This window comes from Scaptodrosophila lebanonensis, unplaced genomic scaffold (assembly GCF_003285725.1).
Source record: "Scaptodrosophila lebanonensis strain 11010-0011.00,11010-0021.00 unplaced genomic scaffold, SlebRS2 tig00000080-arrow-pilon, whole genome shotgun sequence".
Lineage (NCBI taxonomy): Eukaryota > Metazoa > Arthropoda > Insecta > Diptera > Drosophilidae > Scaptodrosophila > Scaptodrosophila lebanonensis.
Window position 1 is genome coordinate 199,512 of NW_022060561.1, and position 72,089 is coordinate 271,600.

The 72,089-nt window shown below is 35.0% G+C and overlaps 2 protein-coding genes across 4 annotated transcripts; both read left to right on the forward strand.

Moving 5' to 3' along the window:
- Positions 1 to 24,560: 24,560 nt before the first annotated feature.
- LOC115626019 (voltage-dependent calcium channel type D subunit alpha-1-like) lies at positions 24,561 to 30,902 on the forward strand. Its single transcript, XM_030521267.1, has 6 exons — positions 24,561 to 24,580; positions 25,756 to 26,183; positions 27,360 to 28,218; positions 30,054 to 30,373; positions 30,542 to 30,849; positions 30,891 to 30,902. The coding sequence occupies exons 2-6, from the start codon at positions 26,174 to 26,176 to the stop codon at positions 30,900 to 30,902; spliced, it is 1,509 nt and encodes a 502-aa protein (XP_030377127.1). The 5' UTR covers positions 24,561 to 24,580; positions 25,756 to 26,173.
- On the forward strand, positions 30,529 to 55,712 carry LOC115626156 (voltage-dependent calcium channel type D subunit alpha-1). Of its 3 annotated transcripts, XM_030521420.1 has the most exons (30): positions 30,530 to 31,339; positions 31,398 to 31,617; positions 32,687 to 32,792; positions 33,078 to 33,217; positions 33,385 to 33,491; positions 34,258 to 34,410; positions 34,908 to 35,089; positions 35,151 to 35,670; positions 35,736 to 35,961; positions 36,018 to 36,228; positions 36,292 to 36,501; positions 36,565 to 36,692; positions 36,755 to 36,813; positions 38,430 to 38,547; positions 38,983 to 39,112; positions 39,294 to 39,460; positions 39,552 to 39,639; positions 43,100 to 43,207; positions 44,923 to 44,975; positions 45,037 to 45,183; positions 45,254 to 45,725; positions 45,918 to 46,001; positions 46,062 to 46,124; positions 46,410 to 46,598; positions 46,668 to 46,916; positions 46,977 to 47,636; positions 49,070 to 49,497; positions 50,198 to 50,238; positions 54,043 to 54,173; positions 54,546 to 55,712. In XM_030521420.1, the coding sequence occupies exons 1-30, from the start codon at positions 31,198 to 31,200 to the stop codon at positions 55,104 to 55,106; spliced, it is 6,093 nt and encodes a 2,030-aa protein (XP_030377280.1). In that variant the 5' UTR covers positions 30,530 to 31,197; the 3' UTR covers positions 55,107 to 55,712. The 3 variants fall into 3 exon arrangements, 2 of the variants coding, with proteins under 2 accessions (XP_030377280.1, XP_030377282.1); XR_003995570.1 differs by lacking the exons at positions 38,430 to 38,547; positions 43,100 to 43,207; positions 50,198 to 50,238 and adding exons at positions 37,273 to 37,399; positions 40,260 to 40,367 and having other exon boundaries at positions 30,529 to 31,339; positions 54,546 to 54,680; XM_030521422.1 differs by lacking the exons at positions 43,100 to 43,207; positions 50,198 to 50,238; positions 54,043 to 54,173; positions 54,546 to 55,712 and adding exons at positions 40,260 to 40,367; positions 52,272 to 52,638.
- Positions 55,713 to 72,089: the final 16,377 nt, after the last annotated feature.

The following is a 72,089-nucleotide window of genomic DNA, read 5'->3' on the forward strand; positions in this document are numbered from 1 at the left end:
AATGAACTGATAATCAATACAATGGGTATTTAACATACGTACATATCCACATACAGTAATACATCTCCAAAGCGCCCTTTTTCAGGGAAACAACTAGGTATTTGATTTTATTTTTGAGCAGTAATTCATTTTAATCATTTAATTTAATTATATTTAATAATTATATTATTTATATCGATATATCTCCAATAATTGTTTTATATAAATTGATGTGTAAACAACTAGGTATTTGATTTTATTTTTGAGCAGTAGTTCATTTTAATCATTTAATTTAATTATATTTAATAATTATATTATTTATATCGATATATCTCCAATAATTGTTTTATATAAATTGATGTGTAAATTGACTGAAAACATTATCTTCTGTAAGGAAATTAAATGAATAACAAATATATAAGATCCGGTTATAGTAAAGATTTATGAATGTTTTCAAGAGGAAAAACCACTATCAGTTTCTTTTTAATACATTTACACTTCTCTGCTAACAATTATGCAAAATTGGTCATGCTATGTCACTGTAGCTTTAAGGTTTAACTTTGAAAAAATCCCATTAATATATCTTGTATCATAAAAGAATTTGATTGTTTTTTTTTCTCTCTTTAGTGTTTAAAATTCAAAACTAAACCTATTTTGGTGGACATGACCTTTTTTTAATAGCAACTGCAATCTCTTTCGTCCGAAGTTTGTCTGTACATAAAGCCAAACAACTTTATTATGCACCATTTTATTTATATGTATAGTAGGTATGTATATATATGCATTCTTCGCGATTTCAATCTCCGGCCCTTTGACAATTGGTCAAAATGTAAAATCGAGCGTTTCCGTTAACGAGTCAAAGGCGGGCATCGAAACATAAATAGCTCATCGCTTCTACATAAATACTTTATACTTTATGTTTGTATTATTCGCTGTAAATTGAAACCGCCCACACTCGCGTACCACTCACACACACATACACGCACACACACACAAGCACACAAATTTTACACAATTACAAAATGCAATGAAAATTGATTTATCACGCACACACATTTACGGTCACACATGCGGCATAAATTTTCATTCACTGTCTTTTTGGCATGGTTGCTATTGCTCTTGTTATTCCTGTTGTTGTTGTTACAGTAAATGCATGTGTGTGGGTACAGTGCGTGTGTGTTTCCGTCTGAGGCGCTGGAAATTGTTTTGTACGCAGCATAAATTGCAATTTCATATACATATGTACGTATGTATGCCGCTATATGCGTCGTGTGAACGAGGAATCGGACCTGCTTCTAAAACCATTCGACGAATTTATGTGTGTGTTTACGCGCCTACGCCAAGGGAGAAAAAGCGTAGCATACTTTTTGGGGGTGGGACTCAAAAGTACATAACAATAACACGCTAAGTACTCGACTAAAAAGGTTGCTAAAAGAGACAAATGGCATCGCAGCAATAAATAAAATGCTGCTTGATAAAACAAGCTGATAAAAATTATAGAATATTGCATCTAATACAGCATAAAATTATTCATTTTATTACAAAATAAAGAGGATTATTAATTTACAGGTAACCCTGAGCTAATAATTTACGCAGATTATCAAATTTTAATTTCATTTAAACTAAAATTGCTTTAAGCCAAATTGATTTCAATACTAAACAACACTTTAAGCTTTACATGCTTTAATAATACATAATTCCAATTGAATTCACATTTTTCAAGAACCCAATTTTTTCCTGGCAGCAGTAACTTAGTTTTATGGTTAAAATTTTTTAAATATTTATTTTATCTATTGCTGAGCTTTAACAACAATTTTACTTCTTAGCAGTCACTTTCCTTTTTAATTTTGCAAGACTTTGCATAAGCTAAAAAAATACCCATTTCTATTGGGCTCTTTTCTTTTAATGCATTTCAGTTTTCAATTAACTGATAGACATGAGCTGTAATTGTGAAAGCGATTCCAAAAACATGTACGAATTTTAATAAATGCTCAGAATTTCAGAATTTCATACAACTAAGAAAGGCCCTAGTATTTAATTATTCAACTGCCTTAGTATTTATTAGTTCGAAGAAAATGCATTGCAGAAATGTGCCAGATTCAATGTCCATAATCCTATAGAAATTATTATTATGCTTATAATTCTGAAAGCATTCACAGCTTACATTAATTTTAGAATTTATTCATTATCTCAATTTGCTAAACGTTCCAACAAGCACGTGTAATTAAGTTTCCGTCAGCCTACTAACATTTTCGTTGCTTCCTAAAATTGTCCAAATCTTTCGGCAATATGCGAGATTTGCATACCAAAAATTCATTAGCACTTTAATAATGACAATTTATGTTATATTACGGCACTACGTTCATTGTTGGTGCCCTTTGCCTCTGACTACGGCCAACATGCAATCGAATGCACTCCGATTGTCTAAATGTGTGTGCCTGTCTGTCTGTCTATCTGTTTGTCTGGTTGTCTGTCTATGTACATGCGCATTAGACGGATATTAGATTACATGCCTGCCGTAATTATTGCTTCCTGAGGTAACAATGCATTATTACCCATTACGGTTGAATTTGAATTTGAATCTGAATGCGATGCAGTGCCATGATTTTCAATTCATTTCGTTTGAATGATTCAGTCACTCGTTTCGTGCACGTACATCAAAATTCTAATAAGCCGGATTCAATTTAATTTGTTCAATGCAGCACCAGCCTCAAAAGCTTAATGCTGGCACCTGACCCTATTAGAGCTACAGCATTTAATATCAATTCCAACAAGTGCAAAAACTTTAAACATAAATCACTGAAGAGGCTGGGCTAGTCACTAAAAATAACGTATACGCCGCTTGTGCCGCCTTGACTCGCCTGTTGACACTTCTATTTCTCCCAAGACACCACTAAACAAATTAGCGTTAATTTAATGACAGACGCTTTGCTTTTTCGTTTTGCAATGGACCGACATGCCATCTGAATTTATTGTGTAGCTGGCCAGAAAGAAGGAGAAGGACAGTTGTAGTTGGTCATAAATTTCAGTTGGTTTTCCTCTGGATTTTTTTTGGAATGAGCGTCAGCATTCAGCGTCAGAAGCAGCTGTTGGTGGCTCTGGGTCGGGCTTTGAGTGGTTTAAGTGCATCTAATAGAGTTATGTGGCTAATCTAGTGAGGAATAATGGCCTAAAATACTCCAGAGGGGAAAGACCGTTACAAAAATAACTTGGAGTAATATATAAAATATATTTAAATCAAGTGCTTATTTTCAAGTGTGAATGGAGCAATAATCAAAAATAAAAAGAAATTAATTAAAGAAGATTAAAGAAATCATGGAGTTGCAAAACTAATTTACATTTTAAACATAAAAATTAGCTCGGCATGTTAGGCATTTTAAATGCTGTTCCATAACAATTCAGAGCTCTGCTGCCCATTTTGTTTTCTATACCTCTGGAAATTCTAGTTCCTTGCATCACTATAGATCGAGATCGATCACAACATTACCGTAGAATTTGTTGAGAAGTTCAGTTCACAAACTTCTTGCCGTCGTTATAAAATCCCCATTTTCTACTTGGTCTCGTAAACTTGGCAGTTCCCTTGAGATTTACTCGTGCTTTTCGTACCCTTTGATTGCCAAGTTTAAGATGAAGTACATTAACACTTTCGTGTGTTGTGTTCGCAGCACTTTTTTTCTGATAACATATCCTTCGAATACAGCATTAAGGCCATTTCATCTTCACTACACCTTTATTTTAAGTTGTACTAGTTATACCTTAAATTCTTTTCATATTTAAAACAAAAATTGTTTTTTTTTTGTGCAAAATTAACAGTTGTTTTTAACTATAAATAAATAAATGTTGCGTTAACAGCAGTTTAAAAATAATCATTATTTTTATGAGGCAGTAAAGCAGAAAAATCAAAAGCTACAAAGCTGTTTTAAATAACAATTCAATCATAATATTACACTAATAATAGCCACTTGCTAGACCCACTGCTTTGCTCTGTACATCACACTACTCCCAAAGTTTTGTGTTATGAATTATTTGGCTGCTTTTCGCATTGTTGAGTGCACATTTATTAATTGAATTGATATTTATCACCTAAGATTTCGACACGCTGTTTCAAGTGCTGTTTCCCTTCTCACTTTCCGGCTGTTGGCTACCAATTCTTGTGTGTTAGTAGTAGTGCCTGTAAACTTTTACAATAAATACAACACACACACACACATACGCACACACACATTTACGCACATGCATAAGTTTCTCTTTACTATATACACACACACTTTCCCCGCGTCCATTCATTCGCTTGTCAGCCCTTCAGAAAAAGTTCGAAGCACAAAATAATACAACAGGCAACACATTTCTTATTTTCTGTTGTTGTTTTGCTTGCTACGCACAACTTTTCAGGAAGAAATTCGAGCAGGAAGAAAAGAAAAGCCGAGCAAAGCGGAAGTGCACATTAGTTGTATGCAAAAGTTTGCACTTTTGAAAGTGCAAGCAACAGCACAAAAGGAAAAGGGAGATTGTGGGAATGGTGTTGGCCCTTATATACAACAACAACAACAACGACAACAACAATAATAATAACATGCAGCATAACAAAGGCGTACAAAAATATGTATGTACGTATGTATATATGAGCACTATGCATTGGACATCCCATAAGAAGTGCGAAAATTGTGAGCACACCTGTGCGAAAAGTGCTTTCAAAAACTTCGATGCGTCTTTTTTCCAGTTCCTTTTTTTTCCTTGCACTCCCATTTTTGATGCCTCTTTTTTCAACTTGTAAATAATTTTCGACATCTTCGCATAGTTGAACAGCTGCTCAAGAACTGAGGAGCTGGGCTGCATTTCAATTTCCATATTTTGGCTTTTTATTAAATTTTGTGTTGTACAAATAAAAACGAGAAATAAAATGAGCTGCACACATAGAAATGTTGTCTGGCTAGTCATGATTTTTAAGTACAGCATGCAGGATGCATTTTAGATGCCCTACCCACCATCTACCCTTTTAGCTGTCTGTCTGTCTATCTAACTGTCTGTTTGTCCTCCCTGTCCTGTCCTGTCCTGTCCTGTCTCTGCAGTTCGTGCATTGCATGAGATTTATTATTTACATGCTTTACAGACAACACTGACTGCCTGGCACTTGATGCTACTTTTGGGCAATTCGTTCTAGATTGATATGGGATATGAGGAGGGGGTTGGGGGGAAGGAATAAGGCGCAAACATATGCATTTTTAACATCTGCTTGTAATATGTGAGAGCATTTTTTGCTTTCCTGTATTTTCTGCCAAAAATAATATATTTTATTGCCGCAGTACTGCTTGATACAAAAATGTAAATTCAAAATGCAATGATTTCTAGTTGAGTTCCGGAGTTACTGAAATATGCTGATATCTCTTTATTATTTCCAACAACATAATAATAAACTTTGACAAGCACAGTCTTTGAGTTGAGTGAAATCGGCTGGCAATCCCTCAGAACTGGCTTCATTAAGCACGAAATTGTTCATGCAATTAATTTACTGATCAATTTTAAAATATAAACTCAAGAAGAGATTTTTAACAAGCAGTTGCTTCTAATATTACTTCTGAGCAGCGACAGAGTGTTAAGCAATTCAAGATCAAGTCCTATATGCGTTGTTGCCGCTGTGTGTTTAATGGTTATATGTATGTATATATATGTACGATCATAATATGTTTAGCAGCTACTACAACGACCAACACACCCATACACTCACACACTCACTCACTTATACTAACACTTACATAAATCATAAGCATAATGTGGCAGCCGAAACTAAATGCTGAAATTGCGCGCCATAAGCTGCCACTCTTTGTCCTTGCTTGCTGCATGCCTCCTGCTGTCTGCGATTGCTTAATTAAGCGACACCATGCGGCGCAAATGGCAGCAAAGACGACAAAGCGCAACACATACACACACACACACACAGACAGTGATGCCCATTCACACATGTAGGCGAAGCTCAACAGCGCCCATAATGTTCTTAGCCAGTTGAATGCTTTTTGTCTTTGTAATTATTAGCTTCACCATAATAAAGGTTTTTATTTCATTGCCACAAACACAAGCAGCATGAAATTAGCACGGAGAAGGGAAAGGTCAAGCCACGAGTGCTGAACAGGAAAAGCAGAGGCCTACGCTTTTCAGAAGAACTAGCGCTGTCGTTGAAAAAAGAAATGAAAAGAGAGGCGGATGTGGTGCATAGTGGAACAAATTCTCATACAATTAAGGTAATAAGTAATAAGGTCACAAATAAGAAGAGAATCTTAATTAATCCCTCTTCTTTAGATTGTCAATTAAATTAACAGGAGTACAAGAAACACAAAAGTGATTGCTAATGTGAAGAAGATCGGGCAATGATCTCAACCGAAACTGCTATGTTCCTTGATATACATAAACACATTTAAAAATCGCTTTATATATGCAAACAATTGCACAATTATTTTCACTAAACTACACATTTTTTAAATATCTCATAAGAAAAGCTAACATTTTTCAAAAATGAAGGAGTAAAACCGTGTTGTAATACTATACAATAAAATCTAATAAATATCAAATAAACGCCTCCGAGTCTATGGAGATTGGGATTTTATTTGCCACTCTGCTGGCTATGCCTCGAATAACAGGTAAGTGGACCCATAGACCCACAAACAAAAATAGAAAAATACAATTTCCAAATAAAAAGAAAAACTTATCAGCAACACAAAATAAAGAAATAAAAGGTAATTCAATAAATTTTAAAGAGTATATAAATGGTATAGTATTAAAAAATAAATACAAAAACTAGACAAATAAAAGTATATGTATGTGTAACAAATGTAATAGACATTATAAAAAAAATAAATCAAAACTATCCTTAAATTGTTAATTAAAGTAGTTACTATTTCTGAAATAATTTAAACAAAATATACAAGTGGCATGATAATTTTTTCAATTAAAATTTAATTGTAAAAGGAATAATTTAAATGTATGTAGTGCGGAAAGATTGAAAAGTGTTGAAACGCTTTCCAAAAAGTCCGCATAGACTCATGTAGATATCGACTAAAATTCCTTTGTACTTTAACTTCCCACTTTTAAGCTCTCTTCATTGCTGTAAATAAATACTTACTATATTTATATATATACACGGAAATGGAGTGAAATTGAAGCCACTGTGCGCTGCTAGCAATACTGCATTTAGATCCTTGACTCGGTCTATTAGTATAACTCCAACTATAAATGTGTGTGTGCTTGTTCTCAAGTGTGTGTGCTTGTTCTCAAGTCGGTGGCAAATTAAGCAGACTTCTTATTTGCCCGGCCTTTTTCTTTTGAAATGTGAGACTTTAGTACTGAACCCAGCCCAATGGTTTACTTTAATTTTATGGTATATGCATGTACTCTTCATAAATTCCTAAAGGGAATTTTTCACCATGGAAACTTGCACTTTTTTCTATACTGTATGTTTTGATTTTGTTTCTTTTCTTTGCGGACAGACAGAGCCTGCAGAAACTTCAGCTTATAGCTGCATATCTAGTAGCTGTCTATCTGTTTTTCCTATTGGAGTTGTTGTTACTGCTACTGCTGCATGCGCCCCAGTGGACTTTTATTGACACTGATAAGTGTCCCCAAAGCACACTTTAAAAAAACAGAGGAGAAAAAATAAGGAAAAATAGGTAAGCCAAGCTGGCAATTTAAATTGAAATTGTTTGGTGCATAGAGTGTGTTGGTAAAAAATTCCTGCCGTGAGTGAGAGACAAAAATTAAGTGAGACAAAGTGTTTTGGGACAATCCAAAAAGAGCCACAACAAAAAAAAAACCAAAAAAAATCTGAAAAAAAGAAATGTTAAATCCTGGCTCGGTCCTTTCCATTGTTGCTGTGCGTGTTAATTCCATTTGGGCGGCAGAGACACTGCAGTGCACATTTTTATTGACTGACCAACACACACACACACTCGCCTTCACTCACTCTGCTGATGTGTCTGTTGCCAATATGCGTGTCTTGATTGTTTTGTTTACTGTACACACACACACACAGACACACACTCGCTGCCACATATACGACACCTCATATGTATGGCTAACTGAGCATGCATATATATTGGCCGTAGGCCAAAGTTGCCTGCATTCTTTGTTTGCATTTTATTGGATCTGTCTGTCTGCCAACCCACAATGGAAAATATCCCAAAACGGCAAGCGGCACACACGCACACACCTCTTACCTATGTATATATACTCACATACCGATTTTAGAGATATGCGATTTGTATGCAAAAAGGCTGGTTCTACAAAGAAGCGTTCGTTCATTGAACAAAAAGTTCGATTTAAAACCTTTGATTTCCAATTTGCTAAGATTTTTCAATACACCGTGAATAAATATTTAGTTGGTTCTTTGTGCAGCATCCTACCTTGAATGATCGATTTCACTTTTAACTTTTATTATTATTATTATTATTAACAGTTCGGCTGCAATGTAAAATGTACAGGCGAACAAATATTTAGCTATAGCTACGAGGCCTTAAGCTAGCATTAAATAACAGTTAAGGATATTTAAATTTGTTACATATAAATATATAGGACGGGGCTTAACTTATTGTATGTACAAATTATGTTATAGGGCCTTAAGGGTATTGCTATTGTTGAGGTATCGGATTATCGTTTCTATATTAAGGGGATTGAGATCAAAAAGGGATTGGACGGGGCTTATTGTGGGGAATAGAGAATTTCGTATAGGTTGTAAATGTGGGCATTCCGCCAGGATATGTTGAATGGTTATACGCTGGTTGGTGCACATAGGGCACAGGGGCGCTATGTGAGGACGATTAAAAAGGTAACTATGAGTGAGGTTGGTGTGGCCCAATCTTAAACGAATAATTTTCGAGAAAGTGGAGCGAGGAATTGAAAGCTTGGATTGATTTCGACCGTAGTCGTATATTGTATTCGCTTTTGTGTTGTTGGAATTGTAGTATGAGTTCGTTTGATGAAAAAGAGATATTTGTTCGGATTTGAAATGTTTTTTTATATGTTTTAGGATATCTGTGATATTAAAGTTATTGTGAAATGTGAGTGGGAGGAGAAAAGCGTCTTTGGCAGTCTTATCTGCATCTTCGTTGCCTTTTATCCCGCAGTGTCCAGGAATCCATATTAGTTTTAATTTTTTAATGTTTTTTAATAGTAATTGTCTTATGGCAGATGGGTAATATGAAGTATTGGTGGAATTGGAGATGGCGTTTATTGCTGAAAGGGAGTCAGTACAGATAGCTGTAGGATGAGGAGAGAGTTGCGATAAAAGTGTTGCTTTGTGGATGGCAATAATTTCGGCTGTATAGATGGAACTGTAGTAAGGTAATAGGTTTTGCTGGTGAGAATCATTAGCTACTATGCTAAAAGAAGCTGCACCGTTCATTTTGGAGCCGTCGGTATAAATGAATGAGTAAGATGAGTAGGTATTTTTCAGCTCTAGGAATTTTTGGTGGTAAACTTGTAACGGAGTAATGAGTTTGGGTAGTTGGTGTAGAGAGATGTCTATTGCGGAAGATACATCATTCCAGGGTGGAATAGGGTGTCTCTCTTGGGGAAAAGGTTTGAAGGGTAGACCAAGATCTAAAACTGATTTCAGGGCTCTATGTAGGGCGGATGGGATATTAGGGTTTGGCTTTCTTGATTTAAGTATTTTTTCTATTGTTGGTTTCAGTGGTGATCCGTTTGAAAGTAAAATTTGTCTAATAAGTTTGGCTGTGGAAAATTTTGTTCTGATATCTATTGGCATCATGTTGGCTTCGAAGAGGAGGTTGTATATGGGAGTGGAGCGGAAGGCACCAAGAGCAGATCTTATTGCGGAATGGTAAATTGTTTTAATTGGCTTTAAATAGGAAGCAGGGGAGTTTCCGTAAAGAAATATACCGAAATCTATCTTTGACATTATTAGGGAATTAATAGTGTGAATAACGCTGAGCTGGCTGCAGTTGTATTTATTGTTGGAAATGCATTTTATAATGTTAAGCTGTGTTGAAATTGAAGCGGTTAGGTTAGATATATGGTCTAGCCAGTTAAATCTTTTGTTAAATGTAATTCCTAGTATTTTTAATTTGTCTGTATTTTCTATAGGGGTAAGAGTGGTAGAAAGTTTGATTTGGCAGGAGTGCTTTTTGCAAATATGGAGGTGCTTGCATTTAGAGAGCGAGAGTTTGGCCCCTGAATGCTCGCACCAGGAGAGAATGTCGGTGAGTAAAGGGTCTATGTCTATTTGAGAGCTATTGTTTAATTTTTTAAATATATGGTAGTCATCGGCGTACGCACAAAAGTTAAATTGCTTGTGTTTATTAATTATGGAGTTAAGTTTGTTGAAGGCGATGATAAATAGGATAACTGACAGGGGTGATCCCTGAGGGATGCCGTTGTGTTGGGGAAGGGTTGAGGAAAAGTGGTAGTTGGCATAAACTTTAATTTTTCTGTTGGTCATAAAGTTAACGCAGTATTGGATTATTTTAGGACCTATTTTCCACGAACGCAACTCGTCTATTATTGAATGGATGCCAATTTTATCAAATGCTTTGGTAAAGTCGAGTGATATAATTGAGGCATGGTTTTTTGTAGATAGAGAGGACGAAATCAAGTGGTCTAAAACTAGTAGACTGTCCGAAATCGACCTTCCTTTTCTGAAACCTGTTTGACGGCTATCAATTGATTTATTATGGGAAACAAACCACCATAGCCGGTTGGCGATAATTTTGTCCAGGGTTTTGGCAACGCACGAGTTAAGGGATATGGGACGGTAAGAGTTGAGGGAAGTTTTATCGGAATGTGGCTTGTTTAGGGGAATTATTTTACTCAGCTTGTAGTGCTGAGGTATGTGGCTATTGAAGATGTTATTAAAGTGGTCCACTAAACGGAGCTTTACTGAGGGATGGAGGTTTTTCAGCATGGCGTAAGATATACGATCCAGGCCTGGGGATTTTCCTTTTAATTTTGAAAGAACTATGTTAAGCTCGAGAGTGGAAATAGGTGACTCTATTTTTAAGGCAGAGGCGGACGGCCGGTACTTGGGAGGGGCTAGTAGGGAGCTGTTTTTCAGAGTAATAAAGGTGTTGGAGAAGTTTTCATCACTGGATTCGGCAGACCAGAAGGTACACAGTTCATTGGCTATGGCTAAGTTGTCTGTAATATTGACTTGGGAATCTGATTTGGTAATGCAGTGGATTGAAAGACTTGTTTTTAGACCACAGAAAGAGCGTAGGTTGCTCCAAATCCTAGAGGAAGAAGAGCCGGGGTTGATTTCGGCGGTAAAGGATTCAAGGGATGTGCGTTTTGCTATTTTTACTTCTCGTTTGAATAGTGCATTTGCTTTTTTATAATTAATTATGTTAGTAGTAGATATGTTTCGTCTTAGTGTTAAAAAAAGAGAATTTTTAGATTGTTTTAATTTTTGAAGGTTTTTGTTCCACCAAGGGACCTGGTGTTTTATATTATGTTGGTAAGTGGACTGTGGGATGGAACAGTTCGCACTTTGGTGAATGATTTTTTGAATGTTTGCTGATTCCTTGTTCAGATTTTTACTTTTAGGGCGTTGGTGGTGAAAATGGTAGCTAGCGTCTTGAAATCTTGGCCAGTTTGCCTTATCTAGTTTGAATTTGGGAGTTATTATTGGGGTTGAGTTGGTTTCGAATAGGGATGTGATAATTGGGAAGTGGTCACTGCAGAAGGTATCGGATTCGGTGTGCCATGAGGAATGAAGAGCGAGAATTGGGGTGGCGAACGTGAGATCAACATGGGTCAGGGTGCTATGTGTACTGAAATGGGTAGGAGAGCCATCGTTTAGTAGGATTAGCGGTGATTGTTGTATAAATTGGGCTATGATGTGTCCCTTCTTATTATTACGGGGCGATCCCCATAGCATATGCCAGCTATTGAAATCACCGGTGATAAGGGTGGGAGTGTCTATGTTGCTGAAGACATTTTCTAGGTTATTGATGGTAATCTTATGATTGGGGGGGATATATGAGCATATAATATTGAAGGTTAATTTAGAGTGGATTTTGATGCAAACGGAATCGAAGTCTTGTTGAAGGTGTATCTCAGTATGATGAATGGATTTGTGTACAAGAATAGCGACACCGCCTGACGCGTTGCCAGCAGAGTTGATATTGTATATAAGGTAGTTGATTGGGATAGGGAAGTTTCTTAGCGTATTTAGGTGGGTCTCTTGAAGAGATATAATTTTTGGGGAGAATTTTCTTATCAAAAGCTGCAATTGGTTGTAGTTATTTAGGTATCCATTAAGATTCCATTGGAGTACTTTCAACATTTTGTTGTTATATTTATATTTATATTTAAATACATATATATATATATATATATATATATATATATATATATATGTATTTAAATTTAATGATAGTGTTGTGGTAGCACTGGTGTTGTTAAGTTTTTGAATTTAAAAGTTTCGGGTCAAGCTTTTCTTTAGATTTTAGGGGCTTGGTAAGAGTATTCTGCTTAGCGTGAAAAATTCGGAGCTTGGGGTCGTCTTGAGGGTGTTGGTGATTAGGCTGGTCTTGCATCAGTGGTGTGGTGTCCATATCGATATCGGCGTAAGATGTGATGATTCTTTTTAGATTTGGTTGGTGAGTGGTATTGATTGTAGGCGTGGTGCTGAGGTTATTAATGGTATTGTGTGCGGGTTTCGATGTGCTAGATGAGGTGTTCGGCTGCGCTGGAGATGTCTGTTTCGGAGAATTGGCTACTATTTTGGAGTAGGTTGTGGTTGAAAGTGGGTGACGTGCGTTATATATTTGTAGAGCTGATTTGTGGTCTACTTTATGAATTGTTTTAATTGCTGTCAACTCTTTTTGTTTCAAAAATATAGGACAGTTTTTATCCATGGGTGAGTGGTTGTTTTCAATTTCGTTTTTGCAGTTGATGCAGAATTTGGTTCTGTTGCAGGTCTCGTCCTCCTTAGTGTGTTCCTCTTGACAGCAGTTGCGGCATGTTTTGAAAGTCTGTTTGCAGGCGCTGGTTGGATGTCCAAATCGTAGACATTGTTGGCATCTTAGTGGGCGTGGCACATATGGTCGTACGGTGACTTGCTCGTAGCCAATCATTATTTTTTCGGGGAGAGTAAGGGAAGCAAAGGTCAAAGTAATGAGTCCGGATTCCTTAAGAGAGTTGTTGACTTTTTGGTAAATTTTGTGTACATCGATCACATTTTGTGGCTTAAGCTCTTCTTTAATTTCGGTTTCGCTGATGGTACGAAGCTCATTTGAGTAAATTACTCCCTTTGTTGAGTTGAGAGTCTTATGTTCACTTGCTGTGACCGGAAAGTTGTGAAAAGTTTTTAGTTTAAGGAGTTTTAGGGCTTGTAGGTAAGTTTTTGTTTGGATAAGTAGAGAGCCAGCTCTTGTTTTTTTACAACTCTCGACTTCACCATTGCAGGTGTGGTCGATTACTTTTTTAATTATAAATGGATTCACATTATCAAAGTTACTGTCGTCATCTCTAGTAATTAGTAGGTATTTGCCGTCGTTATTCTTATTGTTTGTTTTTACACCGTAGTGTTGACTTAAATCGGGGGGGCGATTCATTTTTTTTTTTTTTTTATATATGTAGGGCGGGGCCCTTTAGAGATAAGGTATTAACTGCACTATTGTAGAGTTGTTTTTGTCTTTGCGAATTTTACTTTGAATAGTGGTTTGTTTTGAGTTATTGTTGTTGTTGTTTTAATAGAAAGATAAGCACTTGTGCACAGATCGCTAGTCTCACGTCTTATCTCTTCGAGGTTTAAGGTGATACTGACTTTTAACTTATTGGTTAGAGTTCTTGTTAAATGCTTATACCATTCTTTACTTGAATGTTATTCTTTTTAATGTGCAAGTTTGAAATACCAATAAGAAGAATATAACTTCCTAGATTGTTTTTGTGCAAGAACAACTCCAGCTTTTCGAAACTGGAAATCAGCTTCCCTTACTTAAATGTTATTCTTTTGAATGTGAATATTTGAAAACCAATAAGAAGAATATAACTTCTAAGATTGGTTTTGTGCAAGAATAACTCCAGCTTTTACAAACTGGAAATCAGTTTATTGGTTTGAGAAAAATATAATATGATTTGGGCGTTAAGTAGAAAAATCAACGGATTGTGCGAAAATAGTAGACGGGATTTTCAATGGCATTATTCTAATTGATTGTTCAAATTCTATTTCTATAAGTGATCAAACTTTTGCTCGATGGTATTAGGATTATATTAGAGGAAGGACAATTAATGTTAATTATTAGTAACTTATTAAGCTTAAAAAATAATAATAAAAGGAGAATAATATTTGCCATTCGGCCGTCCGTCAATAGTCTGTAGTCAATAATTCTATAAAACGAGAGCAAAGAGAAAGAGACAGTGAGTTCGGTTGAAAGCAGGGTTAACCATAAAACCAGGTTAGGATTGTGTGAATCGCCAGTTTTGCATTCATAATATAATAATTCATACATACATTGCCACATAATATAATAATTCATATAGTATATTACTGAGTTGATATTAGCATGTCCATTTGCCGTTCATCGTTCGGTCTTTATAAAACAAATGATCTAAGGGAGTTTAAATATTAATTTTGTTGAAGGATATACGATAACTATTCAAATATATATGAAACACTGCAATTGTTAGAATCAGAACAGAATTGCTGATATTTTTAAAATAAATACTAAGCGAAGCTGCAAAATATTATATGATGTCGCTAGAGTATAAGCCTAAATTACTTTTAGTTAGTCGCGTAGCAAACTTTGATAACTTCCAATATCCATTTGCTACCCCCATATTTATGTATTTATGTCGAAAATACTTGAATATAGTTTACATTTTTCGTCCACTTATGAGCATCTCATGCGCATTTCATAACAACAAATTCAGGGGCTTAAACTGTGGGTGGTCTTTCCTACAAAAACGAAATTAAAAAGACGAAGCAAATATGCCAAGTGCAAACAAACTGGCCAACGAATGGCAACAGGAAAGTAAATACGCCCACATTAATAACGAATGTGCGCATGTACATATGTATAATAAGTATATTGGACATTAAGGAAAATGCAAAGTAATATGGGGTGCAAATATTGGCAGGGATTGGTGCTGTGATGATTAAAATGGGCCAAAAAGCGAGTAAAAGTCAGTGAATGGAGCTCAGATTAATTCTTGAATCGAACCGTGCGGGTTTCTTTTTCTTTATAAAAAACGATGAAATGTAAAATCGATTTGTGGTTTTAAATCCAATTATAGTTTCTCCTTCAACAAAACTTATTCTCAGTTGTAACATCTGTTCTAAAAAATTAACAAAGCTATGAAGGTTTCTATTTGTTTTTCGTAAAAGAAACTCAGTAACCCATTGCAAAATCCAACAGCTTCTTATCTCTTTATTCAAGAAAATATTTAAAAAGGAACTACATTCAGCTCATTGTAAAAGCCTTTTACATAATATGTTTCCTGATATAGCCCAGTCAGAAATGCTTTATACAAGGAAAATAAAATAAAGTCCAAGATAAACGTAATGTGTTTGGAAACGTCAGTTTTTGCCGGCAATTGGACGGACCGGATTTGGTGACGTTGATGGCTATTTTTGGCTGGGACTAGAGAGTCTATACGAAATAACTCGGACTTGGCCTAGGCAAATGAGGATCAAAATGTAATTCTGGTATGAAACAAAAGAAAAAGCCATATTCTCAACGTTCGAAGTCATGCGTGAGAAGCGCAAGTACACATTAATAATGAGAAAACAGATCATATTAACGAACTTAATGCTAGATGATCATGAATGAATGTCATTTAACGTAAGTGGAAGAAACACAGCAAGCTGGTAACGTCATTAATTGAATGTTAATGGACTTTGTCCCTTATAGTAATTTGAATAGTCGAATTCCGAGAGATGATGATCGGTATCAAAGCTGCTTCATGTTCAGAAAGTGGCATTACTTTGAAGAAAATAAGTCTTTGACATATTCTGAAATTTCATAAAAACCTACAAATGTCTGCCGAAAAACGAGGGCTTACCCAACTGTCTTTTAGTTTCCACAAGTTCACTTTTGTCTAACAATTCAATTTGCATTATATTTTTTTTTTATTGTTGACTATATTTACAAGTTATCCGAATTAAGGACATTTCATAAATAAATAAAATACCCGAGTTCAATGCTTAATTATGTAAAGCAACGATGATAATACATTAATAAAAACAAAAAATCTATTGCTGGTTGTAATTACCGGCATCATTTCGGCATTCCATGGTGTCCAACACGTGTATGGCCAGATGATTATCATGGTCCGCCTGCCTTCGAAAATGCGATTCAGCAAACCGATGCATCGTTTCGAGGACTGTGAGCATGTACATGATGCCATCGTTAAGATACATAATAATTAATATATATATATAATGAATATAATATATATATAAATATAATGAAAAGAGAAAGCTTAATTTTCGAATAACTTTTCATTGACCAACAATTTAAATTTAAGCCTGTTTAAATTTAATATTTATCTGGACTTTAAATTTTACTTCTGACGAAATATTTAATACACAACATGAATGTTACCCTTTCATTAATACAATAAGTAAATTATATTATATAATTTAAATATATCCATTCATTTATGTTGTGCTTTTGTAAATTATTTGAAAATTTCTTCCGTTTTTATGATTATAACAAACAAATTTTGAATTCAAAAATTCAAAAAAATAAATAATATTTAACACTTATTTTAACAAAAATGTATGCAAAGAACACTCAAATGGACACGAAGTAGGTGCTTTAAATTGCACTCAATATTTAATTGTGCATTTAATGGCCCCCTGCTGTTAATTTCAACGCCAGGCGTTGAATATAAAAAGTAATCTTTTAAGCAAAATAATAAACGTTTGGAATCTCAAACTCGCCCACTTTCATGAACATTTCAACACAATGACCAATACACTGACGCACACATGCATTCATACGCATACAACGAGAGCGCAGCATTAAAAACCGACAACACATACTCGTACAGTAAAAATCTCATTTTCAGCACAATTTTCACATTGCAACACAAATTAATTTCCTTTGAGATTTGCCTTTTGCGCAACTTTATCGAGTATCCTGGCGCAGCGGACAGCGGACAGCGTACGACAGAGGCAAGACGCAAGAGGATGGGAAGCGAGTGCTGTCCTTTGCTGCAGTTACGTTTACGATTGTTGCCCAACTACTCAAAACATCTGGCTCGACCCTTTTGCGCAAGGCAGCCAGTATGAAATGTCACACTTTAGCAGTTAAAATGTCCAGAAAATTATCAAGTTGAAAACTCTCTTGCTTCCTGCAACTATGAGTATAACAGCGGCGATAATTGTGGCTGGCAGTCGTTGTTGTTGTGGTCACTACTCGACTACTGCTATAAATGTTTGCAATCAGCTTATAATAAAGTCATTCAGGAGATGCAAAAAATAAATAAAATAACAAACTTTTTGAATTAAAATCAAAAACATATTCAAGTAAATATATGATGTGAATATTTCTGCAATTAGGTTAACGATTGTCTGAGTGCGTGATTGTAAGTGTGCGAGTATTTTGAATAAGTGCGTCAGGCATAACTTTTAATTAGCCACGGCCCCAGTCAACGGAAAAGTCGAGCAAACAGCACTCCCACGCACTGTTGAGCCAATAAGAACTTCTTGCTTATTTATCCCACATTAAAAACAACAGCACAAACAGTAACAGCAACAGAAACAGAAACAGCAACAACAGCAACATAAACATATTCATTACATGCATTTTATTCATGTTACACAGTTACCTTCACATTCTTATCATTATTAACATAATTATGCAACATATGCCAAGTGGCATGTCGACGCACAAAGACAATCTGCCCAACCCCTTCCTTTCCTCTTCCGTTTTCCTGTAAATGCTGCTGCTGTTCCTGTTGCTGTTCTTGCTTCCACATGTATACGCATATACATATATATTTATATATATTTATCTGCATGTACGTATATTTTGCAATAATGTTTGCCTTTGCTTACAAGTTCAACTTCTGTAAATATGCTACGTGAGTGTGGACTACACAAAAGTTGGTCTCCCGCTTTTATCATCGTATGTGTGAGTGTGTATGTGTGTGTGTGTGTATGTATACTTTGTCGGCAACATTGTACAATGCATAAACACGTATGTATGTATGTGTGTTTGTTACGTTCCGTCTCCCTTTTTTATTTCTCAGTGTGCTAGTTGTGGATAATTAGTAAAGTTTGGAGCCCTAATTGCCAAAGGCAAATATTTTGTGTATAACACTTTGATTAACTTTTATTTATGCTGTACAAACATATTTTTTTTTATAGATGATACAAACTTTTACTTGCCTGCCTTTTTCATTTATTCCAACTGCAATAAATTGTTGATCACCCAAGTACCTTTTTAAAAATTTGCTTACAAAAGTTTCAAATTCTTAATGAAGCTCTAAATGTGAAAAGCTTATAACAGAAAGCTGCGAAAGCACATTTAACTTTACAGGCTCATGTCCTCTGTTAAGCTTTTCCTGTTAATCTACAGTCGAATGCCATGCTGTTAAAGCTTCCTACGCGAATGCCATGCGCTGCTATGTTATATGAATGCGCTACACGAATCGTATTCTTATTTCATTACTCACTTGGCTCAGTTCTATAGCTGATTTAATTTCAAAGAATTATAATTTCAGTTTTTGTGTACAAATACAGACGATATCAATAAAAAAATACCCATTTTTAAACGCATAAAATAACATTCACTTAACAGCTAGATTTTCTATGAAGAGAAAAATGTGTCCCTTGCCTTTTGTAAAATTATTTGCAGATCCTAGTTTGTTGTACAGATATTTTTAGAAACGGGAAGTGACATATTCTATCTCGTAAGACATCGGTCCTTAGCCAACTTTCCAATTTATCAAAAACTGTCAGCATCAGAGAAAAACTAAGTTAAATTATTAAGAGCAATAAAAAGTATTATAAGTTTGTAAAATCAATATTTTATAATTAGTGTTTATTTGGTAGAAACATTTTGATCATAGTTTATAGATTACAGGTACAAATTAACAATTTAAAATTAGTACTTTAGTAATTAGTACATCGATTAGAAAGGTGCCGTCTCAAAAGGCCATTACCATAGCGGTTGTATTAGAATTTCTTCTTTAAAAGATTGACTCTACAGATCGCGAGATATTATCAATTCTTTGATCGAAACAACCATCGAAATACCAATCCATCTTAAATACATAAATGTCGAAAGCAAGTTCGCCTTAATACTCATTTTTCCAGCTGTAATCTTGTATGGAATTTCCTAGCTATCGGGAGTACTGATATCCAAAATAGAAAAACGCACAAATTTTGACCAAAAGAAAAGCCAAACGCACATCGAACATCGAGCGAAGCAAACGCCCAGAACCAACCAAACTGACAGTTCTCGGCCGATCGTTGCGTGAATTGGTTTATTGCTGCGGCAATTCTGATTCCGCGAGTGTGTCTTCAGTGCCGCCCGTGTGTGTTCAGATTTATTTTTAAGTTATAGAAGCAAATTGTGTGCGGGGCACAACAACACTGTGCCGTTTTCAATAGAAATTTTTCAAATTACACATTTACACAAAAAAAAAGTGTGTAAATATAATATATAAGAATGTGCACAGTTCCATGGCAAATAAATACATATATAGATGTATATATATGTGCATGAAAAATCTATACTATATAGGTAGATAAGTAGCTGTGAGCTATGAGCAATGTGCTATAAATTGTGGCATCTTTAATTTTGTTTTTAGACGCGTATGCATATTTAAAATTTAGACTGCAAAACAACAAAAATTATTTAAATCAAATCAAAATCATAGTTTAGTTAATGATTTAAAAAAAATAAAAAATTTCAAGCGAATGCAAAATCCAAAAGAAAATTTTCACATCGGCGCATGTAAGAAAAGAAAAATCGTTGTGTCGAGTTAAAAATATCAACGGCCACGTACACTCTGCTCTGTTCGGTTTTGTTCTGCACCGGATCTGCTCGAAACGAGCGCCACATTTTGGGCTTCTGATTCTGAATCAGTTTCTGCCTCTCTGGGCATAGAGCGAAGATCGTTTCTTCCTCTAGCTGAGCATCATGTAAGTGAAATGTACAACAAGCTGTAACAATTTACTTTCATATAGTATATAGTGATGATATACTATATATAAAGATATATGTGTGAGTGCATTGGTATTTTAAGTAGTTCAAGTGTAAAGTCCACGTCTGTTCCAAATAGCTAAATAAAAACTAGCATTGCAATAATTTTAAGTTCTATGTTCCACATTATCTATTCATTCTATACTATGGATAAATTTAAATACAAATAATGGGTCTAATAGCCGCATTAAGAGCACTAACAACAACAACAGCAACAAAAACAATAGAAGACGATCCAACGTGTGCTTGCTCTATATTTAGAATCAACCAAACATGCCCAACCAGATGACACTCCGATCGCCCGTTCGACAAACCGACCGACTGACTGCCAGCTGCACTCCCCTCCCCTTCCCTTGTTGTTTTTTTTTTAATAATATTTAGCTACACATTTTTCATTCAATTGCCGACCAACACAATAGATGAACAATTTTCATCGGCCACGTTACTGAGAAACGAAAGATGTGAGCCAACAAATTCGTTATTTTTATAGCGTGCTCTTGATTTTTCCTACAATTCTGTATGAATATAGAATATACAGAGATACGTACATATATACGCACGTAAATCGCACGATTTTATGGTTTGTTTTACAAAAATTCAACGTGCAAAATATCTCACATGAAATGTAAGCAGCAATTTATTTGGCTGTAATTTAAATATACAAAAATATAAATACTTCCCGAGAAACAGCAGATGTGAATAGATATTAAGTTTTTGTATTCTATTGGAACTACTATTTAATTGATTCTCCTTAATCTAAAGCTATGTCCTTCAAGGAGAAAACTTGTTCAATGTTCAAACGTTTTTTATAAATATATCTGTATACGTAAATATTTATATTCACATATATCTGTTATTTATTCAAAAGGGGGCCGATTGCAATACTGAAATTGTCATTTTATTGCATTAACATTAAAAAGTTGTTTTGAATATTCGACAATGCGGAAAAAACTCATAAATTTAAAGAAGAGGCGCCTTCATTCAATTTTAGTGCAATATATCTCTTCTAAAAATATCAAACACTAAAATTATTAAATGTATTAACGTCGATTAGTATATTTAGAAAGCAGAAGTTAAATGCTTCAGATTAGCTTTAATGTTTCTATTTATTTTTAATTAATAATCAATAAACTACTTAATAGCTTTGTTAAATAGAGCACAATGCATAATTTTACAAGGTTTAATTTTACAAGATACTATATTATTATGAATCATACATATTCAAGAAATATGAATTCAGACAAAAACCCACAATTCTTTGTAATACTTACAGTGCATTATAACTCTTATAAGCCGGCATATATTTATCAAATTATTAACTTAAAATGGATTAAATAATATGCTATATATTGCTTTATATTGTGTACGACTTAGTTAATTTGCAAATATGAATGTATGGAGGTCTTTAAAATTATAAATACATTATTTATTTAAGCGAAGCGAAATATCCACAACTTTTTTAAATATTTATAGTCCACCAAAAAATACAATCTATGCAAGCTAATGTATAAATAAAGCTTTAAATGGATAAATACATTATTTATTTAAGCGAAAGCAAACAAAATCACACAAATCTTTGTAATATTTATGTATCCAATACATATTTATAAAAAAAAAAATTAACTTCAAATATCATACGTAGGTAGCAAATAAATTATAATTAGAAGAAAACTAAAAATTCTCAAAACGAATCTAACAAAACATCAATAATATCCAACACGTTGGAGAAATATCATTTCTAGATAGATATATTAATTTTTTAAAAATAAGGAAACTCTACAGCACATGCAAGAAACATTTAATAGCTGTCTTAATAGATTTCCAGCTGTGTTTCGACTCACAGCCATCTGTAATTAGAGAATTTCCGTAGGAAGATTTAATAGAATCGTTATAAAGCAGTGAAGAGAAAGTAAAGAAGCAGGAAGAAGGGACAAGCCATCCATCTGAACATAGAAAGATTTCGAGTCCTAACATCTAAGTCCTAACTAAAAAGCAAACATGGTATTAACTTTAAGAAGCCTAAGCATATAAAAGTATAATTGTTTTGCGATAGTTGCAATAGAATTACTTTAATGCTTATAAACATATACATCCTAACCAAATTTATCGGTAATGAGATTTAGATAACACCCCTTTATAGAAATAACTACAAAGAAATCTTCAAAATTTTGTAATATTTTATGTTGTCTTAGTATTTTACCAAAAGTAAAAGTTCCGACTTTAAATGGTTCTGTTGGTTGTTCGCTCAAATCAAAATGCTGCCCCACATTCAAATTATTCATTATTTTTGCGAAGGCTGTTAGTCATTACTTTATTGTAGGAATGCAGCATTTTTTCAAAGCTTATAAGTATTTATAAAGTACGTTCCTTTCAAATCATTCATTATTTTTTCAATGGCTGTTAGTCATTACTTGATTGTAGGAAAGCAGCATTTTTCCAATGCTTATAAGTATTTATAAAGTACGTTCCTTTCGATAGCAATAGAACACATTTCGCAGTGGATTTCAATTTATTGTTTTTGATTTATTGGACTCAAGTCGAAATTGCGATGAGTCAGCAGTAAAGTTAAGCGAAACTGAAAATGAAAATCCCCGCTGCACGTAAAAGTGACAAAACAAATTTTCTTAATTTGACATTTCACACACACGCTCAATAAAATCTCAATCTTTCGAATTCTCAACTATTCGCTCTCTAAGCTCTCTGCGCATGCGTTTCCCTCAAACAGCTGTTCGGTCGGCCCGAAAACAAATGTGCGTGCAAGCGAGAGAGCAGCATTCTAATGCGAGTGGAAAGCAGAAAATAAAAATAAATTTCAATGGCTAAGTATATATGTATGTGCACTATATACATATATATAATATAATATAATGTATTTATGTATGTAGGTATATACGAGTATACTATATATGTAGTGGACATATACGCGATGTGTACATGTTTTTCATTCTTTGACACGTTTCGTGGTTTGTTTGTAAACAAAAATGTTATTTGTTATGGTTTTTATGTGTTGACTTAATACGCGATTTGTTCATGTCTTCCAAGAAATATACTCGTGCATTTTTAAAAGCATTCATCGATCTACTCGCTAATTAAATCGTATTTTAATGAAAACACTTGTTCTTATAGACAATGCTTTTATTAACAATAAATAGTTATAAAATGGAAAGAAAGAAGAATTATTCGAGAATACCCACCGGATCTTTTTAAATATGAAGCGATAGGTTAGACTGTTCATAATTTGCTGAATGTTAAAACCGGAAGATATGATTACAAAAAAACCAGTTAAAGGCAAATCAGTATAGAATTTCTATAAAGTTTCGTGGTATTTAATAATGCTTTGTTACAGAAGTTCTGATAGCACACACAGATGAATCTTACTTCTCGGTGTCAGTTTATGACTGCCTATTATAGAAGCTTATAGTCTGGTGAACCAAATTTTTGTATGAAATATCTGTATTTTAAAAACTTATATCCTTTACGCCATTACGCTTTTTGAATTAAAAAGCATGAAAGTATAAATGTTTCGGCAAGTATAAATATTTGGTAAATCTTAGAGCAACCATCGAAATAATATTTGTTAGCCATCAATATTTTTTTGTTTTTGTTAAGCTTAACTTCTAACTATATTTTAAAATAATAGTGGAAAGTAAATGCAGTTTCGGACCACATGTCTTTAATTATTTCGCGCCCGATTTTTGTATATTCTTATTCTTGTACGTTTGGAGATCATTGCATTGGTCTAATTTTGTCCTGCTATATTATCTTGTATCCATCTGTGTATTACACACATTCGCAATAAAGTATTGTACCGTTTTGTATAAAAGCATAAAGTAATAATGGAAGCAGCTCGTAAAAGCAGGGGCATTATCGTTATTAAATATAGCGCTCAAATAGGAAATACTCCACGCTTTTGTTACTCTGTTAGTTCTTACTATGAAATGTCGTTAAAATCGTTGCACCACTTACTTATGTCAAATGAAAGAAGGATATTATGGAATCGTTTAGTTTTTTAACACCCCGGAATATTGAAGAGCTGCAGGATCCGGATTCTCTTAGGTTCCAAAAATAACAAGTTAAAGTTTTTTCCGATTCAGCCCGACTTCTGCTACTCGATTTACAAGGCGATTAGCGATTTAGAAAGGAATATTCGAGATTTATCGTAATTTTTTCAATTTTATATACAAATTCGGAGGCTTAAAAAGTAGTCTACGCTCCCTTACTTAGCAGCTTCACAAACCCAACCAATTTTCAAACCCTCACTCACTCACTATACCAACAATACAACAATCGATTGACACCAACGTGAGGCAAAGCTTCAGAGCTTTCCGCAATTGCCAACAATTTTAAGATTGTCATACAAAAAGCTGGAATTCCTGCACAGTGTGCTTTTGTGACTGATTCCCTAAACTCGTTCACGTTGCTGTTGGTCGTTGCCTGTGAGAAAAATAATACTATTTTAATATATATTTGATAAATATATATATAGGCAAAGTATAATCAGCCAATGCAAGCGTCGCGCACAAATCAAATGAAACGAAAAGGTGACCAGAAAAGGCTAAAAAATGAAGTGAAAATGTTGTGAAAATGTGTAAGGCTTTCGCTTTTTTCACCAACTGCGTCTGAATTTTTCACACAGCTTGTTATATGTGTGCGCGTGTGTCTGTGAGTGTGAGTGTGTGTGAGTGTGTCAGTGTTTGTGTGCGAGCGCACTCCTGTGTGTACTTATTACATATGCCTGGGTAGGTCAATCGGTCAGCGTTTACTTTTCAACTGCTGTGCACTACTTAATTTAATCAACGAAAATGGAAACGGGTGCAGAACTAAAAGTGCGTTGCGCACAAAAGTATGCTAACTATTCCCTAGACAGCCCATAAAGTAAAATGGCGCACACACTGCTATTAGTTGTACCTATTTATATGTATATATATATATACATATAAAAAAATGTAAAGGAGCGCGCGCACTTGACCCCATTTGCAAATGCCACTCGATGTTAATCCCAAAGTGCGTCCCTGTTTGTGTGTGTGTGTGTGTGTGTTTTAATAAAATTATATGCCAGGGAATATACATAGTCGCAACATGACGAATGTTCAAGCTAGAAGAGCTCAGACATGCCGACAGACTGACAAACATTTAATGAAAGCCAAATGCTTTTTGATAACTTTTTTGTTTTCCATTTGGTTTCTTTTTTTTGGCTACGGCTGCAAAGTAACTTTAATTGTGCTTTCGTGAGAGTGCCAAGCTGGGCGAGCGCTGAGAGAGCGGGAGAGCAGTGTTCAAAGTTGATTGCCATTTTGACAGCTCGGAAAATGTTGGACAACAAAGAAAATGTAAACATTGCGTATGTTTTTGTTTTGATGCGCGCACGCACGCCATTTGAAGCACACAGTCCCGCAAACACTCATACACACAGGCACGTGCTTAATGTCTACATATATGTATATACGTATATGTAAGTATGCCAGCACTAATCAGTGATAAGTTATCGGCAAAGCCTCAACTAGATTGCATTGGCCTGGATTATTTCCATAATTCAATAAATGTGAAAAGACACAAGCATATGAATTCATCATTTAACGTTTAACAATTTAAATACTACGTTTTATTTTAGCCGGAAAACCATAGACTTTAAATATTGCCAAATTTAAAACGAAATAAGTTTACAAAAATTGCATCCGTTTCAAAAATATACAAATACATAAAAAATAAACTAGTGCGTCCTGAATAAACCGAAAAATTCACCACCGTCTACCAGTTTGGCAGCTAAATTTAATCTCAATATAAACATCAACTAAATGCCAAGTTTGTGCGCATGTGTATGTGTGTGTGTGTGTGCGAGTGACAGAATACATAGCTTGAGTGTGCTTAGCTGCTTTGCATGCGAATGTGCCGATATGTCACTGCGCTGAGACAAAACACACCTGTTGCTGACGACGACCGCATTTGGAAGGAGTGAGTTTTTCACAGTCGAACCATCGTACAGCACATGAAACGAAAATAATACTGGCAGTGGGCAGGAAACTACAAATATGAATACAGGTACTACGCGGCGTATGCGCAATAGATTGTCTTTATGCTTCCAGCACAACTTAAATCAATTGTATTGCGTTATTTTTAATCATATTTGAAGGATGTTGTTAGAGGTTTGCCTATACTTGGAACGACATTTTTTGCGAAAAATATATCTTCCTTTTTTGATTTATAGAAATTTGATTTTGAAATTGAAATTACAAATCGAAATTAATTGCGACTGAGTTGCAAATGTTGGCTTTTTATGTTCATTGTTTAAACGTGATTTGGGTACTTCCTTTATAGCATTTCTTTGATATTATACTTCTGGCTTATTTTTCGCCTCAGGTGTAACAACTCGATGTTTTGTCGATTTCGTTTAATAAGTAATTTTGAAGGCATATGCTTTGTGCCTATTTTCTTCACCAATTTTTTTAACTAAAGTATCCTCATTTTTCAAAACAAACTAATTTAATAACAATTTAAAATTCATGTCTTAACAGCTTTAAAACAGCGGGAATTAACTGTTATTATAAATTTAATAAAAATGTTCAAGATACCAAGAAAGCTGTTTATAAACATTTTGGAAACAATCCTTCAAATTATAAAAATGTTCTGGGCCCCTATAAGATCACCTTGAGAGCGAGTATCCAAAAAGAGTTCGTGGGAATTGAGATTTTCAAGTGAAAAATGCTGCCAATAAAAATAAAATTCGCAGAAAAGAGTTTAGAATATTTTGACAGTTTCGTAAAATGTATAATCAATATTAGTTCAATCTTTTTAGAGCACAAAGTATATTTTTAATGACGTATTTTTTTTTCATACCGTAGATGTATTTAAATTTACCTTAATACTCCATCCCATTAGTTATCAAATATTAATAAATATATACACTTATCAAACATCCAATCAATATGTATAGAAGACACACATTTAGAAATACTTACTTTTCCACTTAATCATATCATTTACTAGAAATCTCTTTTATTCAACCATTCAATCACACATTCTGTTCATTTAATCACAACTATATAAACATGCATAACCTCCTCCGTCATGGGTCGCCTTCATCTATATACATATGTATATTTATCTAATTAGTCTCAGCACACATATAGTCGCTTAACAACCACATCGTAATAAGAGCTAAACTAATAACAAACTTTGCCCTCATCTTTGCAAATATCTCATTTCCATCAACCATAGGCGACCATAAGGAGCATGCCTCATCAACGCAACCACAACAACAGCAACAACAGCAACAACAGCAACAACAGAAACAACAAATTAACAAATATGATGCCTTGGATAGTTCTAATACCAATAATAAATTAAATCATCAGTATAATAATGATAAGGAAACGAGCAGAGACGTAACACTTAAGCCAACAACAACAGCAACAGCAACAACACCAACATCTTTAGCATCTTGCGTGGTCATCGATGAATCATGTGCTACGACCAAGAATCAGCAACAGCAACAACAAAGCACAACAGCAACAACAATCGATGGGACAAGCCCGAGAGCTGGGGCAACGACATCTTCGCAACGTCGCCGCCAACTGCAATTCCAAAGGCAAAAGGATGCCAAGCTTTATGACAATGTCGATGATAAGAATAAAGGGGGCAGGTCTGGGTCGGGGGTCGCGGGTGTCAGTGGTGTAGGTGTTGGTGGGGAATTGGTTAATTGCATTGCCTACGATGATAACACTCTAATCATAGAGCGCAAGCCCTCACCCACTTCACCGGCCACAAGTCGTCGGTATCTGAAGGCGGGCGATTCGGCACAGCTTCACAAATCGGACACGTCGAATCGTGGCAGTCGAAAATATAATCGAAAATCGAAGGCAACAGGAACAGCAGCAGCAGCAGCAGCCGCCACCGCCGCCGCCGCAGCTTCACCATCACCCAAAAGTGATTTGGAAGTGGTAATCGTTAGGCCCGAGCATCATCATCAGCAGCGTTCCCCAACCGTAACATTGCCGGTGCCATCGGCACCAGCATCTGTGGGACACAGTCCGCCGACTGCCTCCTCATTGGCCACCACATCGGTGCTACAACAAAGGTATATGCAGCTCCAGCAGGAGCACGAAAGAAAATTTATTTACAATGCAATGCAAGAGTTTGAGTATTTGGAACATACTACTAGGACTAGGGCATAGTAAGTTAGACCTTGAGAGCTGTTTCTATTTTTAAACTACTACTCGTATGTATCTATGTCTGTGTCTATCCAACCAATTCTATACTATATGTTGTACTCGCTGTTATGTAAGTTCATGTGTGTGTGTCCCCGTGTGTATGAAGCGCATGCTAACTCGTGTTTTTCGTATCCAATTACAAATAACTTTGTACAACAATTGCACGCAAAATTATTTATAAGAATTGAGCGAGGAATTAGGTTCCTAGTCCACAAAGTTGTTTTATAAGCAGGGCGAATATATTGAAAGGTAACAAAGCAATTACTTTTTTATTATAACAATTTACAGTTTACAATTTACAAAAATGCTTATTAGGTCTGTTTTAAATGTCTTATTGCTTAAAAAACAATCATCTAGACTCATTTAAAGTTACTGTTTTCGATTTGAAGAGTGATGGAACTCTGAAATCTCAAAACCACCTATACTTGTAATACTTACATAAAGGCACTGAAAAAGTAAAAGAAGAGGAACAAGCCGCTGCTGCGAGACATAGCTTTGAAATTGTAGATGGGGAGCAACAAATGCATTACTTAAACATAGAAAAACATAAAAACATAGAATAATCAGCATTATTTTAACTGCAACAAACTACATAGTTAGTTACTCTTAAGCATTTTAAAAAGATTACTTAAACGATTCCCTTATGCTCATCAGAGTTTAAAAACAAGACTGATTCTTCTCTAGAAATAATATTAATCTTATCTTGAAGTGCAATAACTTCACAATTGTTGACTAAAAACAAAGAATGATCAGCATTGATTTAACTGAATCAAACTAGTTAGTTACTCTTAAGCATTTAAAAAAGATTACTAAAACGGTTCCCGTAGGCCCATCAGAGTTTAGCAACTAAGCTGATTCTTCTTTCTCAAATTATTAAAGTAAATCTTATCTTGAAATACAATAACTTCACAATTGTTGACTACAAACTAAGAATAATCTGATCTGACCCCTTACAGTACATAAATTCATTATCAGCCTGACTAAATAAATCGATTTATATAGTTATAATATATAGTATATATACCTTGGTATTTAATCCTTAGGAGAAAAAGGCTTTAAGTTGTTTTTTGCGCTACAGATTTTAGCAATACTGTTCACAATCTCAAAGCTATATAAACTAAGCTTGCATTCGTATTTATATTTAATTTTCTGCCGATTTTCTAGATGATAAGCCAAATGAAACAAATATTCTGCAATATGTCGCACAACTGCAGATTTTGTTGCTTATCTGCATTGATATAAGTACGGAACTTAACTAAATGATGCTTTGATGGATCCCATAGAGTCGAAAGCCGTGATTTGTGTATATATGTAGATAGATCTGTAATTCTTAAGCCCATTCAATCATTGCGTAGTCAACTAAAAATAGTTGCATTCCCATTTAGCAAAGTGTAGTTAATATGTAGTCTCAACAAATTCTCGATGAAATGCATTGAAATCCGATGCAATCGCAACCCTTTTGAGATCATTGCATGGAAATAAAAAAGCGAACAAATAGGTCACTTCATTTGAGAGTTCTCGAAACCTGCGCATGTTCAAAAATTCATATTCGGGCAACTCTGTGTTGTATTGATTTTTATTTGGAAATTGCTAGTGAAAGAGCCCCAAGATTCTTGATTATATGTATAAATACCAACACAACTATACATAATAAAATACCGTTCTAATTAAAGTACTATCTCCCTTAACTAAATGTCCACAGCTGTCCGCTTGAGGAGGAGCACACGGCCAACAACAGGAAGCGTTCGACCAATACCGAGCTAGCACTCAGCACGGTCACCACACAAATTGTAAATAACAGCACCTACAAGCTCGACTTTAAGCGAGGTCGTCATAAAAACAACAACTCCAGCAACAACGGTGGAAACGGCAACAAGCGCCGCAAGTCCTCCTGCACTTCATGCGGCACAGGTGCTCCGGCCGGCCAACGCCTAACCCCCGAGGAGGCACTTGCTGCGGCCCAGTCCGCCGCGGCCGCTGCGGCCAGCGCCTGGCAACAACAGCCCCAGAATAGTGTGACCAGTGCGGGGAGCACCAACAGCAGCTTCAGCAGCGGGGGCAGAGACGACGAGAGCAGCTACAGCGCCATTGGAGGCGACAGTAGCAGCAGCAACAGCTGCAACTGCGATATCACCGGCGATAATAGCACCTTGCATGGCTTTGGTGTCGGCGACGTGCACAGCTTTATAGCCGACGACTGCGAGGACGAGGACGACGACGACGACGTTGGCGGCGAGGTTGAGGATCGCATAGCGGTTGAGGCAGAGGAGGATCTTAGCTCGCAGACGCTTCGCACTGCAGCAATAGTAGCTGCCGTAGCGGCCGCTGCCGCCGAACAGAGTAACAAGGAGAGAGCCGCGAATACAGACTGCGAGAGCTACAGCGATAGACGTGGACTCTCTGACGAGGATGCAGACGATGTGGCCATTATTTCTAGTGTGCGCAACGGGAATGACGATTCGCTCGATGATGTCGGTGATGTTGATGATAATGCCGATGTCATTATAAGAAAAAATACACGCAATCGACCCTCAATAAGGAGGACATGTAGAATAACCGAAGAGGACGACGACGACGAGGACGTAGTAGAGGACGAATACGAGGACGAAATAGGTGAGCCCGAGGGCACAACTATTGATATTGATGAGCAGGAGCAGTTGGCAGCACAACAGCAACAACAAGACGAAGACGACGCAAACGAAGGTGAGGACGGAGACGAAGACGATTGCGAGTACTACGAGGAGGAGGAGGAGGACGACACACAAGCCTTCTCACCCTTCTACTCCAGCTCAGCGGAGCTAATTGATAATTTTGGCGGACCCGGTTCCGGGAAATTTTTCAACATTATGGATTTTGAACGTGGCGCCACTGGCGGTGGCACCTTTACGCCAAACGGCAATGGCGGCGCAGCCGGGGGAGGTGAAATGACAAATTCGGCACGCTACGATGGCGGTGGTACGGATCTTGGTGGCGGCAGCAATATAATGGGTAAGTACTGATTCAAAACGCTTCAAGTCCATCACATCATCATATCAACCATCCACAGGCGTCGATTCCATGGGCATTGCAAACATTCCGGAAACTATGAATGGCACTACCATTGGGCCCAGCGGAGCTGGTGGCCAGAAGGCGGGCGCAGCTGGTGCTGGTTCGAAGCGACCACAGCGTCGAGGAAAACCGCAACCAGACCGTCCACAACGTGCACTATTCTGCTTAGGCCTCAAGAATCCCATTCGTGCCCTTTGCATACGCATTGTGGAATGGAAGTATCCTTTTGCCAAACCATCCACAACAAAACTTGCATATTCACATAATCGTAGAGTTGTGTTGGCCTGAACTAGTTCATATGCTTACTAGTTCTAGGCTTAACAAATAGCCCAATTAGATATTATAGCTTTTTAATAGCTTCTTCTATTTTATAGATCACCACACATTTTGTGTTCATAAAGACTTCTTTATTTAAGTCCATTTCCCGTTTCCGAAACGTACTTTTGAGTGCACAGAAAACTAATGATAATCATAATTAATCATCATAAAGCTCCCGATAAAAGTTCAAGCAGATGTAAATAACAGATTATTTTCATGAAGGTTTCTAGTGCTTTGAACTGAACTGTTTATTGTTTATTTGAATGTTTATTAAACTATTCGCAGAACCTTTCAAATAACAAATAAAATGAGCTGATGATGACTTTAGTTTTGTTCTTCAACTTGTTTTCCAATAAAAATGTATACAATTTGTTTGAATAACCACTGTTCAGTATATTTAAAATCAATACTAAAGATAATTAAGAATTTGTATCAATTGTTAGTTCGCAGGCAAAGCTTATTGAACAAAAATTACCACCACTTTTAATAGTAAATAATATGATTAGATTCAAAAACGGGAACAGGCCTTGGTATTTCAAAATTCTACCATTTCCACAACTCACCAACGTTATGTTTTCCTTCTTTAATAACACAGCTTGTGCCTTATCATTTATCAACACTTTATTAAAATAAATATATTTTAGATAGCACTGGCTTAAACAAAAGCACGAATTCCTTTCAACATAGAAACGTTTTTTTTGAATATTTTCAAATAATTTGGTCAGTAATCTATATACGTAGAAAGTGGATTTTTAATTGTCAATCAACCGCATAACTTTATACTGCTTGAGTAGATTAGCGCCTATTAAAGAATACATACATAATTTCAAGTAACAAATAAGTTCATTTACACCACAATGAACTAGTTCATTTGCTTAAATGGCACAACACAACTCTACTACTAGTCGTATTTGCTGCTTTTAGTACAAATTTAGTTGCTGGTTTTCTTTAATCCTTGCGCACCGCCAGACCATTCGAATTCCTCATTTTGCTAACCATTTTTGCCAATTGTGTTGCCTTGGCCGTTTACACGCCTTATCCGGGCAGCGATTCGAACGTGACGAATCAGACCTTGGTAAGTTAACGCTGCTGGTTCGCAGCACACAACCATACAAATAATACAATTCCTTATTAATCTAATTAAATATCTTCTTTCTGTTATTTACATGCGTCTCATTACCTCAAAACTTTCATTATCATATTATAATCACAAACCACCCATGGCACCATCAATCAAACCAAAAAAAAAAAAAAAACAAAAACAATATTTGTGTACTCGTACATCCCCCTGTCCGCCCGCCCGCCCGCCCTCACGCACGCACGCACGCACGCACGCACGCACGAACACACCCAACCACAGGAGAAAATCGAAAACGTATTCTTAGTAATATTCACAGCGGAATGTGTTATGAAAATTTTAGCATATGGTTTTATGTTACATAATGGTGCATATCTAAGAAATGGATGGAATTTATTAGATTTTACAATTGTAGTTATAGGGTAAGCATATAAAATATGCCCGTTAAAAGCGCAAAGCGCTCGGCCCTGTATTGCAATCGCGATGCTGATGGCCAACATAATAACAATTTTCTATGTTACCTTATATCCAATTTACAACAACAAAAAACGACTGAAACGTATGAAATTGTATGCCAAAATTTTTCCAGTATGATAAGTACAGCACTGTCCAATTTGATGAAGGAAGGCTTTGACGTGAAAGCTTTGCGTGCCTTTCGTGTGCTGCGTCCATTGAGACTTGTATCGGGCGTACCAAGTAAGAGCTTAGCACCAAAATTTGATGTGTCCTGTAGAGCACAAAATAAATCTATATATTCAAGAACTACGGTCAGCAACGTAGTTGGTGTTGTATGCTGCACAATACAAAAATGCTAAAGACCAAGGATCGTTGCCTATAAATCTTTCTACATAACGAATAAAAAAGAGCGAATCTAAAGGAAAGGAAGATTGTAGGATGAGAGTAGTGTTAAGGACAAACTTTCTTGTGAAGATTAGCATACTCTTTAGATGCTAATTTTATTTACATTGAGGGTCAATCTGTCCTTGCCAAACAAAGACTCTTCTCAAACCATATCTTGGCAGCTAAAACTCTTTCACATCGTAAAGTAAAATAACAGGTCGCCTAATAACACGAAATCAGTTTCCACACAAGTCTTGTAAAGAAAGAATCTTTTTAAAATAGCTCTTTTCTATTGTAGCTGTATAATATAGTCGGACCCGATTGCTTCCTATCCATTGTCAGAAATACGAATAATTTAATTTAATTTTCCTTAAAATATAATTTTACTTCATTTATCTTAAGTTTAAGGAAAAACAATAATATTGAATGTGAATTGTATATTTTTGGTTACCACTAGTTCAGTTATTATTTAGATAGCATTTGTATTTTTTTGTACGCCCTAAGTAGGCCTTACGAGTCCTTAAGTGTTGTGCAGCATAGCTACACAGATGCTTTTGTATGTACTGTAGTGACCTCTGTGTAACCCCATGTTTATTGTATTGGCTATTCATACGCTTTCTAGGTCTACAGGTTGTGCTTAATTCAATTTTAAAGGCCATGGTGCCATTGTTTCACATTGCACTCCTGGTCATATTTGTAATAATCATCTATGCCATCATTGGTTTAGAATTATTCTCTGGTAAATTGCACAAGTCGTGTCGTGATCCGGTAACAGGTAAGCCTTTTCTTTAGTATATCTTATATATATAGTACGAATATCATTCAATGTCTTGAATGCCACCAGATATGTCGCATTAAAATTCAACGTCAGAGAAGGCTCTATCAATAGTAGATTAGTGCACGGCAACTAGGGCAGAGTATTCAAAAAAAAAACCAAAAACATTATACACACACATTTTACTTACAAAGTTTCGTTGTTCAGTACCGTTAAACACTAAAGATATGCCCTACACCATCCAATATACTACATACATATATGCCGAGTTTCCGTTGTGTGTATTTAAAACCTAATCTACTAGTTAATGGAGCTGTTGAAGTTTAAAAAGACAATATTTTATATGCCAAAGCGGCATATTCCGCAACAACAACACACAAATACACAAAAAAAAAACTTCACAAACTTGCAGAGTCAAACATTTCTCATCAAAAAATCATTACTAATGCATGAAACCTAAAAACGAAATCCCCCAAAAACAAAAAATCGATATATAGGTGATTTGGAGGATGATCCCAGGCCCTGCGGCACTGGCTATGAGTGTCCCTCGGGCATGAAATGCTACGACGACTGGGAAGGCCCCAACTCAGGCATCACCAATTTCGATAACTTTGGACTGGCTATGTTGACAGTATTCCAGTGCGTAACCCTTGAGGGCTGGACCGACGTGCTGTATTTTGTGAGTATGGGAAAGGGGGGGGAAAATAGGACTCTTTCAAGCTAATTTAAGATCTAATTAGATTCAAGATGCTATGGGTAGCACCTGGCAGTGGATGTATTTCATTTCTATGGTGATTTTGGGCGCTTTCTTCGTTATGAATCTAATTCTTGGTGTGTTGTCCGGTGAGTTCTCCAAGGAACGTAACAAGGCCAAAAATAGGGGTGATTTTCAAAAATTGCGCGAAAAGCAACAAATTGAGGAGGATTTGAGGGGCTACCTCGATTGGATAACACAGGCCGAGGACATTGAACCGGATGCAGTGGGCAGTCTAATGACCGACGGCAAAACCAAACAGCCCAATGAGATGGACTCCCTTGAGAATCTGGGTGAGGAGAACCAGGAAATGCAGCAAACGGAATCACGTTGGCGCAAAATGAAAAAGGATTTCGATCGTGGAAACCGACGCATGCGACGTGCCTGCCGTAAAGCTGTTAAATCACAAGCATTCTATTGGTTGATTATAGTTCTAGTATTTCTAAATACAAGCGTTCTAGCGACAGAGCACTACGGCCAGGAGGAATGGTTGGACCATTTTCAAGGTAAGCTTCAAAATAAAATACATTTTATATGGCAGAAAATAATGATTTCCTTCACTTCATTACAGAATATACGAATATCTTTTTCATTGGTCTCTTCACCTGTGAAATGTTGCTGAAAATGTATAGCCTGGGTTTTCAAGGCTATTTCGTATCACTGTTTAATCGTTTCGATTGCTTTGTGGTAATTGGCAGTATTTCAGAAACCCTACTCACAAATACGGGCATGATGCCCCCTCTGGGCGTTTCGGTGCTGCGTTGCGTGCGTTTGTTGCGTGTCTTTAAGGTCACCAAGTATGTAAACCCCACTTCAGAATCATTCAATTGGAATCTTACGCATTACCTTACAGATACTGGCGTTCGCTTTCAAATCTGGTGGCTTCCCTGCTGAATTCAATTCAATCAATTGCTTCGCTTTTGTTACTGCTCTTCCTATTCATTGTGATATTTGCACTATTGGGCATGCAAGTATTTGGTGGTAAATTCAATTTTGACGGCAAAATCGAGAAGTCTCGCTCGAATTTCGATAGCTTTTGGCAAAGCTTGCTGACAGTGTTTCAGGTAGGAATGCTTTATCTCATAAATAAGCATACATTTCAAATACACTCCAATGTTCCATTTCAGATAATGACCGGCGAAGATTGGAATATGGTTATGTATGATGGCATTAATGCCTATGGTGGGGTCTCATCGATTGGTGCATTGGCTTGTATTTACTTTATTATATTGTTTATCTGCGGTAATTATATATTGCTAAACGTGTTCTTGGCCATTGCTGTCGATAATTTGGCCGACGCTGATTCACTGTCTGATGTGGAGAAAGAAGAAGAACCAGTGCGTACAATCATCGCTTAAATCTCTAATACTCTACAAATAATATAATATTAATAATCTTAGATCGATGATGGAGGCATGAAAAAGTCCCGCAGTCCCACGCCCACCATTGACGGTGAGGATGACGAACATATGGAAATTGATATTGATATGGATATGGATCAGGATCATGAGATGGACGATGATAAAATGTGCTTGCACAGTGCCCTAAATTATTAAAAACATACTCATTTTTTAACTTTAAATTTAACAGGGATCATGAAAGTCTAACCGATGAGGAGGGTCGCGAGATGTGTGAGGAAGAGCAAGATGGTATGTCGAACAGTGTTAAAAAAAGCCCCAATTAAGTTAGTACTTAATTGATTTAGAAGGAATTAGTTTGACATACGCTTTCTTACTATACTTTATAATACTATTCGATTCTTCTCAGTCGATATTGATATTAACTGGTTAATGTAAAGTACCAGACCAATTCTATTGATGGTTTCTAAATACATTTGTCATATTTGGAAAATTGATTTTAAAGTTAAAATGAAAACAGAATATCAAACTAGTTCCTTATAGGCCATAAAATAGCTTTATAAATTTCACCAAAAGCGTATAAGCTAATTAAGATAAATATAGGGCCTAAGTTAATTGGTGCTTGGACACTTACTGAAAACAAGAACAAGCAAATCAAATTCATTATTATAAAATTCATGCTGCTGATGCTTTATTGCCGCGACGCTTATTTGCAAAATATTGGAACACACATTCTATATTAATCGAAAGACTCCCATTCCGAAGTATCAGCACGTGTTACTGCACGACCCAGGCGTTTATCCGAAGTCAGCATGAAGAAGAATAAAAAACCCATGCCCCGTGGCAGTGCATTATTCATTTTCAGTCATACAAACAGGTAATTCTACACAGCGAGAAAAGAATAACAAACACACACAACACACACACATGCACATGCACACACACACTATACATTTATTTGTGATTCCTGTGTTTTTATTGGATTTTGAAAATTTTGTTAAACTCTTCTCTAGTTTCCCGTTGTCTTGCATGCGGCTTTATTCGAAAGTTTTTACACAAATAATTGCTTTATGGACATCTCTACAGTTAGATATGCACATTATGCCCCACAAATAATTGTATATACATAACTCATCCTATATACACGTATAAACGTTTCTACGCATATTGCTTGGACTTACTTGCTAAAAATTGATTAATAAACTCAGTTCGTTCATACAAGTTTTTAAAATTCAACGCATGATTTGAATCATTGAATTGATACTTTGGAAAAACGTGATACTACATTTATTTAAATAACAAATGAGACACGGTTACAAATTTTTAAATCACCTGACCACCAACCACAAATCATATTTATAGATATTTGGAAAAATAGTTTTTGAATCGTTCTTCTTTCATTTAAAAAATAAGTTATGTAATGTTTGAAAAGCTTTTTTTTATAACAATACACTGTACCCAAAAGTTGTCTTTTTCTGATCTAAGAATTCACTTTACGATTTCTTATTGCATTATGGATTTGGAAGATAGACAATCTTAAATATATAAATCGGCCCGATTGTCCATATTTTCTTTATTGTTTAAACAGTTCTTTCTTTTGCGAGCCATTTCTGATCTCCATATATTACTTAAGTTGTACTATAAAGTAAAGCTCGTTGTCTAGATAATTCCGATTGACGAAAGCCAACAGCGGTACATTGTATTAAATAGTCGTCTGCAATCGACTATAATTCTCATTACAATCGTATGATTTTAAGTTAGTATTTACATTTACTTTTATATTACTTTAGTGCGTATTAAGTTAAAACTTATTTGTTAAACATAGAAATATATATTTTGTTTAAAATCGTATTTTTTCTAAATCGGCTAAATATCAACAACGAAACCCCAAATTTGATTTTATATAGTGGATGAAGAAGGCATAATAACGGCACGCCCACGCCGTATGTCTGAGGTCAATACGGCAACGAAAATTCTACCTATTCCACCGGGCACATCATTCTTTCTTTTCTCACAAACGAACAGGTTTTTATGTTTTAGTGACTTAGTATGATTAAGTTTCTCCGATTTCCTACAAGTTGATATGCTGTCCTTATAATTATTATACGTATTATATGTGGTATATGTATGTGTTTGTTAACCATTTTCTATTTCGTTTTAAATCTTTGATTATGTATTATGTGTGTATACGAAATTTATACGTTAATCTCAATGTTTTTTGATTTTTCCCTATTTAGTCTCCCATTCGAAAGTATCGCTATTTTTTCCTTATTTGAGACAAATAAAAAAAGATTAATTGCTAACATTTTAGAGTAGTGCCAAAATTTCTTTTGATTGTAACTGATCAATAAATGGCATGTTGATGTAACTTTTTGCTTTTAAACTAATCCCGCATCCTTGTAACTTGAAGAAACAATTGTTGTGCTAGTTCTTATTTCCATAAATGATTTGTATTCACAGGTTTCGCGTCTTCTGCCACTGGCTCTGTAACCACAGCAACTTTGGAAATATTATATTATGTTGCATTATGTTCTCATCGGCCATGTTGGCCGCAGAGAATCCATTGAAAGCCGACGCCGATCTGAACAAAGTAAGTAGCTCCGGTACCGAAATACTCGAACTCGAATAGCCATGAAAAAGCACTGTAAGTTGTGAATGCGTTTGATCAACTGTAGAAATGCAAAACTTGGCCAACACTACGACTGACTATAAGTGCTAAACCTTGATACCTTGTAGTTATCCACATTCACTATCATGACTTCACTTTTCAGGTGCTCAATAAATTTGATTATTTTTTCACGGCAGTTTTCACAATAGAACTGATTCTGAAATTGATTTCATATGGCTTCGTACTACACGACGGAGCCTTTTGCAGATCCGCATTTAATCTATTAGATTTACTTGTGGTCTGTGTCTCATTGATATCTCTAGCATCCAGGTAAAATGAAAGAAACTAAAACAAAACTACTCTAACCCAGTAGTTAACAGTATTTCCCGAATATTTATATATTCATCGATTTCAACTGCAGTTCGAATGCGATTTCAGTCGTGAAAATTCTTCGTGTGCTCCGTGTGTTAAGGCCACTGAGAGCCATTAATCGCGCCAAAGGTCTCAAGGTAAGCCCAATTCAACGCTTCACTGCACAGTTCTACTACTACTTTTTTTCACATGCTTCTCTATTAAACAACAACTTATTTAAATTTGATACTATTCTTCTTTTTTTTAATTTTGTTCAAGTTCGTTTTATTTTTAATTTCACGACATAATAAATACTTGTACTCGTTTATTTTGCCGGCCAGCGTGAAATTTGAAATTCGACTCGCATCCAATCGACAGTGAATAAAATGTGGTTTTGGGTCCTTAAAACGTGCATTTATGATAGAGAAAACAGTAAAACCTTGAAATGCTGGGTGTAGGGTGCACCACAAAGTCTCTTATTGCAGTACAAACCAAAAAAGAATAATAATAGCAATACCCACAAAAAAAGAAACAACAATTTGAGCAACAATTTGTTTGATTTTTAATTACTAACGAAAATGGGCGTGGAATAAATGAATGCTGCAGTATATGGGCGTGGCTCGAAAACAGAGTTCAAAGATGTGTAACTGTTCATACTAATTACTAGGACCATTATTAAAATAACAGCCATTAGCATATAGGCTATAAATTTCAACTACAGTTTATATTTACCTTACTATATACTATATATAATACTATACTATCGTATCGTATACAGCATGTTGTTCAGTGTGTCATAGTCGCTGTTAAGACTATCGGAAATATTGTCCTCGTCACATGCCTACTCCAATTCATGTTTGCCGTTATAGGAGTCCAATTATTTAAGGTATGACTTTTCTTAAGGCGCTTCAATTTTTGAAGCACATACCCAATAAGTAGAAATAAGTTTAATAGAGGAGGAAGCTTATAGCATAGTTATGTTATTATTTAAATTTTGTTTATTTGTTGTATAACAATATAGCATTTAATGGTATATGCTGTACCTGAAGCTTTTGAGATATTTGTTTATTTATTTGAACACCTACAGAGAAACCTCAACTCGAATCGAATAGTCTTTATAGCGCTCTAAGAGCCCTCTAAGCTGCTTCATCATTTTTTAGTTCTCGAAATAGGTTCCTTTATCTGTTCAACATTTATCGATACAAAAATATTGCTAGGCTTGCTTGACTATTATATTTTGTGAAAGAAGACAAAAGTGTGGGAAAAACAGTTTCTTGAATTGAAAATATCAGCAAAACCTTGTTTTAAACAATTTTTTCATATTATTATTTGTGCAGGCTACTTTATTCCTCAAACTTCCATCATCATTTAAAAACCGCATACTGAATCACTTTTTGATCTAGATAGATTCTTCTTTGGCAAGTTGTTTCAGCTTTCGTTTAATGCCAAGTGAACCAGTGAGGTTCCTTTTCAAATGATAAATTGAAGGCAAATTTTAAAGCTTATAAAATCTGAAGATGTTCCTAATAAGTTCGCTTAAAATATTATAGAATAGCTGACGTCACTTAAAAGCAAGCACTGGTACAGCGTATCACATAGTCGAGAGTGCCCGATTATAGCTCTCTGTCTTGTTGTAAATAAAGGAGTTACAAAGTTGTACAAAATTTGATTTCAACAGCTCGTTTAAAGAGCTTTAAACTCAGACTTATATTAAGAAAGTTAAAACTATTAATTTATCGGTCTTATCAACTGATATAAATTACTGAAGATCCAGAGTTTTTGCTGACGAAGCGTCTATTGAAAATATACATAACAGTTACTTCCCTGTTACATACAAGTATGTAGGTGTAGGTGGAACCAATTCCTAATTAGTATTTATTATATTTACTGTGCTGTAAATGTATTGACCGCATAAATTACAGGCACGTAGAACTAAGGTATACTCTAGAGTCTAGACTTAAGATTATAGTTAATCGCATATTGTATGATTAATGAAAAGATCCAGCATTGTAGCAATAGTATACGACCCTCGTTGAAGCACACACACATGCAATATCCAACTGTATTAACATATCTTTGTTGTTTCAATTTGTTTCAAGTTTGAATTGCTTTCTTATAAATAACAATTTTGTTCTTTTTCAATTATTGTTGAACACATTTTTGCGTTTAAGCTTTATGCTACTAATTTGTAAAGAATAATTGCCTTTTTCAATCTTTAACTAACAGTTTTGAGAAATACAAACTTTATGAAATTATGTAAATATGCCTATAATGTCAATATGCCAAACGTATTGCAATAATAATTTCCACCGTTATCATTGTACAACTTTCTGTATATAGGCCTGATCGAAAGAGCCGATTTCAAATCGTTAAAAATAGAACACAATATCCTTAAACTTCTGCCAAAGAGTGCACATAAATCTAAAAAGTAGATAGAGAATAAAAAAAAATTTACATTGAGAGAAAAAAGTTGAGAAATCCTGAAGGGGTAACTAACCAATTTTACAAGCAATTCTAATCAATATAATCAGCTAAATGTTAAGTACACTGAAAGAAAACATCAACTTTCTGGCTTTTTTTAAATATCTAAAGATTTCTTTCAGTAAACTTGACGGAGAGAGAAACAATATGATATCAGCTAACCCAACTCACCAGAATATAACAACGTATATATTTGTAAAATCTTGTATTCCACACCCATTTTCTGCGATTACTTTGTTTATCCAATACGAACCAGACAAAACTATAGCTATGTATAGTATACAATAAATATCATCAGCACCCTCCACACACATTCCCACAACGAAAAAGCACATGATTTTTGTTGCTAATTATATATATATATATATATATATATATATGAGAGAACAAATCAATTTGGTTTCTTTAAGTTTCATTTAGCATCATGCAGCGACCATCCTTGCACCCTAGCATCAAGGCGAAATCGAATTCTACAAAGCGTCAATCAAATTAACAAACCAACAACTTTAATATCAAAAGACAGCAGAACAATTTGTACACAAATACTTGTATTGTATTTAGAAAACCCAATCGTTAGTCAGAAGCGTGCTCGTATTAATCAATCATGGATATTAACACAACTCTTATTTTGCTTTCATTATTTACGTTAACATCTCTTACAATATTTTAGATAATTATCCTGAGTTCGGTCGCTCAACGGCTAGAAGCATTTTAATAAATCTCTTTATGATTTTCCCCCCCTCATTGTCCTACTATTGTGTCAATAATCTATAAACACATTTATTTTTAGCTTTTAAAACGCCTATCATAATGAACCCCGTATAAATGTATTTTCTTCTTTTTTCTCTCTTTTTTCGTTTCGTTTGTGCAATTTTGGCAAACACTGCAACAAAAAAAAACAAAAAAAATCTGTGTGTGTTTAATATTTACAAAAACATTAATTTTTAATTTCATTGCAAATATTTTGAAAATGTTGCCCACACACACACACACACACACACACACACGCAATAACTGAACATACCATAAATCGACTTCAAATATGTCTCTCCTTTGAACTTACACACCCCAAAACCTACTTATAACAAATACTGGCCATACCGCTCTCAAACAATACCTACATACATATATGCACAGTATGTGGTCAAGTGCGTTGTAGTCGCGATTAAGACCATTGGTAATATCATGTTGGTTACATATTTGTTGCAATTCATGTTTGCCGTTATTGGAGTACAGCTCTTTAAGGTAATTTTTTCTGAATTTATATTAAAAACAAACCATAATAATAATCACAATAATAAACGAAAGATAATGTCGTTGTATCGGTGAAGGGTGATTAGAAATGGCTTTAAGTGTTCGCTTTCGAAATAAAATATTTAAAAAACGCTATGGAAATGTGTTATTACGAGCTGCTTTAAATGTGCTTTAATATCTGTGTTGCTATGCCAGCAGGCATATTAATTATTATTACTTATTTAGGTCATAATACCAAGTGACTTTTTTTTTTGTATGCTGATAATATTTTTTTGACAGTATAAATATATAAGTAGTGCAAACATATATAATTATTTTGTGCAGTTGGCGATAATTAAGATGTGGACAGTCCTTTTTATGCATTTTATCTCTGAAATAGAAATTGTAGAAATTTTCTGATATTGAAAAATATATTCACCAATTTCTAACTGAATATTCATTATTCTTTCCTCAGAAGAGAGTCAAAAATAAATTTTATCTTAATAGTGACAGAAATGAATTAGAATGACAATTCTAACCCGCTTTAGATTAAAGCTTAGGTTCGTTCGAAAAGCCCAACCGATATTTTAGATTTTTTTCACTATTTTTCCAAGCCAACTTTGTAATAATCTGAGCCAGTAATAATATATATTTCACCTTAGATTGAGGCTTTAGTTAGTTTTTGTCGATATGCTCACAGATATTTTGAATTTCTCTTAGGTTTTTTCGCAGCTTTGTGAAAGTTTTAGTCGGTCTCTAATTTTTTTCACTGTCTCGGTTGTTAGAAATGAAATCTGAAGCCCATTTGAAATGTTTTACTGATTAGTTATGAAACTTTCAATTCTTTCTTCATTAGCTGAGAAAATATACTACTTGTACAATTTGCAGTTTTGGTAACCGAACATGTTGTTTATTTTTTACATTATAGACGTTTTCCAACTTCTCCAAATACCGTATGTATAGACAAGAAAATTGTGCTTTCACAAAAATTAATTTCTTTCCATTCTCTGACTTGATCTACTCAGACAAGGCCCAGCAATTAATAAAGCACCGTTTAATGGCTTTAACGCTTTGCTGTTAAAGACTTACTACGTTTGTTCATTACTTATATGCATTTATAAAAACAACCAACAACTAATACCAGTTCTGGTCAATTCAACAAACATACTTACAGCTTGGCATCGTGCAAAAAATTGCATTTTGTAATATACTTGTACTTTGTATCTTTTTTCAATTTTAAATTCCATCAATTGTGAGCTAACTAGACCCCTCCCAATACTGTATGTAACAACCGAAAGCGTATATATAATATGCACCCATGTGTTGTCTGTATATATGTATTTTGTGCTACTGCTCATACTAAAATAAAATAATAATTAAAAAAAAAAAAAAAACAATAAACTGTTGTGTCCGCCCCTTCCAAGCAATTTAATTGCAAGGTGCAATCAATGTGTGTAAATGTGTTTGCATATGAGACCCTGTATGTACATATATACATATATACAGTTTAGTGCTACTTATGCTGCAGTTAAAATAGTTAGGCCTTAGTTCTTTTATAGTACTATACGCAGTTAACTCACAGTCAGCGATAAGGGCATTGATCTCAACATTCTGATGGTTCAGTGTCACTTGTCAAAAGATAATTCGTAGAATTTGTTAATCCATTTTGCTAATATATTTTTGCTTTCCATTCACAATCTCAAATAAAATCCCCCCCACCTATGTAGGGCAAGTTTTTCAGTTGCTCAGATGGTTCTAAAATGATCGAGTCGGATTGCCAGTGAGTATGAACATACTTTTACATATTAATAACTTAGCTTAAAACCTTAAAACCTGTGCAGAGGCACCTATCTGATCTACGAGGATGGGGATGTCCACAAGCCGCGTCTCAAGGAGCGCGTCTGGGATAACAATCGCTTTCATTTCGATGACGTGCCGAAAGCTATGCTTACACTTTTCACAGTCTCCACCTTTGAAGGATGGCCCGCGTAAGTGTCAAATGAATTGTTTTAAAATATAAGAGTACCATAAGCTAAACAAAAATATTTCTTTCCCCAGATTACTGTACGTTTCCATCGATTCCAATACAGAAAATGGCGGTCCAATACACAACTTCCGTCCTGTAGTCGCTGCCTACTACATAATCTATATAATTATAATTGCCTTCTTTATGGTCAACATATTCGTCGGTTTCGTTATCGTCACGTTCCAGAACGAGGGCGAACAAGAGTATAAAAATTGTGATCTTGATAAGAATCAGCGTAATTGCATAGAGTTTGCATTAAAGGCCAAGCCAGTGCGTCGTTATATACCGAAGCATGGCATTCAGTATAAAGTATGGTGGTTTGTCACCTCATCATCATTCGAGTATACGATATTCGTATTAATTATGATAAATACGGTGACATTGGCTATGAAGTTCTACCAACAACCGGAATGGTATACAGAGCTACTGGATGCACTAAATATGGTCTTTACGGCAGTTTTCGCCTTGGAGTTTGTCTTCAAGCTGGCTGCCTTTAGATTTAAGGTACTGTTTAACAATTGTTTGATTCGAAACATCTGCGAGACATTTATCTGCTGTTGAGTCCCAAAAATCAACCATACATATATATTATTGATACATTTTAATAGTCAGTAAACCAGATGTTGAGGATTGCTAAGTTATTACTTTTTTTTGATTTCAAGCAAAGATAACACCATTTAATCAATTTGTTTTTAGAATTACTTTGGCGATGCTTGGAACGTTTTCGATTTCATCATAGTCCTGGGTAGTTTCATAGATATTGTCTATTCGGAAATTAAGGTAAGCATGTTGTTGTATTGACATCACTTTTGATAAACCATTTACCTTCTATGTTTTTAGAGCAAGGACACCTCACAAGTTGCCTGTGATATAGTCGAGGGCTGTAAAGCCAAAGCAAAACAGGTAAGCTTCTATGAGAGCTTTAAACCTCTTGCTATTATACAATAATTTCTAATTAAATCTCAATATGAACGATAATATACATTTGTGAAGAGTTAAAAGATTCGGTGCATCACAGCTAACACAGCTCTTGCATTAGCTTTTATATTACTATATTTAGTATGTAGCTTGGAGTCAAATGAAGACTATTTTGTACTAATTTTGAAATCATATTCTTTCTTTTAATATAACCGAAGCAGTTATTCTTCTAATCAATGGTTTAAAATCTATTAATATCACTAATTTCAGGCCGGCTCCAACCTCATATCCATTAACTTCTTCCGCCTGTTCAGAGTCATGCGCTTAGTCAAGCTGCTCAGCAAGGGCGAGGGTATACGGACATTGCTGTGGACATTTATAAAATCGTTTCAAGCCCTGCCCTATGTAGCCCTGCTAATTGTGTTACTTTTCTTCATTTATGCAGTGGTGGGCATGCAGGTAAGTCCCAGCTGAGAAGCCTAGAGTTCAATCAGATCGTAAAGTGCCTAAATCTGTGCTTTTATTCAGATGTTTGGCAAAATAGCTTTGGATAATGGCAATGCCATAGACCGCAACAACAACTTCCAAACGTTTCAGCAGGCGGTCCTGGTGCTATTTAGATCGGCTACCGGTGAGGCATGGCAGGAGATCATGATGTCCTGTTCCCAGCAACCGGATGTGATTTGCGACGAAAACTCCGATGCGCCTGGCGAGCAATGTGGCTCCTCCATAGCCTACCCTTTCTTCATTTCGTTCTATGTTCTTTGCTCATTTCTGGTATGTATACGAGAAATCTGTAACTAGCAGCACTACGAGTATACTAACTAATCTTTACAGATCATCAATTTGTTTGTCGCTGTCATTATGGACAACTTTGATTATTTGACCCGAGATTGGTCCATTTTGGGTCCACACCATTTGGACGAGTTTATACGCTTGTGGAGCGAGTACGACCCCGATGCGAAGGGTCGCATCAAGCACTTGGATGTGGTTACATTGCTGCGAAAAATATCACCACCTCTAGGCTTTGGCAAACTCTGCCCGCACCGCATGGCCTGCAAGCGTCTGGTGTCCATGAATATGCCCCTCAATTCTGATGGCACAGTGCTCTTCAATGCTACGCTCTTTGCCGTCGTACGCACCTCCCTGAGCATTAAAACTGAGGGCAACATAGACGATGCCAATTCGGAATTGCGCGCCACAATTAAGCAAATCTGGAAACGTACTAATCCGAAGCTGTTGGATCAAGTAGTTCCGCCGCCAGGCAACGATGATGAGGTGACAGTTGGAAAGTTCTATGCCACCTATTTGATTCAGGACTATTTCCGCCGCTTCAAGAAGCGCAAGGAACAGGAGGGTAAGGAGGGCCATCCGGATAGCAACACGGTTACGCTACAGGCCGGTCTCCGTACCCTCCACGAAGTGTCGCCGGCCTTGAAGCGTGCTATATCTGGTAATTTGGATGAGCTAGCCGAGGAGCCAGAGCCCATGCATCGCGTAAGTTATCTTACTCATAAAATATGTCAGCTATATTTGCGACAGCTTTTAGAATATGCTTTTTAGGGAAACATAAACATCATACGATTAGCTTTTATCAACTTTACGAGTTCAACAAAATTACTTGTAGCCTTAGAATTCGCCAACTTTTGTGTTATGGCTTAAGTTAAAGGCCCATATTAAACACAAAATAAATAAATAAATAAATAAAAAAAAATAATAATAATAAAAATATTAAAAAAAAAAATAATAAGAAAAATATAAAAAATAATAATTGAAATAAAATAATTATAAAAATAAAAAACTATTAATTAAAAACTGATAATAATATTAATAATATTGGAACACATAATAATAAAACAAATATATATATATTTATAAAATATAATAATAATAAAAATATTTAAAAAATAATAATAAAAATATTTTTAAAACATAATAATTGCAATAAAGTATTAATTATAAAAATATAAAAAATTCATTAAAAATTAAATGATAATAATAATACTACTAATAATAAAAATAAAATAAAAAAATAATAAAAATATATTAAATAATAATAATATAAAATATTAATAATAAAAATATAAAATAATTATAATAAAATATACAAAAAATTAAACTATTCAGTCTGACAAAAATGCCATTTAAAAAAAAAAAACAGAGAAATGTTTTTCTTTGAAATCCGAAACTTTTATACAGAATATATTCAGTAGGAGAGAGAAGGAATAAGCCAAGACTAATCTGTGCAATTTTCCAAATGTAGTAGTATGGAGAAAAAAAGTTGGTTTAGGAAAAACTAATAGTGCGCTTGCTTGCAAATCAAATATTTCAGATGATAGGCTTTTACGAGGCTTTTTTCGATTAGTGATGTATGTAGCTTTGGGAATTTATGAAACGAAAAGCATGTTATTCAAGTTATAAAAAACAAATTCGAGATATCGTAAATACTCCCATGCAAGCGCGTAGACAGCTTTTGCCAAAAAATTTAAATTTTGATTAAATAATGCACGTTGCAATAAAATAATAACTTCTGCATATGATCATTAATAGAAAAATTTCAAGAAATCCACCTCAGTTCCATTTTAAGGCGAAATAGTACGCCATAATAATGAATGGGTTGTCAACTTCATATGGCGAAAATTTTTGTAGGGGAAGCAACGCCCCACCCCGCCCCTCTGCCATTCTGCCTCCCATGGCTTCTTAATTTATCCGCGTATGAGTTTCGCCAGTAATTCCCTTATCCTTTAAAAAAATGTAATTTGTTTTTGACAATTTATCGACCCGCGGAACTTACTAAATACTATTTAATTTAATTATGTAAGTTGCCGTTAGAACTTAATCGATTATTTAAGACCAAATAAAGTAAATTTTAAGGTATTAACTAAAATTGAAAATTCGAACGTTTCTAAATAGTAATCTCTTTTCCGTAGCGCCATCACACGCTGTTTGGCAGCGTTTGGTCCTCAATACGGCGTCATGGCAACGGCACCTTCCGCCGCAGCGCCAAGGCCTCGCAGAGCAACGGCGCCTTGACCATGGGCGGTGCAGCCGCTGCTGCCGCCGGCGTTGGTGGCAGCAGTCTGGTGCTGGCCAGCGGAGACCCCGGCGGCAACAACTACCTTTATGATAGCCTGAACCGCAGCGTGGCCGATGGGGTCAATCATATTACCCGGAATATAATGCAGGCGCGCATGGCTGCCAGCGGCAAGCTGCAGGACGAGCTGCACGGCAGCGGTGGGGAGCTGCGCACCTTCAGCGAAAGCATTTCCATGCGGCCGCTGGCCAAGAATGGAAGCGGCAACATGGGCGGTGCAATGGGCGGCACACTGCCGCCCGATGCTAATGCGATTTCTTATGAGTGAGTATATGGTTTGCAATGCCTTCGCTAATCGCATTACTGATTTGCTCCGGAACAGGGCAAGCGAAAGTTGCCGTCAAATTTGAGTTAACTTACTTTTCACTTATAGCTTGCTGTTCTAGTGAGTTATTTTACAACTATTTTTTGTTCAATTTTTTTTATAGCCATTTCGTAGCTGTTCTGGCTGCGTATGTGCCACAAGAAAAAAAAAAGAATTAGTGGTATTTAATTTCTTTGTTTAGTGCCACGCCTTTTGTGTTCACTTAGTGCGCCTTAAAGTTTGTAATGGACAAAAGGAGTCACTGCAGTCATTATGCCTCAACCACTTTGTCAAATTTGTCAGTCAATTTTGACGGGACACCAGCACACAACGTTTTCTATTTTTTTTTAAAATAAATATTCTCTTTTTTTGTCTTATAAACGTTTGCTGTTTTGGTGGTTTTTGGCTTATTAGTTTTGTAGAGAAGTTAGAGTTAATATACTTATTATGAACAACAAAAAATAATAATAATAATTAAACTGATATACATAACTAAACTGAAGCATAAACAAATGCCATAAATATGTAAGTGCCTTAAATGTTTAGTCAAAAAGTCGCCCCGGCGCATCGATCTAAAAAAAAAAACAACAACAAAAAACAAATAAGCAAATCCATTGAGAATGAAACGACTTTACTCAACCCCCAAAACATTAATTTCAGCAACCGCAATCGTGGTATTTTATTGCATCCATATAATAATGGTAAGCGCAAAATGCTCGTTGCAAATACAACAAAACCAAACAACATGAAAAACAAACAAATGCACAAATGTTTTCAGCGTTTTTTAATCATTTTACATACTTAAGTATATTGTGTTCAATTTCTTTTATTAAAATCCAACAAATTCGTACGTTGTGGCATATTTTGGTTAAAACTCTCATATACACACAACTGCCAATTTAACTCAAATGCAAATTAACATTCCAATTGATTTGGTTACTAAGCTACAGTATGCACTCGATATTGATTTACGAAAGTTGAATTTATTCATAAATCTGAAATAGGAATAGAAAGAAAGACTCTTCATACTGCCAAAGGGCTGCCAAGAGCGATGCAAAGGAATAGAAATATGGACACTAGAGGTACAGTGTATATAAACCTTCAACTCGTAGTCGTGTTTATTTAAATTTCGTATTTTCAAACGTAATTATTTCGAGAAACTAGTAAAGACAAAATGCTATAATTTAATCATGAAAGGATGGATTAAACCAATTGAAGTTTGACTGTTCAAAGTGCATTATTTGTAGGATCTATTTTCCCAGAAGTTCACAAAAATATCCAGACTACTAGATTATCAGAGCGTGCTATACTAACCACAAACTATTTGTGAGTTAATGTTGGGAAACAAAATATAATGTAGCGAACCGAAAATGTTTTCAAGTGGTGTTTTTTTTTATTGACAAATCTATAAACTGGACTTTATCAAGCGCATACTGTAGCGGTTAATTCTTCGTTCTTTTGATTGCATACTTTTGTTAACATTATATATGTATATTTTTTTGTATACTCGTACCTTGTGGCCGCCACTGAAATTGAGTTTCGAGTTTTAAAATTGTTGCCTGCGGCATGCCATGACTAATGAGCAAACATCGTATCTAATTGCAAATAATCCAGCCACTACTATACTAGCAAGCGCTAATATTTCAATGTATTTTGGCTGTTTGTTGAACGGCGCCACAGAACACATAAGCATTTCTACATACTACGCTATATATACTATATTTAGTCGAACAGACATGAAATGAAAAACAAAAAATAATTTATTTCAAATTGCAGCATTGCTCGAATTTTCAATTTATAATACAGTATTTAAGTTTTTGTAGCCTTTTGTAGTTTAGTTGTTGGGCAGAGCCAACCTTAGAGCTAACATAGAAATGCTTTCGTTGCGTCATATGCCTAAATGTAGTGTATACTTACAATGTTGCAGTAACAATACAAACAACAACAACATCACAGCACATTTGACACAAAATCTAAAAATGTAACCACTAACATCATTTTCAGGCGAATCGATTGACGGGGGTTTTACTTTCATTCAGATCAGCAACCACCATAAATAAAATAAAACGAGACTAACTAACTTATAAACCAGTGACCAATAAGATCACAAACGGGCCGTTTAGGAATAAATATCATAAGTAGAACTCCTAGTACCAACATTATTCATTTTTGAGCAAGCGTAACTAAAATTTTAAGTTCCTGGCCGGAAATTTAAAGTAAATAATGGGCTGACATACTCCCTTCATTCAATCCCTGTATAAATGTTTGAGGATAAACTTATTGTATTAATAATGAAGACGAATATAAATATTAATGGTCAAATAAAGTAAAAGTTACAATCTGAATAATATGGATGAATACCGAAATACGCGTCAATAATTAAACCCTGAAAAGAAAAATCTATTTGTGTGAATGTTTTCTCAAGTGTTTGAAAAATATGTATGACCAGAATCGTCGAAGAAAAAGCGAGTAATTCTCTTAAAAGCAGTACTTATAACCTATCCGATTGCCCCTTCGATTGCTTGGAACTAACACACTTACCCCGCTGGCTCCTTTTGTTGATTACAAACTAAAATGTTGCCTTACTAAAAATTTTGAGTGCATTCTCGAAATTGAAAACTAATAAACAATACTGGGAGCTGCAATTAATACATACATATAAGATGCCAATGTTGAAGTTTTTGTAAAAGTAATTTGTTCTTGTATACCTTCTTTTTATAAAACTCTATTATAGCATAAGTGATTCGAGTTTAAAAACAACCGAATGCTGAGTTTGAACACTGAAATACTTGCTGGATGAGTGTCAGAGTGTTCGAACCAATACCAAATACCAATACCAAATACTCCCCATAGCCCTTGGGTAGAGAGAGTTCGTTTCTATTTAATTTTTTGTGTTTTCGTCTCCATGTTGTATAAAAATGTTAATTTTTGCGAGCCCGCCCGTGCAACAAAACATTCCTTAAGCATATATACATAGTTAAATACAATAATCGATCAAGCAAGAGTAACAACTACTTAGAACTGCGTGGAAAAAATACATAACACCTACAATTCAACAACAACAACTACTACAACAACAACAACAACCAGAACAACAACTATAACAACTGTTTAACACCAACAATGAACGCAAATAAATAAAAAAGGTTACGAATATTTCAAGATTATCAACAAATTTAACCAAACGATATCGATGTCTATGCTATACACATATATATTCGTACAAAATGTTGTCGTACCCATACTAATTAAGTATGTATGTAATTGGCTAGATGTGCGCATGTGTGCGTGCGTGCTTAACTTAAGCGAGAGAGTAAGCCAATTACCCAATACCAGTGTGAATCCCACTGTGCCTTGCGTCCATATAAATACATATCCATATACCCGATATCAAAACTCCACATCTTATTTACTGTTGTTTCAATGTTGTATTGTTGCTTCTCATGTACCAGTTACTCGTATGTGGGTGACCATTGTGTAAAGTACGAGTGGATATCATCACACACCACACACTGTACAGATAATACAATATATATATATATAATAGCATTAGATTAAATACCCTATGGCTTCATTAGATCGTAACTCTAGCTTTAGATGCGTCGCCTGCTTATCGTAGAATGAATGCTCATGCCATTGCCTAAAAATGCCTAACAATTAGAAGTATGTATTAATTAATCGTGCCGGAGTGTTGGCTTACCTTGTTTGTACCCCCCCAACATACATACATAACATATGTACTATATATTTATGCCCTCATCGTATGGAAATAACCCGCGTTGTTTGTTGTTTGCTTGAGTTGATTTAACATTGCTTGTAAAGAATGTGATTACGTATTGTTTTGTATGTAGAGCTGATAGATCTAAAACAAAATAGTATATACATATATAGTATTATGGATTGCTTAACTAACACAAGCTGTGGTTGTGAACTAGAACTATACGCTTGCTGATCTTACAAGGTAAGAAGACTGTGGAAAAAGTAGCTATGAATAGAATTTCAAATAGATTTCATAACTTATCAGCAATCTCAACAGACTTCTGTAAACAGGTTCTTAACATATTTCAAGTGAATCAGAAACAGTGTGAGCTTTCAAAGTTTTTCAAAATTAAATCAAATCAAGTCAGAAAGTTATATTTCGAAGGGATTTTAGTTTACAGAAAACAGACAATTTAAAACATATGTATTTTAAAAAAAAGTTGAATAAAATATTCAAGTTTCGATGTAAATTTGACAAAACAGAAGAATTTTCTTTTGCTAATAGCATACATTTATGTACATATTAGAAAATAAATGAATAACAAACAATTACTTCAGTTAAAAGGAGAGGAGCTTAGAGGTATGGAAGAGTGGGTATGTTCACAATCACATGGCTCATCAGCTCTGTACAAAATATAAATATGTAGTATTAAGAACGAATCGTATTAGTTTCGTTTTTTTGTTGAAATTTTCATTTGGATCTAATCTGAACAAATATGCTATTTCTATTTTGTTCAATTGTGCAGTTTACGCACCCAATGGTGCTATTCCTGGCCACGAGCGCATGATCCAATCGACACCAGCTAGTCCCTACGATCAGCGTCGTTTACCAACTTCATCTGAAATGAATGGCTTAGCCGAATCATTGATTGGAGGGGTGAGTAATCAGCAAGTTTCCAATAACTATCTAAGGAAAAATTTGAAAATGTTTAAGGATATATCTAAAATATAAAATATTATTCAAAAAGAAGAAGACAATTGGGAAATGTTAATTGTCCTGCAATAGAGTAGAGTAATATATCATAAAAGGTCTTAAATTTTTGAGAACTTTAAATCGAAATACATTTAAATAAAATTTATTCAAATCTACGTATCGAATAAATAGTTGCAATTGTAAAAATTTTTAATTTGTGACACTGAATACAAACATATTCTGTTAAACTCCTTTATTGTGATATTGGTGAAAAAAAAAGGATGAAAAGTACTGATCAACATATTTCGAATTATCACAACTTCTTTCCGACTATAGGTACTCGCCGCTGAGGGTCTGGGAAAATATTGTGATTCTGAGTTTTTGGGAACGGCCGCGCGTGAGATGCGCGAGGCGCTCGATATGACACCCGAAGAGATGAACTTTGCTGCCCATCAGATACTGTCCAATGAGCACTCATTGAGCCTGATTGGTAGTAGTAATGGCAGTATTTTTGGAGGCAGTGGTGGCGTTGGCGGTGGAGCCGGAGGCAGCAGCATCGGTGCTGCTTTCGGTGGCAGCCCCAGTGGGCCATCATCATTCTCACCGCAACATCTCTCTTCGGGCACTTTACAATCACCACCGATACCAGATAATCGTCTAAGACGTGTTGCCACAATAACGACCACTAATAATAATAAGTCTCAAATTAGCCAAAATATTACTAATAATAATTTAAATAGTAGAAATAATATTGTCACGCCTACGAACAGCCAAAGTACCGTACCGCTCTCACAACAGCAACTGCAACTGCAACAGCAGCAGCAACAACAACAACAACAGCAGTTGCAATCGCCACAGCGAAGTCTGGGCGGCGGCAAATATAATGCCACCTCATAGCATACGAATTGTAGTTCGGTCCTGCAAAATGTCTTCTTGATGGAATTTTAAAAATTGTATAGTGAATAGAAGAATGGGAAACCCCAATAAAATACGAACAATTTTGTATAATTTTTAGCAACAAACAAACAAACAAACAAACGTGCGATTTGTAAAACATCAACCAATATTAATAATTAAACAAAAATGAGACACAATTAAGGAGAATATTATAGCCAGAAATTTGTAAAACTTGTAAAAAGAGAAATTGTATGTATAACTGATTGTTTGCCTTTTTGATAAAGTCTATGATGGTTTATCGTCCTTTATGAACAAAAAGAATAAAAATATAGAAAACAAATACTATAAACAAAAATATTGTAGTATATTGAATGAATATATATATATTTTTTAAAACAACTGCTAAGTGAAGCTGTCACTACGTGAAAGAATTGAAACCACAACTGCAGCAACAATTATTTGATTAATTATTATAATCACCAATAAACATAAAGTGAAAACATGCATACTACATACATATATATTGTAATTATTTCTATTGTACGCATTTTATTTTGTAAGTATTTAAATGAAACGTAAATATGTATGGAATTGTTTAACATTTAACTGAACAAAAATGTAAAATTTAATAGCAAATTTTCAAAGCAACCAAAACAAAACAAATAAATTCAAATTGTTATTATTTGTTTTATAAATAAAAGAGCAAATTATAAAAAACAAAATACTTATATTTGGATTTATTGGCAAATATCGTGTAAGCAATCCCACGATGTTGTTTGGAGAACCCTTGAAAAATTTGTGGTGAACTTTTTAATGCCACTCGTATAAGATTTCTAAAACTTAGCAAGCAACCTATAATTGGTGGAACTGTTTCTAAAGTTTTTATCGAGCTTTAAACATTTGTTTTTTGCTATTGGAATGTGATCTTTTTCTCTACAGCTTCACAACATTTTGTTATGAAAAATTTCCTTAAGATGTAGGATATATAATTCTTAAAGACTTGATTAAATTGCTTCCGATATGTTGTATTACAACCTACAGTGGATATTGGGAACCACAAAAAATGTATGTCAAGACATGAGCGAGATGTGGATAACCAAGGTCGATAACTGCGGTTCTCCCAGAAAAGGGCTACCAGTTTCGCCGCTGGAAACTAATTTCTATATTTAGGCTTTCCTAATAATTTAAAACTAAAAGTCACGCCGAGGTTTAAAACTCATTAAATTTTAACTGATTTTGTGTGCATTTCTGCTTTGCTGTACTGTAGATATGTTTTCGTATCGCGATTCTAGCAAATTCCATAAACATGTATTATTATTATTGTATTATTTGGTATTAAATTCAATCTCTTTAGTACTTGTATATTAAATTAGCACACCTCTAAAGGAAGACCTTGGGCTGACATAGTTGCCCCTTAGGACAATTATAAAGTAGTCTTATTTCTTTATCTAAAGAAGTTTGTATAAACCCTTTTATCGCTTTTGTACAATGGGTTGAAGTTGAAGAAAGCAACGCTCCAGAAATTTCATATTTTTTGCATTTCGTTTTAATGTGATTTTATTTTTTTAACAATTTTGATCTAAAAGTTGTTCTCCAATATATGCTGAAACGAGTAGAAAGTTAACTCGTACTGTTCTGTACATTTTAGCCATTCAACTAAAATTAACTTTATACAACTAAATAATCCTTTTTGTAAAGCAAAAGTGGTATGTTGGCTCTTCTTATCATAAGACAACATGAGTTTATTCTATTATTTTGAAAGAAAATATAGACAATGGATAGAAATGATACTAAAATATGCCACAACATGTTTTATGTCCCTAAATGAAATATTAAGTTTGTCGTACAAAGAAAGCAATATTAAAAAATCAGCTTTGCAACATGAATTTTGCTTGTCTGATGATCTGTCTGTTCTTATCACTATTCGTCCCAAGATTTTAGAGCTTTTCTGTTAAGATTTCACATCCAAATTTCTTTTTAGCGGTCACAGAAAATAATATGTAGAGACCAAACATTTCTGATCACTATATAGCAGTCATACCAAGAATATGACTTTGAAATTATTTTAGTGTAGCTATTACAACTAAATTGAATATTAAATATACCTTTGATTGTAAGGCACATCATGGAGGATATATAAATACTTAGCATTGACGCCGATAAAGCTAACTTGTTCGCCCGCTTTCATTCACCATTGTTATTTATTTAAAGTATTGAGGAACGCCCACAATGCACCTGTACTTCTATTGATCGATATGCACTTTATTTATTTCGTTTAGCATTCAACTTCAATTTGACCTTCTTGCTGCCCCCAACAATTGAATGACTTGCTGGCTGACTATGTCCGTCCAGTCGGCACGTGTTAATCTGCCACACACAGGATTTAGTAGCTAGGAAACGCCCAAGAGCCGCCCACAAAAACTTTGCGCATCTAACCACAAAACACAACACAACTAAGAATTTTCACATCGATTTTCTGTCCCGTGCATTTTGCTTCTTAACAACACTTTTCCTTTTATGTTATTCTTTTTGTTTTGCCTGTTTTTTTTTTCACATTGCCGCATTTTTTGCTGCTTGGCTTCTGCTGCACGTTGCAATTTTACGTTGGTCTTCCAGTTAGCCAATGCCATTGTTTGACTTGGGCTAATATGACGCTGAGCTCCCTTGGTTGCTGCAGCAACAGCAACAGAAACAGCAGCAGCAGCAGCAGAGCCAATACAACTGAGATTTCAAAGACACACCAACTAGTAGCTGGCTGCACGTCGCAATAGCCACAAAGCAGCCCCAGCAACAATGGGGAATGGGGAATGGAGAGTTGGAAGAGCAAAAATGTTCTTAAATTAAATATTTGCTCGCTCAAAATCAGCAGCACATTGACAGCTGTGGGAGCACGGCGCAGCAGCCAGAACGCTGGCCAAAGAATATGCAACTAATCATCTGACGACCATGATGCTAACGCTTCTTATCCTTCCTATCCTGTTCCACCTCCTGCCACGGCGCCTTTAAATGTTTCGCATACTCTCGTGTAGACTTTAACGTGCAAGTATTTTGTGCAAATATGCAGTTTCTGAGGCCGGCAAGCATAATGCCAAGGCTGGAAAGGACGTGACTGAGAATTACGGGTTCTTCATACGCACCTACAGGATAGTTGCACTTAAATTTTAGTTGTTTGGAAACATGCCTGAGCAATACATTTTTTATAATATTAAATGAATAGTTTTGACTGCTTTCGGTACTAAATAATACATTAGTTAAATTAAATTAAATAATACCATTTACTAAGTGTAACCCCGAAATAGAAGGGCAAGGATTCGACCCATGCTTACTTCTTAATGAAAATTACGCTTATCACTAAAGGCGCTGGCTTTGCTTATCATGTGTCAAGATGTGTTGATCTTTTTATCAACTGACACATTTGCATTGAAGTTTATTTTTTGTTCAGTGTATATTTTTCTTCAATTATTTCAACAAATCAAGCTCTAGTTGTTTTAAGTAATGCATTATTTATAGAGTTATAGTTCTTATAACTCTAGAAAGGGTAGAGAGAATTTAAAAAAATATGTATTGCTGAATTATTAATTTTTTTATTACGAATTATTTGTGCTTGTGATATCTCTAACGACCCCAAATATATAAAATATTCAAAATATTATTAATAATAATATTTATTTGAGGCTTAGATGCTCTGCAGTTAATTAAGATAAATTATGTTAAGTAATAAAAAAATGGATTAAAGGAAATTTAACTTCAATTTACAAATAGAATCCTAAATTAATTTATTGATTATGTAAAAAAATAACTGAAAAACATCCCTCTCTAACGCTTCTTTTAAGAAATATTTAATTTAATTTCAAACTGAAATTTAACACATTTTTCACTCCTATTCAAAAGCTGTTCAGCATTTGATGATTATCGAATGCTGTAAATGTATATACATATTCGATTAGCCATTGTCAGCACTCTCCGTGCACAAAATAGGTATAAAAATGTCGAAAGAATACATTAGCCACACACACCAATACACATTTACAGGCCAATCTATGGACTGTGTCCTCGTTTGAGTACATAAAGATGCAAATTGTCAAAGCAGCCCAATAATGTGGCCATAAACAAGACACAACACGACCAACTTGACATTCCAAACTGCAGTGCCGGCAAAGTTTCAATCAAATTATCTCATAAAAATGCAGCAGTAATGTGCCACAACAGTTTCTAGGGCGCCAAGAAGTCTGCAAACAAATGACAAACATGACACAAAAAACTGGAGTAGATGACAAGGCGTTGAACTGATAAGCAATGCAAAAAAAATGTTAGAGATGGGAGCTACGAGTATTTAGGGATAGCTTCTAGAACATGGTGTGGCAGATGACCTTTATAGTTGTTAACATTTTAACAAGGAAAGAAATTTGATAGAAATCTTTGTAAGAAAATTGATCAATTTAGTATTCTCTAACGTTCAACACAAATATTTAGTATTGTCTATAACTTTTCAATACCGTAGACACCGTTTCGATAAGCAACTCTTTTGTGTAGTCTTTTTTTATGAAAGGCTACAGTCAGATAGAAAAACGATTGTCTAAAAAAAACTCAACATGAGGTGGAAATTTCTACTTAGATAATATTTCGAATAACTTTAGATTTTTTTCTGAATAGTAGAATCTAAATAGGTGATAAGGAAAAAATGTATATATGGTTTGACTTATCAATTGTTAAGTTATTTCGAATAACTTTAAATTCTACTTTTGATTGTGTAGAGAATCTAAAAATTATTCATTATTCATTTTGATTATGTGCCTTTATAATATTATTTATAATATTAGATATGTCTCAAGAATATGTCAATACTTGAAAAAAATCAATATTTAAGTATTGTTTGTGTGTAAAGTAAAATTTTAAATATTTATTTTATGTAAAATTTTTGCCAATTTGGACAAACGTTTTTCTTGTGATCTTTTATTCGCGACTACTTTTTCTAATAACTGTGTTTAGTGTACTTTTTGAAGGATACACTATTTTCTCACACACACATAGAGGCAGGGTATTTAGTTTTTGCCGCAAGCCTAATTGGCCTCACTATGCGTAAAATTTGTGTGCGTTGTATAGTTATTGTTGAATTGCTCATTTGCGATTAAACACACGTAGCATAACTACAAGCCCACAAATGTTTATTTCCCTTTCAAAATCATGGAATATATATGCAGGTATATATGCATGTATATATGTACATATACATAAGGGCTTGTGTTGTTTGCACGCTTATCTTGCGTTTTAATTTTGTTGTCTGCCAAAAACCAGCGAAAAAGTTTGCACAGTTGCTCGAGTTGGTTGTTGCCCTGAAGCATTATCTTTTGGGTTTTGTGCTTTTATCAGGCACAGCAACGACAGGCACACCACTCGCACACACGCACCTATGCATATAGTATATATGTATGTACATGTTAATACTATACCATTAGAAAATGAGCTAATTCAACGCTTGGGCAAATAAAAAGGTAGAAATATGACCGCAGGTTGTGTAGCGCAAAAAAAAGACAGAAAATGAACGGACTGGCAACAGAAGCAGCGTAAAATATTAGTTACCTTTTTTCGCTAAAGGCAATAGGATGTGTTGATAAATGAATAGAAAGGGGAGACATGACGAGAAGTAGCTTTTTACAGCTCCTATTCTATATTTTGTAAATGGGAACCTATGTCTACTTTGAACTTGCCTTTTATTGCGCCAGTTCTCTTTAAATATTTGTATTTTTTACCCGAAAGATAAAAACTGGTGGTTTGTTATAGCCCTATGTCTGAATCTGCCTTTTATTGCACCTACTGTCTATATAGCCTCTATTTACAAGCTGAGAATCAGTTGCCAACTATCTCATCGAACAGCTTGCATTAAATACTAATAGCAATCAGATAAATTGTTTGCACCTTTCTATTTTATATCGTTCCCTTAATTGGTAGGCTGTCCATTTTATTAAATCTGTGTTCGTTTGTTAACCACAATTTTGATAAATTTATTATAAGTTGGGAATATGCTATACTTATTTTGTTGTTCGCCTAAATCCGTTTGAATTCATTCATTTTTTCTTGTTAACTGGCTGCCTCTTAAGTAGCTAATAAATTTTAATGTCGATGCTGGCTTTGGGCTTCTTTTTCCCACAATGTGCCTCACAGCGGCGGAGGCTTATTGCATTATTAAAAATTGATAGCTTAATATCAGTAGCTAAACTTCGTTTGCATAGCCAGGGCAGCGAGCACTTTTTTCTACATTTTTATTTTTCCCTTCCTGGCATGTGTTTGCTTCCAAGATTGCGCCCTTTGTAAGAGGAATTCGTTATTACGTGCAATAAAGAATCAAGTTAAAGGGCCCAACTCTTAATTTTATGCATAAAAAATTAAACAAATAACAGTTTTTCTGTTCCTTGTGGCAATGCACTAGTTGTGGCATAAAATTAAAGATTTGAAATGCTTAAAGGTATTAAAAGGAGCGATAGTAATACAATAAATATTTTTCATTGTCTTTGTTGTTGTTCAAAAAAGTAACGTTGCTAATCTCCGGGAATGTTATCTTCACTATGATGATAGCAAAAAGTATAAAATTAAGTAGCCAATTATTTAAACAGGATAATAGCAAAAACTAGAAAATGAATTAGACAATTAATTAAACAATAAATATATATGTATTGTTAAAATCAAAACAAGAGAAATCGTCTCGACTTGCCAAATATTTATTATATTTGTGTCTTCCATGCTTACTTATTTATCTTAAAAACTTTTAAGAGAGATCTAACGCTCTCTTATTCCTGTAATGCAGTCTCTTTGTCCTTTGCAACAGGTTGGAGCGATCGACCCACGCTCCAACGTGTTCGCACAACTGTCCACATACGTAGGCAAGTTAGCAATCTTAGTATACATACATAAGAGGGAGCTACAAGGCCAACGAGTCTTTTTGTCTTTTTCTGTTTTATTATGGCGCCGTTTGGTCTGCTTACAGTAGCAAGCCCCATTGACAATGTTCAAGAAAGAGAAAGCCTATGCATTTACATGAGCTCGTAGGCACACATACATACGTTTGTGAATGCACGCAATTTTACTGCGCAATTAAAAAATTAAAAACCAAAATCAATGCGTACTTACATTTACATACAGATTATTTAACTTCCTTTTAATTTTTAAATTCTATTATGACTGAAAGGCTTTTATTAGTTAAAACACATTTTCTATCACTTAAAAAAAAGAAAACAAAAAATTTGCGCACTACGCAATTGATTTTAAAGCGCCAACACATACATACATATGTATGTACATATGTAAATACGTCGCAAGGCACATTTTACACACAACTACATATATATTTATATATTTAAATATATTAGCACATCATTTTATTAAAATTGAAATTAATAAACTAATATTTTTAATATTTTCTAGCTGTTATAAAGACCACCGGCGCGACGCGTTCAACAGGCTAAGCGAAACTAAGCCTTGCTCTGCAGCTGCCAGCAGAATGCTCTCTCTGCGAATGCAAAGGTCAAAGCAAAGATCACAAATTATAACTGTAAATAAGCTCTCGCGCCTCTCATACTTATAGGGCGTAGCAAAGATCGCAGCAATGGGGATTGCATTCTTTTTCATGCAAAATATCACTATTAACAAAATAAATGAAATTTATTACAAAATGCAAAAAAATATCGAGGCAACATAAAAATTGCTGCTAAGTAAACCAGTTATTAGACTCTTCGCTGAAACGTTACCACAATATGCTTCATTTGGCTTTTAAATGAAGAATTTAATCAAGCGTGCTCCTTTAGCTAAATTATTATTAACAATTTCCCACTTACATAATTTACTTATGCTGCATTTTTCTAACCCTCTTTTGATATTAAAGCACACTTAATCATTTAGCATATTTAAGCAATAAAGAGGTTTGGGGGAGCGCTTGGATTTGGTTTTACTTGTGGCGGCGGGCTTATGAGGCATGCAACAGCAATCTCAGTTAGCCAAGTTGCTGACATTTTAGCAGCAAGACGTAGAACACACGCTGCTATTGTTTATAAGATTAAGCTCAAAAAATAACAACAACAACAGCGAAACTAACGGCAAGCACAACAACAATTCTCAACAAGCACTGTCTAGCTAGCTGCCTGCCTTGTTGGCTGGTTGGCTGGTTGGCAGACTTTTCACTCTGCTCTCAACTTCTGCACACTTGACAGCACTTGGTGCGTTTTTTAAACTTTTATTTTTTGTTGGTTATTTTTTTGGGGGTTGGGCAACAGTTCCGAGAGATAGGGGATATGGCGAAAATATGTCACAGCATGAAAGTGAAAGACAGCGACAAAAACCGAGGTGTAATATCCTGCCCGGCGGTCTTGACAAACAAACGATGTGAGCGGCACTTTTCTTTTTTGGTTGTTTTTTGTTTTTGTCTTCTTTTTTTTTTTGTTAGCTCTGCCACCCCTATGTTGTTGTTTTTGGATGACAACGCACCGCTGGTGGTCGGCAGCTTCGCACATCCTCCTCTGCTTAAATATTTTAGCTTATTTTGTGATCTGGAGCGCAACGCTTTCAGAGTCTTATTAAATGATGTTATTTCTGCCTGCATGTCAAGAGCCGCTGTGGGTGTAAGCCACATAAATAATGTAAGTACGTTTATCAAATTACGGCAACCTGTGGACCTGTTTCCAGCTCCCAGCTCCCAGTCTCCCTTCTTCCTTATTAAATATATGCCAATATATACATATACTCTGCTCTGCCTCATGTAATTGAAAAGTCCGTCAGAGACTTGCAGCCCTCGGAACTATATTTCAAGCTATTCATGGCTCAACATTTCAAGCAATTTCCCCAAAGTGTTTCACATTTGTGATTGAAGTAGTTTTAAATCTGCACTTGATTGTTGAATGCTTGACAGCATTTACACATGCCCTGACTAAGATGAATAGTGCTCGTATGTGCTTTTCGAGTCGACACAAAAAATTAAGGCCTTTTCAGCATTCGCTAAAGCTCAAAGGACGAACCAAAATACAAGCATTTGAAAGGATATGAAATGTTAATGCAATGTTTTATTCAGAAAATCAATACCAAATAAACATTTATGGTTAATAATGTCCTACTTTTAGATGTCAGTCAAGCGGAAGCTAATCTAGATGATTGTCATTTGCTAATCGACTTTATTAAATGGCCTGCTCAGCTCTTACCTTTATGGAAGAAAGTTGGCAGTGAGGTGCACCTCAGATGACCAGATGTGATTGAAGCTGGAGTGGCACAAGGAAATGTAATTGGTCCGAAGCCATATCTATTAAATATTTCGGATAACATATTTCAACAAACTATCGCTTAACAATTTCTTCTTTTCTTTTGCAGACGAAAACCATGAACTAACTAAATATGTTTGCTCATGTAATGAATTGCAACTAGTTATGCCTAATGGTATGGCATCTAACTGCTTTTATAACAAATTTTTCCTTATAAGTAATAATCGCTTAGCCTTCAAACTAGCCTTAAAAAGTAGTATTTTCAAAATTATTATCTAGGGATTTTCAATCTTTATTTACTCGTAAGAGACATAGGAACTCCTTCACTCTGGACTCCAAGTGCAGGTTATGTAAGATTTGGGCGTCAATTTTCATTTGCACATCAGCAGCTTTAGCTTATGTATAATGAAGTGTATTTTTTTTACTCATATATATATATACTATATATGTATTATGATTATGTTTGTCTTAACTGAAGGACAATCTATCTTAACTAGAATAGCCTTATCTAAATAAATATTATGCGCCTAACTGGAGAAAAAGTTATTGCTTATTATTACTGTTTGTAATGTTTGAGCCGCATTTATTCTAAACATGCTAGTCTAGAATATAATTGTCGGTGTATGAATAACATTGATGTATTTCTAGTGGAAATAAAGATAGAAATTGTAGCTGGATTCTTCACCAACTTCTTCAAAGGACCTGTTTTAAATTGTCTTTTATATATTTTCCAATATATACTTGTAATAACTATGCATCACAAACAATTGTAAAACCAAGAAGTAGCACGCAAATCCTATTTAACGGACTGTCTGGATAAAACCAAGCAGCAACCAAACAGTCAATGAAGCTCGTCATTCAACAGCAATGCAATGAAAAAATTATGCAAATTCTTGCTGTTGAATAAAGCAGAGTAATACAGCGCACTCGACTACTGAATACGCTGCAGAATTTACACACTATTTCAATGTTAACTATTACTATCAACTACAGTTGAGTTTTATTAAATGTATTCCACTTTTTGGGATGTATTCCGTAATGATTTAACCGAATCTAATAATTTTTGCTTCATTTTGTTAGATTTCTTCCATATTTATCTCAATAAATGAAGTTGACTTTCTTTGGTGCCGTGAAAAAGCAGAATAAACTTAATTTAATTAACTAATTTTACTCGAGTTGCCAGGCTATTGAAATGCTACACACTTCTTTAATATTCATTCAAGAAATTACCGATTATCAAGAAAATGCATTGATAGAAACGTCTATTTGACTTTTTGCTCCTCAAATCGGTTTGTTTTTTAAATCCGATAGTGAAAATATTTCGAAAATTTGTTTTGTTAGATAAATATTCAGGTTTTTAACTGACTTTTTTTGGAATTGCCAACATTTAAACTTCCTTTCTTCTGAAAAAAAGGCACCTTTGTATTCAAATTACGATGAACTGAAAAATAAATGAACTTCTCTCTCAACACGAAAATTGCCAGCTGATTCACAGCATCGCATAGCCGGGTATTAAATAAAAACACGCATACTCCTGAGAAAAGAACTTAATCTTTGGAATTAGTTGCAACCTTATTGGTTTTTCAGTTCGACAAATAACTAAATAAAGTTTGATAGAATTCAATCAAATTTTATTTAAGTTGAATGTCAGCTTAATAGCCTCTCTTTTCTCATAGCAGGCTAATTGCCTCTCACACGGCCCTTTCTCCCATTGAGCTAACGGTAAATTCTCTCACGAACAATAATTCAAACCTTGACCGGCAAGAGAGCAGCCTGCGAGCAGCAAGAGTAAGTCCTAAGCATACGATCGAATAAATAAGACGTGCGGAACGTCAGGGCGCCCTTTCTCTGCTTCCCTCTCTTAATAACGCGCTACCACAGTTATTATTGGATGCATCGTGACGTTTTGATTGTAGGGTATGGTATTAGCCTCTGAACGCAATGTCAAATGCATTTAAATGGCACTCGTCTATCCCTCTGCCTGTTGCCTGCCACATTAATGCGACAACGTCGCCCGCTTTGTTGTTGCTGTTGTTGTTGTTGTTGTTGTTGTTGGTGAAGTGCTGCACGGAAATTCTATAAGCTGTTGTTGCCTCCTCAGTTCTCCCCTTACACGTAGCGCTGATTGAATTCGCTATGCTGTGCATATTTTTTCTCCTGCGACTAACTTCTTGATAAGTAAATGCTTCACAAATCAGATTCTGCACAAAATACATAGATAATCACGTTTATGCCATTTGATGGCATTTGAAGTCAGCGAGCGACGATTTTCTAATAAATTTAATGCAATCTACTACGAGTACTAGTAGTTCGCTTAACTTAAATTACATTTAAACACTGCGCTCTCATAAACGAGCCCCTAGGAGCCCGAAGCCTTGCCATTTTGCTCAATTTCCGTTGGCATACGAAATTTACTTGTTGACTGCATTACAAATTTTCTGTGTAAATTTGTAACATGATTTTTTGTTTTTTATTTTTATTTCTCGACTCTTTTGCCTCTTCATTCCATTTCGCCATTTGCCATTTAGTCTGCTTTGGCTTCCTTTCGTTTTTACTTTGGCACGTGAGTTGAGTTTTTAAACGCAAATGCAAAATTGGCAACGCAAGTCAACTACATTTTTGTTAATGTTGAATAAATCAAAGGCAAAGACAAATTAAATTATTTTGAACACGAAAGTGCACAAATCGTATACCAAGATGTCAACTTGAATGACAAGGTCACAGAATAAAGTATGTGCACTTAAATATTAAATAAGTGTGCATACGAATAACATTCAAGCCTTGGAAATTATTTTAAATTAAATCACAACAATATACGAAGGCTAATTAATTAATAATCATATCTGACGGGACTTTTTCCTTTATTACGAATCGGCCTGCAGCTTTAAGCCACAACAACATAGCTAGCATACAAAGGGACCATACTTTAGAAAGTATTAAGGGACTTTTCTGAGATATGTTAACGCATTCATATATCGATTAAAAGCCACCAAACTAAATTGCAGACTGATTCATCAACAATTTCTTAACTTTTCTTTCATCCAGAAAATCTTAAAAGCGCAAATCAATTCGAAATCATTTTTATTTTTTTATGAAAAAACCATTAGAATAAATAAAAGTGCAGCTATATGCTGTCCATGGGAAAACTTCGCCATCTACGACAATCATGAGATATTGGCTTAATAATTTAAAGCGCCCGGCAAATATTTTTGATGAAGAAGAAATCGTCGAAAATGTCTAAAAAGTGCCGGAAGAAGCTGAGGCTGTCGTTGTGTCTATATCAAGTTTTTAAATGTTAAGAGAGATGTGAGGAAAGTGTCGAACGATGGGCGCCGCAATTGCTTCTACATTGTAACAAAAATGTGTCTCTTTTAGTATTTTATAGTCCCCGGTTATAATCTACAGTTTGGTCCAAGTCCGCATAAGAAAGGGAAGAGCAGGAAAGGGAGACCCACAAATAAATTTTGCGCTAGCTTACTCGCTCGTGTGCTTATGACCAGCTTATGACTAGCTTCTAGCAGCTCACAGGCCTGCAATATTATTCAAGAGAGAATTAGAATTAACGGGGCTATAATGAAAGAGAGGCCACTGCCACACTATATCATATAACTGTCATGGGAATGCGTCAATGAATTTCAGCAAGTCCATTGGAAATAATTAACCTCTCTTAGCTTTCAAATCATACATATCTTTAAAAGTTTCAATGGAGTTGTTTGCGAACAGCTGAACTTAATGTTAAGAGCGCGCTCATATAACTTTCAAAGGAATGTGTCAGCGCATTTCATCTAATCCAATAAAAATAATTAAGCAAAGAGAATAATTGGAAATCGAACACAGCTTTAAGAGTTTAATTGGAGTTACACTGCAGCTGTCTGCGAAGAGCATAACTTAATCTTAAGAGAGCAATCCCTAATACATTGTAAAGTTTTGCTTGTTTTTCCATTAAAATATTTGAAGCGTTTCGTTTTGCCGTTCAGTATGCTTAATAGTTGTAGCGAGATAAAGGAAGGTAGAGAATATTCAAGAGTCGGACTGGCACAACATTAACGTTCCACTCATTAATTATTAATCTAGCTAGAATAAATGACAATTTTTTTTTTTGTTGCTGACATGAAGAAATAAAATACACGTCAAATAAAATATAATGCGATTATAGTCAACTGATATGAAAGTTTGAACTAGAATTTGCAACAATTTTTGCTTGGTTCATAAGCTTTTGAAAATGGATATAAAAAAGGACATAAACAATGCCAAATGTTCCATTTTAAGTTCATAATAGGTCCTTGTACACAATGGAGCTAAATAGCACATACTATAGACTTCCAAAATCAATTACAAATCCAACTCTTTCGTTGCTAGTACGCATGAAATCCTATATCGTATTGAAACCTTACCACCACGTTGGCGCTCGGATTTTAACCACAAGCCTATGACAAACTACACCCGTACCTACATATTAAAAAAATTGCTTTTCTCATGTAGCGCGCATTATTAGCGACGAACTGAACTGAATTTTGTTTTCCTGACAAATTATAAACTAATTTGCGCGTTCATTTTGTCCATGCACATGAGCGCAGTCATCAGCAGGACAACAACAACAACAACTGCAGGAAATCCTGTCAACTCCATGTCTGTGCATTTTCGGTCAGTCAGCGTGCAACACAGGGAGTGCGAAAAATACACTTCCCACCTAATGATACAATGTGAAATTTTAAATATCTTGGTGATTATACTATTTGCCTCTGTTCGATACAATATTGTCAATGTTCTAATATTTCTATAAATATTAAGCTACTTTCTTAACTATTTCCAAATACGAAGCTTTACTTGCTCATTCATTTGTTTAATTTTCGTTAAAATTGGTAATAAAGTTGGCAATAATAAATAATTAATCAATTTTAAGAAGCTTAAAACAACCACACTAGCACTATTAGAGCTCTTTTAACACAAAAACATGTTTTAGCACGGTTATAATATTGCTCCCGATATTTATTTATTTTATTTATTTATTTAAAACATTTCTGTGGTCTTACATATTAATATCTAATTTAAAATTTAATTAAGTTTTATTTGACATTAACCATTATTTTAATAAATTTGTTTAGTTTCGCCATTATTATGATTATTTTTTATATATTTTACCTTTTTTTTCAATTGCAAGTGAAACATTTGAAATTATGGATCTCAAATATTAGCTATATAGTATATTTGAAAATATGTGCGCTTTTAGTAAGCTTACTAAAGTTAATAATAGAGCCAAAAAAATAATAGAAAAACCCAAAAAAAATTGAATAACGTGTTCTTTAAGCTTCAAACTTTTGTGTTTCATTAGCAATTCATTATTTTTTATTCTTGTTCTTAAACCAAAAAAACCAAAAAACATAAGTATATGTGTTCCTTTTTTTGTAAATTAAAAAAATATATTGAACTTAGTTAAGCCAAACTTTAGTGTTTTATTGAAAATTAATTACTCTTTATAAAAAATTTTATTTAATCAAAATCGACGAATTGGTTAAAATTTTTGAACTAAATCGATAATGTGTGCCACTGTGCTGGTATTGGTATGCAGAGCTGCTAATTACAAACGTGTCACCGACATCGGCATCACCATCACCATCACAATCGCCATCTGGGCCGCGAACTCATCAACTCGGTTGAAGTCACAGCAATGGCTTGTGAACTATGAACTCTCTATGTGCGATGCATCATGTCCAATGATGAGTATGCGACACGTTTGGTCAGGCGGTTGGCTTGCTTCGTTGTAATTTGGATTTTGGTTTTGGCGAACGAGCGTAAAATTCGATTTTCCAACACTAAGCATGATTGTTAGCCACACACACACACACACACAACCATAGCTTACATATGTACGTAATTATGACATATGTATGCACATATAGAGCTTGTCTGTGGAATGCTTCCTGCATGCAGCATCCTGAGCGTGCATTGAACCCTGTCTACCAGTAGGGACGACACAATGGCCCCTTTTGTTGAGTTGCAAACAATTGTTGGCAGAATTTATTAAGTGCTTCCTGCTGACAGTCCTCAACAAGCACTTGCAATTGTTGCCTCTTTTAGCTCACACACACACACACACATACACACTCATATAAGACTAGACATATATCATATTTTAGCCAAAGTTCGTCCTTCCTGCCCGTTGACCGCCCCTCTTAGCTTAGTGTCCATCAACTCTCAACTCTAAGCATTTTGTGCACTTAATGCAAATGTCTAGTGTTTTAATTGACACACTCTACCGATTTCTAAATGCTTAGATGCAACAACAATGCAGTTAACTAAGGCTTAGAAATGTGAGAGAGACACTCAAAAAAAAAAAACAAGAGAGAACGCTACAGTCGAGCAAGCCCAACAGTGTAATACCCTGTACCCAGGTAAACTTCCGTCATTGAGTTATATGCGCCCATAGCAGCAGCAAAAAGAGGAAGAAGAAGAGCGAACTTGTTGCTGCACTTGTTGTTTGTGGGGTTTTTACTGGCGAGAATTTGTTTCGCTTATAACTTTTCATAAAATTGACAGAATTGAATAAAACAACAGTAAATAATTGTATATAAATTATGTGTGCAAAGTTTGGTTTAGGTAGCATTTGAAATGTGGACGCTATTGACGAAATTCTGTAGCGGGGGAAGGGGGGAAAATTAAAAAAAATAGAATAAGCTCGTCCTTTCTCGGATCTAGGAGAATCTGGATGCCAACTTTGGTTATTCTAGCTTTTTTAGTTTCTGAGATCCTTGCGTTCATCCAGATGGACGGACAGACGGACAGACGGACGGACGGACATGTCTTGATCGATTTCTCTCGTCATGCTGATTCAGAATATATATACTTTATGGGGTCGGAGATGCTTCCTTCTGCATGTTACATACTTTGCACAAACCTAATATACCCTTTTTACCCTACGGGTACAGGGTATAAAAAAAACAAAAAGGGAGAAAACACTTTAGCATCAATGAATGGCAGAAATCATTTTCTAGTTGCCATAGAAATAACGCTTAGTGAAGCCTTTTTTAGTTCAATTAACTAATGTGTAAAGGCATTTCACTTAGTTTTAGAATAGTGATGAGTATTTAAGAGAATAATAATTGAAGATCACGCATAGTCTTAAGAGCTACATACATAATTGTAGTGTTTCTCTTATAACTGTGCTTTGCGGCGACCTTTCTCTGCAATTAAAACACTTTTAAATTAAATTTTAAATGAAAGTAAACTGTGCGAAGGCTTTTTTTCTCGCCAATAAATTTTGCGTGGTAAGACACAAGTCCTTCATTAAAACAATTAGTGAACATCTTATGTAAATTAATTCGTTCATCTTAACAGGCACTTACATATGTAATCGACGTACTTTTACATTTTCTAATCAAAAACCCATTCGAGTACAGTGAAAACTCCCTTAATAGACAGCTCTTTTATCTGAAGCCCTTTAAACAAAATAACAAGTCCAACATTAATTTCATTATTCCGACATTTAAATTCATTTAAAACTTTATGGCAAACTTAATTTCCATAAAAAGCTAGTTCGATAATTCCAAATCATGGAAAAAAATTGATTAAAAGTCCGTCAAATCAGCCACATGCGGGCATAGACTTCCCGGAGACGGCTGTTGGCTGTAGGGTGTAAAGCTCTTAAAAATGCAGAGAAAGAGTTCTCTAAAGATTAAATGATAAAGATCTGTATACATCTATATAATGTAAATGCAAAATATTTTGTCTACAAGCAACAGAAAAG

What these genes read in the sequence shown, in the direction of transcription:
- LOC115626019 (XM_030521267.1), top strand. An exon ending in ACATCGGTGCTACAACAAAG is followed by an intron (nt 28,219 to 30,053) that starts GTATATGCAGCT and finishes AAATGTCCACAG; the next exon opens with CTGTCCGCTTGAGGAGGAGC. An exon ending in GCCCCAGAATAGTGTGACCA is followed by an intron (nt 30,374 to 30,541) that starts GTGCGGGGAGCA and finishes ACAGCTTTATAG; the next exon opens with CCGACGACTGCGAGGACGAG.
- LOC115626156 (XM_030521420.1), top strand. Translation starts at nt 31,198, where the DNA reads ATGGATTTTGAACGTGGCGCCACTGGCGGTGGCACCTTTACGCCAAAC. An exon ending in GGACCGACGTGCTGTATTTT is followed by an intron (nt 35,090 to 35,150) that starts GTGAGTATGGGA and finishes AGATCTAATTAG; the next exon opens with ATTCAAGATGCTATGGGTAG. An exon ending in ATGGTTGGACCATTTTCAAG is followed by an intron (nt 35,671 to 35,735) that starts GTAAGCTTCAAA and finishes ACTTCATTACAG; the next exon opens with AATATACGAATATCTTTTTC.